The sequence below is a fragment of the Lactuca virosa genome, chromosome 5, assembly GCF_052849685.1.
Source record: "Lactuca virosa cultivar CGN04683 chromosome 5, Lactuca_virosa_CGN04683_v6, whole genome shotgun sequence".
Taxonomy (NCBI): domain Eukaryota; kingdom Viridiplantae; phylum Streptophyta; class Magnoliopsida; order Asterales; family Asteraceae; genus Lactuca; species Lactuca virosa.
In genome coordinates this window covers 222,072,572-222,144,660 of record NC_136430.1, presented here as the reverse complement: position 1 = coordinate 222,144,660, position 72,089 = coordinate 222,072,572, and positions in this window count along the sequence as shown.

Here is a 72,089-nt window from a genome sequence, read left to right as displayed (position 1 = left end):
TTAGACATTTAAAATACATGGTGGTTTAATCTATTAATTAAACTAGACTTTTAATTTAATTAAACTCAAACCATATATTTATGGATTAATAATACTCTTTTAATTAAACGCTTTAATTAACTATTAATAAAGTCCATAAGAGTTAATTTGAACTATTCAACAAAACATCATAATTCCAATTATTAAACTCAAAATTAAAACCATTTAATTAATTGTTTAAGTTATGAACCCAAGAGTTTTAGAATTCAATTCTTTTTTTCATAAAAAAACTTTTCTCAAATTCCAAAACTTGAGGGCAAGTTTTGTAATTCTTGAAAACCTTTGGATTCCATAACTTATAGAATTAACGGTGTTTTATGATTCAACTTTCCATGTTCCATAACTTAAGAACAAGTTATGGAATTCTTTAAAACATTAACACCAAATTTTGTAACTCCATAAAAACTTTGAATCAATTTTTTTTTTAAAAAACTTTCATATCCATAACTTATGGAAGTTTCAAAAACCCTTAAGGTCACAACTTTAAAAAAAACTTTTGAGCTCCAAAATTTTATGACAAAATATGTAACTCCTTAAAACATTTAGATCAAACTTTTAAAACTAATAAAATAATCATATCATTTTATCTTTTACTAAATTTGACCTAATTCAACTCATATAACAAATGATTCAAATTTTACAAATAATTCGTTTTTCACAAAACAAGTAATTATCTTAAAATTTGACAAACGTCATGTTTTTTTTTTTCCTTTTTTTTCAACTTGAAAATAAAACATTTGCATCAATATAACAGAAAACAACCCATGGCTCTGATACCACTGTTGGGTTTTGAGCATTCTAACACTCCTATGGTGTACATGCAACCCTATAAACCTTGGATCTATGTTTTCTCTATTATACATGCAAATATTAACTATTCCAAGGTTTCATCCTAACTAGCATATTATGAAGCACCTATACTACAAAGTTCTAGTTAGATGACATACCTTTTGATGTAGCTTGATGTCTTCAAGCTTTAAGAGCTTAGCCCCAATAGTGTGGAAGCCTCAAATGGAATCACAAATCACCAAAACACCTTGGAAGAACTTGAGAGAATATGTATGCACACTAAAATCGGCCCACTCTTATTTTCACACACTTGTCCAATTTTGTGAGCCAAGGACCCCTTTATATATTATGGAGGATTAGGGTTACATCCATGTAAACCCTAATACCCATGACCTTTCATTTACATAGGATCCATGGGTTAAAAGCTCCATGGACCATCCATGAAAGCTTAGCCCAACCTAAATGAACTTGGCCCATTCCATATATATATAAGAGTCCATATTTAATTAGTTCTTTTTGATCACTTAATTAATTCTAAATTAATTCTTGATCAATACTAATTAAATAATATGATTCCATATTAATATATTAGAACTTATAATATATTAATATAAATCATAAATATACTATTCTCAAAAGACTATCCATATAAATTGTGTCGGTGAAGTGCAACCCAAATGGACCATGCCGGGTCGGGTCAAGTACATACCAAATATAGTTATGGACTTAGACATTAATCCAACAAAACAAACATAATACATAGTGATGAGAAACAAACATAATACATAGTGATGAGAAACAAACATAATACATAGTGATGAGAAACAAAACATACAAGCTAGACAGAGAAAGAACACACAATACAGCTAGCACATACATATACATATACATATACATATACATTACATACAGTTATGTGAGCCACTTAACGGGGGACATGGCACTACCTGTCATGACCCGTTTTGTATCCAGAATCTCCTTAATTGGGGAGCGTATGAGTTTGTGTATAGATCTATACTGGATTGACTATCCTACACCTTGCTGCTCGCTACAGTGGGACTTGCAAGTCTACGGGTGCCAAACGTCATTTCTTACGACGTCTTACATCGTCGTTTTACTATAGAGTCGGTAGCAGGATAGAGGCCGATCACATGGTACTTTAAATAACAATTAGTTTAAAGTAGTTAGTACAGCAGTAGTTACTTAATACAACACTACAGTACTATTTCATTTTCCCTTTACATTTACTTTGTGATATTCACACAATAAACAATAATGTAAGAACTATATTTTTGGTTAATGATAGTCAGATTTGGGAAAATACACACTCTTACAAGAGACACACACACAGACACTAGATGCCTTGGTAGAAGGCTACTTTTAGTAGGAAACATAGGGTTTTCTAGGAGAGTTCAAACAAATACAAACTTTTACAAAACTTATACATTACAAACATCTTACAAATGTTTTCATACAAACACAGACACTAATATACTTATGATCTCACTAGCTTTAAAGCTGATAAACTCTTTCAAAATAACTTGTATTCTCAGGTCACCAGTAGACAGGTACCGGTGCCAGGTTCTGAGAAGATGGAGCTCGTTCAAGACTCATCTTTTATTTTTGATGTATATTTTTGGTGTCTATATAACTTGATAGAACACACTTCTATGAAATTATATTATTAATGCAATGGATGATGTTGTTGCTTGTTTACTACTTTGCATTGTTGTGATACTGAACATGACGTCCTCCACCCCCGAACGTTTCCGCCGTTCCGTTTTTGGGGTGTGACATTCCATCATGAGGATGAACGGAACCTATGATTCATTGGACCTGACGTGTTTGGTATTCCAACCCGAGGGTTGATTGGACCAAACATGTGCGTGATACAAGGGTATTCCATCCTACGGATGACTGGACCCGTCGTAGACATGCCTGGTATTCCAGCCCGAGGCTGATTGGTCCAGGTATGAGTGTTAGTGTTAGTTAGTTGGTTGTTTTAGTGTGTTGGTTCGGAGCATTAAGGGAGAGTTATCCTGTTAGCTCAGAAGCCAAGATTTATCGGTAATAGCATATGATCTATGATTCTGTTTTTGGCGAGAACTTTAGGCTTTTTCAGAGCGTGATCCACTTCAGGAGGAAGGGACGCTGGGTCCCCATATATATTGGGCCATTTCGGGTTATTGCCAAGGTTGGCAAATCGGCGTATCGACTTGTCCTTTCGGAGGAGCTCAGTCACATTCATAGCACTTTCCATGTTTCGAAAGTGTGTATCGGGCGGAAATGTCGTGGCATCATTGGGTGATATTCAGGTTGATGAACGCATGAATTACGTTGATACGCCAGTGGCCGTCTAGGAAAGGAAGGTAAGGGTTTTGCGTGGCAAGGAGATACCTTTGGTAAAGGTACAGTGGCAACATCGGAAGGGATCTGAGTAGACTTGGAAGCCGGAGGCTGAAATGAAAGAGCATTATCCGGATTTGTTCACAGCAGCAGGCACTTGGATTAGGTGTATAAGCTCATAACTATAACTGGTATGTACTTGACCCGATAGTAGCATGGTCCTTTTGGGTTACCTTCACCATAGCAATTTGATAGGATGGACTTTTCAGAAAGAGGTTATTTGTGATTTATTAATATATTATAAGTATAATATATTAATTGAGAAATCATATTATTTAATTAGTATTGATCAATAATTAATCTGGAATTAATTTAGTGATCAAAAGAGGCTTATTAAATATATAGGGGCTGATTAAGTAGATCAATGATACTTATAGTATGGGCTAATGATCCATGGTTGATTAGGATGGGCTAAACCAATATGATAGTCCATGGAGGTTTAACCCATGGAGCCTAAGAAATATGAAGGGTCATGGTGCATTAGGGTTTGCATGATGAAACCCTAGTCTTTGCCACACTATAAAAGCAACCCCCTAGACCCTAAAATCGGTGCCCATGCATTCTAAGAGAGTGATTACCGATTTTGAGCTAACTAGCCTATTCTCTCAAGCCTCCTCTTGCATTTGGTGTTTTTGAATCATTAGAGGCATCACACTTGAGGTGCTAAATCTTTCTAAGGACAAGAACTACAAACTACATCAAGAGGTATTCATCTAACTTGGTTTTTATGTTGTATATCCTCTATTGTATGCTCGTTACGATGTATGCTTTGGAAAATTGAAATTACATGTATAATTAGAGAAAACTTAGATCCAAAGCATCTAGGGTTGCATGTACACCATAGGAGTGTTATAGTACTTAAAACCCATCAGTGGTTTTAGAGCCTAGGATTGTTTTCTATTATATTGATGCTTGGTTATTTTTCAAAGCTGGAAAAAATCGATTTTCTGGCCTCTGACTTATGAACTCGACGAGTCCAATGATCTGACTCGACGAGTTCACTCACTAAAAGGGAAACTCGACGAGTCTAGTTCATGCACTCGTGGAGTAGAACCTTCTGTTTGCAGAATTTCGAGTTTTTGGCCAGAATTGGATTAGGATCATTACCACAAACTGAATTGGATTAGGATCATTACCACAAACTGTTTTGTATTATTTGATATGAATTGCGTTGCTATATGAGTTAGATTAGATCAATGGTAAATTATATGATAATGTTGTTAGTTAAAATTGATCTAAATTGTTCTTTAAGTGAGTTTTGTAACTTGTCCTCAAGTTATATGAAAAGTCTCATTCATGAACATTAAAACTCATAAGTTATGGAAAACCAAAAGGTTTGAAGAGTTTCAATACTTGCCCTCAAGTTTTGGAATTTGCAAAGACTCACTTTTCAAACATTTAATTCCAAACCTTAGAATTTTAAAAGTTTAAAATTCAACCCTTATACTATTATAATATTACAAGTTTAATATATATATATATATATATATATATATATATATATATAAATAAATAAGACAAGTCAGTCTTACCGTTAGTAGGCCTCATTCACGAAGCCGGTCTATAAAGGGGGTATAAGGTTACTGCCTATAAAATGGTGGATTAATGGGTGTCCACTCTCACCAACCGCTTCTTGACTAGTGGAGGGTCGTTAGCCGAACGGGTAGGATAGGACATTAATTCTCGTTATAAGTATAATCATAATTATAAAAGTAACTAAATGTTTTATTAAATTCTCTATCTTAGTTACTTTAGGAAAAATGTGAAAATGGTGCTATTCCATGAAATTGCACTTTACACCTTGCCAAGTTGTTAGTGGAGCGTGTGTAGTTAACTGACACACTAATTTGGGAATGACAATGGTGGAAAAGGGTAGCTTAATATTTTTCATAGATCAATGGAGCGTGTGTGGTTAACCGGCACATTGATTAGGGGATAAGTGACATCAAGAGTACCAAGCAATTTGCATGCTTATTCACACCTTGTTTATGATCCTCGGTATCCCAGTCACAAACTTGAAGGGCATAATCGAGATTTAAACATGCCATTGAAAAGTTCAATGAATCTCAAAAGAATCTAGGAATTTCAATCCAATTTAAAACTTAATAATCAATTTTGTTCTTAATGGTGGAAATTGGTAAATCGTCATTTACCTACCTTCAAATATTTTGCAATTGGATTATGGCATCCCTCTTCCGAATTGTAAAATATTGTGTTGGGTCCTAGCCTTAATATTTCATTTGGATGTTATATTAAGGATTCTTATTTAATATAAACTTGTTCTTGTTCCTTTTCAGATGTCTATCCCAAACAATGCTTCAGGCTCCAACCCTTTTAGCTCATTCTCCCTCATGAACTTGGTTGGGAGAACTATCTTCGATGGGTCAAACTTTAACGATTGGATTCGAAACATTCGTATGGACCTTCTCTATGAGGAGAAGGAATATTTCCTCAATAAAGAGCTAAAGGAGATTGATGAACAAACTGCTAATCCCGAGCAAATCGAGGAATACAGGGTTCATGAGAGGGACGTGACAAAGGTGTTGTGCATTATGATTGTTACCATGACTGCTGAGCTTCAAACGTCCTATGAGGACTTCTGGCCCTTCAAGTTGCGCCAAGATTTGATGGAAAGGTACTTTCTCAGCAGGAAAGGTATGAGATCATTGCCTCCATGATGACAACTAAAATGAAGGATGGAGAGTCCATCACGACCCACTTGCAAAAGATGCAGAGATTTGTGGACCACTTGCTGAAGTTAAATGTGAACTTTGATGAAGAGTTGGCTATTGACATCATCCTACATTCATTGCCTCCTTGTTATGATCAGTTCAGAATGACTTATCATATGAACAAAGAGGAAGTCACTCTGAGCAAGCTTCAAGGCCTATTACGAACTGCAGAAAGCAATTTGAAAGGCAAGGCTGTTGTACCTACTCCTACTATTGCTGCCCCTATTTTGAAAGCAATTTGAAAGGCAAGGCTATGGAATCTTTATTTTGATGAGAAAATCAAAGAGTTTGGATTTTCGAAAAGCGAAGATGAGTCCTGCGTATATGTCAAAGCTAGTGGGAGTATAGTTAGCTTTCTGGTATTGTATGTAGATGACATACAACTCATAGGAAACGATATCCCAACCTTGTAGGAGGTTAAGTCCTGGCTTGGGAAGTGTTTCGCTATGAAGGACCTTGGAGAAGCTGCCTATATTCTAGGGATAAAGATATTGAGAAACATGAGTAAAAGACTAATAGGACTTAGTCAAAGTACCTACTTGGATAAGGTGTTGAAACATTTCCACATGGAGAATTCCAAGAAAGGTGACTTACCTGTCCAAAGCAATACCAAACTGAGTATGACTCAGAGTCCGAGTACAGAGGGTGAGATAGCAGAGATGATTCGAGTACCATATGCTTCCGCAGTTGGCTCAATCATTTATGCTATGACTTGTACTCGTCCTGATGTGGCTTTTGCTTTGAGCATGGTCAGCAGATATCAAGGGAATCCTGGTAAAGCTCACTGGACTGCAGTAAAGAACATTCTTAAGTACCTGCGGTGGACTAAGGATTGGGTCCTTACCCTCGGTGGGAGTGATGACTTGAGAGTGACAGGGTATTATGATGTCGGTTTTCAGACCGACAGAGATAATTTGTGCTCTCAGTCGGGTTGGGTGTTTACCCTAAATGGAGGAGCAGTAACATGGAAAAGTTCCAAGCTGGAGACTGTAGCTGATTTAACGTGTGAATCAGAGTACATAGAAGCGAGCGAAGCATCAAAAGAGGCGATATGGTTGAAAAACTTCATCGGAGACCCTGGAGTTGTACCATCCATAAAGGATCCTGTGGATATTTTCTGCAATAATGAAGGGGCGGTCGCCTTAACCAAGGAACCGAGATATCATGGAAGATCCAGGCATATCGACAGAAAGTACCACTTCATAAGACATCGAGTAGAAGAAGGACTCCTCGTAGTTAGGAGGGTATTGTCAGAGAAGAACCCAGCAGATCCACTTACGAACGGACTGAGTAGGGTTAAGCACTTGCAGCATGCTAAGCGTATCGGGCTGAAGGACGATATTAGTTTTAGTGAATGGATAAATATTTAGAAACTTGTAATAGCTAAAATGTAATTGACATTTGATGATTGAATAAAAGGAGTTTTATTTATAAGTAAAGTAACTATCTTGTGTCAATTGTTTACTATTGTTTCACTTTGCATGTTTTGACTTCCGGAATAATAAGATTATTCAAACTATCCAAAGTCGATCATACTTTGGAAGTAGGTTGTGAGGTTAGACTGTCATGAAATGGCTTGTAGATTGTCTAAGGTGTTAGACATAGCAAAAGTATGCTACAACGTTCATGAGTGCTCTTGAAATAAGATTTGAGTATAGGATTAAACCCACGCTCACATGAATCACTTCATGGAATTTATCACGAGTGATTGTGAGACGATAATATCATATAGTCTTCAAACCAAGATATATGAGTTGTTGACTACGAGTTGGTTGTGCATTGATGGTATGAAAACACATCAGTAACTTGATGTTATAAAAGGTATTGTTGTGCATGATTTAACAAGTAGTTAGTACAAGAATATAAGTCGAAGTTTATATGTTCCTTTTATCCTAAGAGGATTAAAAGCGATATCTTGGGCCCATCGATGATTTTGTTTTGGCTTATGTGTCGGGCCCGGTCAGGACTAAATTGATGTGTTCAATTATGTTCTATGTCAAACAAAATAGAAATCGGGAAACAAACTGTTGGACAAATGAGTATGACTTTATTCCATGTCCTTGTCCACACGATATCTTGTAGAACAGAGGATGATATGATCCCTTATCTAAAAGACGCGTCACTGACTAGGTCAGAGTTCGACAACGGCTTTTGAGAGCTACGATTGCTAATCGGATTTTGAAGTTGCATTGGCAGTTATAGTTATTAGACTTATCCAAGTGGGAGACTGTTGGATTAGGTTTCTAAGCCCATAACTATAACTGGTATGTACTTGACCCGATAGTAGCATGGTCCTTTTGGGTTGCCTTCACCAGAGCAATTTGATAGGATGGACTTTTAAGAAAGAGGTTATTTGTGATTTATTAATATATTATAAGTATAATATATTAATTGAGAACTCATATTATTTAATTAGCATTGATCAAGAATTAATTTGGAATTAATTTAGTGATCAAATTAAATATACGAGGACTGATTAAGTAAATCAATGATACTTATAGTATGGGCTAATGATCCATGGTTGATTAGGATGGGATAAACCAATATGATAGTCCATGGAGGTTTAACCCATGGAGCCTAAAAAATATGAAGGGTCATGATGCATTAGGGTTTTCATGGATGAAACCCTAGTCTTTGCCACACTATAAAAGCAACCCCCTAGACTATAAAATCGGTGCCCATGCATTCTAAGAGAGTGATAACCGATTTTGAGCTAACTAGCCATTTCTCTCAAGCCTCCTCTTGCATTTGGTGTTTGTGAGACATTAGAGGCATCGCACTTGAGGTGCTAAAGCTTTCTAAGGCCAAGAACTACAAACTACATATAGAGGTATTCATCTAACTTGGTTTTTATGTTGTATATCCTCTATTGTATGCTAGTTAGGATGTATGCTTTGGAAAATTGAAATTGCATGTATAATTAGAGAAAACTTAGATCCAAAGCATCTATGGTTTCATGTGACCCATAGGAGTGGTATAGTGCTTAAAACCCATCACAGGCTTCAAGGACGAAGCCAAGTTCAAGTGGGGGAGAGTTGTAACATCCCGATTTCCAGGAATTAAATCTAGGGATTTTTGTACACTTAAGAAAGTCTATTCAACGAGTTCGAGGCCCCAACTTGTCGTGTAGAAACCAGGAAGGGCCGCGTATTCCGGAGAAACTACTCGACGAGTTAGAGGACCCAACTCGACGAGTTGGAGATGATTACGAAAACCCTAAATTTTTAGGGTTTGCACCCTATTTAAAAGAACCTTATGTTCCCTCACCAGCCTCCTTATTGTCCATAGAGAAACCCTAGCCGTGTTCATTACCTTCTTGAGTGTTGTAAGTGAAAAAGGAGTGATTTAGTGCATTTTCTTGAAGGAACTTGAAGGGTTTGGTGCATAACAAGAGAAAGAGGTTGTAGATCCGACATCTACACTGAGATAGCAGCCATTTGGAGGTAACAAGTCTTTACCTTGGCTTTCCATTTCTTAGATCTTCCCATATGCAAGAATATAATCATTTTTGGTGCAAATTGGAGTCATTCTCGGGATTGGGCTTGTCAAGAGGAGGTGATTCCAGATCTGGACTCCTCTAGGCCCTTATGAACATAAAGCCTCAAGCTTTCTGAAGCGTTGGCCCTCCTTAATGTCAAAAATCTCCTATTAAGCCTAGTTTTAGGGTTTTAATCCCTTTGAAGCCTTGCATGCACATAAAGTTCGCAACTTTACGTGGTAACTACACCCTAGGAGGCTAGATCTACAGTCTGGAGCTTTGGTTTCGCTTAAAAGCGTTTGAATGAGAAAAGGATTGAAGGAACTTGACAAGTTGCATAGTCAACTCGACGAGTTGGATGCGGGTTTCCCGTTTTCTGGATTCTGCATGAGCTCGACGAGTTAGTAAGATAACTCGACGAGTTTATTAGGGTTTACCCGCCTTTTGGAAACTGTATGAAATCGATGAGTTGTTTGGAAACTCGGCGAGTTGAATCGAGTTTTCGGTCTCTGAGATCTTAAGGAACTCAAGGAGTTGCTGGATACACTCGACGAGTTGGGTCAACATGGACTGTTGACCTTGACTGTTGACTTTGCCTTGACCCAGGGTTGACCAAGATTGACTTTTAAGGGTACTTTGGTAATTGGGTCTTGATGGAACTGGTCCTATGATGATTGTAGGTGTTTGAGCTTGGAGCTGTATTTGGGAGTTTGAAAGTATCATCCAGTGCTACTTGCGAGGTGAGTTCTTCTCACTATATCAATAGGGTATAAGGCACCAAGGCTAGACCTTTGGATTGTTATCCTGGTTATCTTATGGTTGTGTACTGTTATGATCTGTTAGACTGGTATCATGGTAGATAGGATGATGCTATGTTTAGGGATCTGCTAGATCTGCTTGACTGTCTGTAGACTGTTATGTGATTACCTATTATATATGCACACGTTTGATTGGTAGTTGAGCGTATTCCATCCTGAGGATGATTGGACCCTAGTATGTTGTCTCTATAGACTGTTATATGATTATCTGATATAGGTGGACATATGTGATTGATGGTTGAGGCTTTACTGCTTTGTGCTTAAGCCAACAGACCGGGGCATTCCAACCCGATGGTTGAGGGCCGAAAGTATTCCATCCCAAGGATGATTAGACTCATAGTATGTCGGCATTCCAACCCGATGGTTGAGGGGCTTGAGGTATTCCAACCCGATGGTTGACTGGACCTATAGTATGTTGTCATTCCAACCCGATGGTTGAGGGGCCTAGGGTGTTCCAACCCGATGGTTGACTGGACCTATAGTATGTTGGCATTCCAACCCGATGGTTTAGGGGCCTGAGGTATTCCAACCCGATGGTTGACTGGACCTATAGTATGTTGGCATTCCAACCCGATGGTTGAGGGGCCTGAGGTATTCCAACCCGATGGTTGACTGGAGCTATAGTATGTTGGCATTCCAACCCGATGGTTGAGGGGCCTGAGGTATTCCAACCCGATGGTTGACTGGACCTATAGTATGTTGACATTTTAACCCAATGGTTGAGGGCCTGGGGTATTCCATCCCGATTGATGATTGGACCCATAGTATGATGTTTGTGATATGTGTTATTGTATGTGTGTTGGTATTTTGGGGGAACTCACTAAGCTTTGTGCTTACGGTTTTCAGTTTATTGTTTCAGGTACTTCAGGTGTTTGACAAGGAGAATGTGTGACCGTACACATCCTCGCGTTTTGGACATATGATTTTTGGGATACTCTGATATGAAACTATTTTGAAAACATTTTGTAATAACTAATGGTTTTTGAATGCTTGAAAAAGTTTTAAATTGGCATGAATTTTATGGTTGTTACAGGTATTCTTCTAACCCTATTTCATATATGAATTTCGAAATCTAGTTAACTGTTTTACCTCAATCATCGACGCAAAATCAGCTCAAAATCTAGTCACAAAGTCATCCCATGTCACTGAATCAACCGCCTCATCACCCACGGAGTGCCCAACCTCCTCCCACCAATCTCAAGCTCTGTCTTTCAGAAAACAAGAAGCAAGTCTGAACTTTGCCCCATTGGGTCAACTGCGAGTACGGAAGCCGTTAGCAACATCCGCTAACCATCATCTGCTCGCGATCGGGTCCTTTTCCCCAATGTACTCTTGAGCCCCACATCCTCGGAACTCCCGGAAGGTTAACGTGCGAGCTCCCATCAATGCCACCATCTCATACCGAAAAGCGCTCAAACGCTCATCCAGAATCTATAGAATGCCCTCATTGACTGTTCCAAAGATTATAGGAGTCTGCTCAAGTATGATGCGGGTAATCTCAGATGCAATGAACTCCAGCGTCAAATCATCCAACTTCCTGACTCCAGACCCCGATCCTAAACCCTCACCAGCACCGGAAACACTAACCGGTCTGCCTTGAAGAGTCTCCATACTGAAAATAGACCATTCAAACCATCAGAGCACGCATATATATATATATATATATATATATATATATATATATATATATATATCGAGGAGTCTCACACTCTACAAGCTTCCTCGTTTCATTGTAGATCTCCTTGACTCGAGTAAGTATCCTTTGATTCCATTAGAAAGGGCTCATACTACCTTCCACATCTATCCATACTTTCCTTAAGGATCACTTTGAATCCTCCAAGTCACTCCTTGTCCACACATATAATCCTCAACAAGATAAGCCTTCTAACATTGAATCTATTCCTAGGTTTTCCTAGGGCAACCACCACACTACTCTTCACCATCAGCTGCAGAAGGAACTCCATTAACATCCTCTAACTAGCTCACGAATACAATTATATATCACCGACACCAGATAATTCTTCGAATGAAAGGTCTCACTCTACAAAGGTTGGACTCAAATAAGAGCTACAAAATAGAGTTAAAAACCTGAACTTCGAAAATTATTAAGTCTCAACAATATGTAACTTAGTATAATCGCTTACTAGTTAGCTGAAGCTAGTGGGAACTCCTAAAAGCACAAAGCAAGTAGTATTCAAGCATTGAGTAATCGGAACAAGGATAAACTAAACAAGCCATCCTATCACTGACTAATCAGTACTAGCAAGCAAGTCTACAAACTCATACAGTAGGCATATAAAGGCATCTTTCCTAGCATTTTATCATGCAAATCTTGAGCAGATCCTAGGCCTAACTAGCATGTAGTTAACAGATTCACAAATCAAAGCATATCGTAAAACTTATATGGTTATTTTGGGAAAACTTACTTGAGCTCGGTCGATTGCATGCACCACACCCTTTTTCTTTTATTAGAAAACCCCTTTTTATAAAAGCTTTCTTTTTGAAAGATTTTACCAAACCCTAAGTTTGAGTTCAGACACACCCAACAGTATGTCTGAATCCCTCAAAATAAGGCTCTTATACCAACTTGTACCTCCCAAAAATTAAGACCAATTTTTTTTTTATATTTATAGTAAATAATGAAGCATTTGACGCATCACACTTGGGGTGCTAGGCTCACAAGGTTTCAAGGATCATAAGCAACAACAAGGTAAGTTATTCTCTCTTTCATGCAAGTTAAAATTTGTTCCCCATGTATGCTAGATAGGAATATAACCTTGGAATTCAACTTTGCATGATAATTAGACAAACATAGATCCAAGGTTATTAGGGTTGCATGTACACTTAGGAAGTGTAAGAATGCTCAAAACCCATCAGTGGTATCAGAGCATGGTTCGTTTGTTTTTTTTTTTTTTGTGTGCAAACAGCTTGGAAAAAAATCGTTTTTCTATTTTCTGCTCGTATGAAAGTTTGCACATTTGTTGCTGGAAATGGACTAGAAACATTACCCTAAACTGTTTTGATGTTTTAAAGCTTGTTTTAGATGGTGTAATGTTTATGCTAATCCATTTACAATGGCAATTATTAAAATTACAAGTTTTTTTAAGTGTAATTTTTTATTCTTGAAAGTGTTCATATTCATGTTCTTGAACTTATGAAGATTAGATGATCATAGGAATTGTTTGTAACCTTCATGGTAGTTTAATTCATGATCATAATGTGTTTTAATGGAGTCCATAACTTGTCCTCAAGTTATGGAAAACCAAAAGTCTCACTTTTATTAAAGCCATTAAAAGAACACAAGAGTTATAAAAATGAAGAGTCTTCATTTTTATTACTCAATTAATTCATAAGTTATAAGAAATGAAAAGTTTTGGAAGTTTACAAAACTTTCCCTCAAGTTTTGGAACATGTAAAGTCTTGATTAAAACTTTAGTTCCAACCCTAAGAATTTTTAAAGTTAAAATTCAACCCTTATACTTTATAATATTATAAGTTACTAATATATATATATATGTATAACAACAAGTCGTCTTACCGCTAGTACGCCTCATTCACGAAGCCGGTCTATAAGGGGGGTATAAGGTTGTTGCCTATAAAATGGCAACTTAATGGGTGTCCACTCTCACCCACCGCTTCCTTGATCGGTGGAGGGTCGTTAGCCAAACGGGTAAGACAAGGACTTATAAATTCTCATTAAAAGTATGATGAATATTATAAAGTAACTAAATGCTTTTATTAAATTCCCAATCTTAGTTACTTTAGGAAAATGTGAATAAGGTGCTAATCCATGAAATTACACTTTACACTTTGTTTAAGTCGTTGGTGGAGCGTGTGTGGTTAACCGGCACACTAACTTGGACTTAACAAGGTAGGTAAAGGGTGACTTAAGGTTTACCATAGCATCGGTGGAGCGTGTGTGGTTTACCGGCACATCGATTGAGTGATAAACCTTGAGGGTACCAAGTGATTTGCATGGTTACTTCACACCTCGTTTTGTGATCCTCGGTATCCCAGTCACAAAACTTGGAGGGCACACTCGAGATTGAAACATGCCTTTGAAAAGTTCATTGAATCTCAAAAGAATCTAGGAATTTCTAAGAACCAATTAAAAACCTAATATTTATATTTCGTTTTTCATGGTGGAAATTGGTGAATCGTCATTCACCTACCTTTCAAATATGTTATAGCTTGGATTACGGCATACCTCTTCTAAGTTATAATATATTGTGATTGGATCCTAGCCTTAATATTACATTTGGGTGTTTTATTAAGGACTCTCTTAATATCTAAACTAATCTTGTTCTCTTCTTTCAGATGTCTTCAAACAATGCTGCTCATGGCTCCTTTACCCTTATGAACTTGTGTGGGAAAGTCACTTTTGATGGATCCAACTTCAATGAATGGATCAGAAACATCAGGATGATTACCCGCTACGAGGACAAAGAATATGTCCTTGACAAGGAGCTTAAGGAGATTGATGAGACCACTGCAACTCCCCAGGAGATCGCTGACTTCCGGGCACATGAAAGGGATGCTACAAAAGTGGCATGCATCATGTTGGCCACCATGACAGCGGAACTCCAAAAGTCCTATGAGGACTTCTACCCTTTTGAAATGCACCAAGATCTGATGGAAAGATACCATCAAAGTGCACGACAAGAGAGGTATGAAATCATATGCTCTATCATAACAACCATGATGAAGGACGGGGAATCCGTCACGAGCCACATGCAGAAAATGCAAAGGTATGTGGATCGGTTGCTGAAGCTTAATGTGAACTTCCCTGAGGAGCTTGCAATAGATATCATTTTGCACTCCTTACCATCGTGCTATGATCAATTCCGCATGACATATCACATGAATAAGGAAGAGGTCACACTCAACAAACTTCAGGGACTCCTCAAGACCGTAGAAACAGGTCTTAAGGGTAAGTCGGTTGTTAACACTCCTACTCCAAACTCCGCCCCGATTTTGGCAATCGGGAATGGTAGAGGGAAGAAGAGGAAGAGCTCTTCGAAGGGTACCAAGGCTAGGACCCTTTATGGCTCTTCTTCAAGTGGAACCAAGAAAGGTTTTGTCACTCCTTCTTCTGACCCTAAAGAGGCTGAATGCTTCTATTGCCATGAAAAGTCACATTGGAAGCGGAACTGCCCAAAGTACCAGCAAGATGTGAAGGATGGGAAAGTTAAACCCAACCATGCAGGTATTTACACTATCTTATCTAATAACTCGCCCCATTCTAACTCTTGGGTCCTTGATACCGGTTGTGGTATTCATATATGTTCTGATTTGCAGGGACTAAGAAGAAGTGAGAATGTGGAGCATGGAAGAATAAACTTAATCATGGGGAATAGGAAAGCTTTGCCTGTCACCAAGATTGGAGTTTATACTTTATCACTAAGTAGTGGGTTTAGTTTAGATTTGAATAAATGTTGTTATTCGCCAGAAATGGCAAGAAATATTATTTCCTTTCATGCATTGTATAAACAAGGTTTCACCTTTTCATTTGATAATGAAGTTGGTTCGATTAATGCTTTCTTTAATAATGTTCTTTATTTTAAAGCATTACCTTGTGATGGTGTGTATGAAACTGTATCTGTGGTTGATAACTTAGGAAATAATGTATTGTGTATTGATTCTGTTAATGATAATAACTTGGATAAAGCATCATTATGGCATTGTCGTCTTGGATATATAAGCAAGAAACGCATAGGCCAACTCCAAAAGGATGGAGTATTGGAGTCATTTGACCTAAAGTCAGATGATAGTTGCGAATCATGCTTACTTGGAAAAATGACAAAGTCACCCTTCACAGGTTCTTGTAAGAGGGGTGAAGGTTTGTTGGATCTTATACACACGGATGTGTGTGGGCCCTTCAAACATGCCACAAGGGATGCTAATCGTTATTATTTGACTTTTACTGATGATTACAGTAGATATGGATATGTCTACTTAATCAAGCATAAGTCAGAGACTTTTGAGAGGTTTAAAGAGTTTAAACAGGAAGTCGAGAATCAATTGGGCAGGAACATTAAGATGCTTCGATCCGATCGAGGTGGTGAGTATCTTAGTTCAGAGTTCCTCGACTATCTTAGGGAATGTGGGATTGTCTCACAATTGACACCTCCCAGGACACCGCAGTTGAATGGTGTAGTTGAGAGGCGTAATCGAACCTTGTTGGATATGGTTCGTTCCATGATGAGTCGAGCTTCGCTACCAATCTCATTTTGGGGGTATGCCTTAGAGACTGCCGCCCATATCCTTAATCTAGTTCCCACAAAGAAAGTTGCCAAAACTCCTCATGAGATGTGGACTGGTAAAGTACCCAAACTAGACCACATTAAGATTTGGGGTTGCGAGGCTTTCGTGAGACGCGAGACTCATGATAAGCTCGAAACTCGAAGTGAGAGGTGTATTTTCATCGGCTACCCACAGAAATCCTTTGGTTACCTCTTCTACAGACCTAGTGAGAATGTGGTCTTTGTAGCTAGGAGGGCTTTCTTTCGAGAGAGAGAGAGAGTTCATAAGCCAAGGAGACAGTGGGAGGCAAGTTGACCTTGAAGAAATTCAAGAGTCAAGTGGTGAAGGAACTTCAAACCCTAGCACTCAACTTGAGGAGGAAACTTTTGTTGAGCCAATTGACAAGTCTGTATCTCTGAGGCGTTCCACAAGGGTTAGGAATGCACCTGAGCATTACTATGGATTCCATATTACTGCGGAAGGTGATACACTTATCAGTGATGAGACACTGATAGGTCTGGATGAACCTAACAGTTATGCGGAATCCATGGCAGGCCCTGAGTCAGCCAAGTGGAAAGAGGCAATGGACAGCGAGATACAGTCCATGTATGACAATCAAGTTTGGAACTTGGTTGAGAATGTACCAGGTCGTAAGACTGTAGGGTGCAAATGGATCTTCAAGAAGAAGACCGACATGGATGGTAATGTACACACTTATAAGACACGACTGGTTGCAAAGGGTTTCTCACAAACTCCGGGAGTTGATTATGGTGAGACCTTTTCTCCAGTGACCAAGATTAAGTCTATTAGGGTTCTGTTAGCCATAGCCACATTTCATGACTATGAAATATGGCAAATGGATGTCAAAACCGTTTTCCTTAATGGAAAGTTGGCTGAGGATGTTTACATGAGTCAGCCAGAGGGTTTTGTCAACACAGAGTACCCTAATAGAGTGTGTAAGCTTGAGAAATCCATTTATGGGTTAAAGCAAGCACCTCGCAGATGGAATCTTTGCTTTGATGAGAAAGTCAAGGAATTTGGCTTTTCTAGGAGTGAAGATGAATCTTGTGTATATGTCAAGGCTAGTGGGAGTATAGTTAGCTTTTTGGTATTGTATGTGGATGACATACTACTCATAGGAAATGACATCCCAACTCTGCAGGAAGTTAAGTCCTGGCTTGGGAAGTGTTTCTCTATGAAGGACCTAGGAGAAGCTACCTATATTCTAGGGATAAGGATCTTGAGAGACCGGAGTAAAAGACTAATTGGACTTAGTCAGAGTACCTACTTGGATAAGGTGCTGAAGAGATTCGGCATGCAGGACTCCAAGAAAGGAGAGTTACCCATCCAGAGTAACGCCAGATTGAGTAAGACACAAAGCCATAGTACTGAGGCTGAGATAGCAGAAATGAGTCGAATACCTTATGCTTCGGCTGTAGGATCGATCATGTATGCTATGACGTGTACTCTACTTGATGTAGCCTTTTCTTTCAGCATGGTTAGCAGGTATCAGGGGAACCCTGGCAAGGCACACTGGACTGCGGTAAAGAATATCCTCAAGTACCTACGGAGGACTAAGGACTGGGTCCTTACCCTCGGTGGGAGTGAAGACTTGAGAGTTGTAGGGTATAGTGATGCTAGCTTTCAGACTGATAAGGATAATTTCCGCTCTCAGTCAGGCTGGGTCTTTACCTTAAATGGAGGAGCAATTTCTTGGAAGAGTTCCAAGCAAGAGACAGTGGCTGATTCAACTTGCGAATCAGAGTATATAGCAGCTAGCGAGGCAGCAAAAGAGGCGATATGGCTGAAGAACTTCATTGGAGACCTTGGAGTTGTACCAGCTATTAAAGAGCCAATAGAAATTTTCTGTGATAGTGAAAGTGCAGTTGCCTTAGCCAAGGAACCAAGGGATCACGGGAGATCCAGACACATCGACAGAAAATACCATTTCATCAGACATCGAATAGAAGAAGGACTCCTCGTGGAAAAGAGGGTATCATCGGATGAGAATCCAGCAGATCCCCTCACGAAGGGACTGACTCGGGTTAAGCATCTCCAGCATGCTTGTAGCATAGGGCTGAAGGATGATATTAGATTTAGTAGTTAGATAACCTTGAAATTTGTAAAGTGTAATTGACATTAGATGATGAATAAAAGGTGTTTTATTTATGAGTAAAGTGTTTCTATCTCTTGTCGATCGTTTACTATATTTCTTTTGCATGTTTTGACTTCCAGAATAATTATGTTTGGTATATCATATTATTCGAACCTCCACAGTCGGTCATATGTTGGAAGTAGGTATGAATCAAGACTGTCATGATTAGTTGCAGAGGTCTAAGTTGTTGGACATGGCTACAACACTCATGAGTGCTCATAAGTTCTGAGCATTGGACTCAACCCACGCTCACTGGAATCACTTCATGGAATTTATCTCGAGTGATCGTGAGACGGTAATATCATATAAGTCTTCAAACCTAGATATATGATTTGTTACTTATGAGTTGGTTATGCATTGATTGTACGAAAACGCATTGGTAACTCGATGTTATAAAACGTGCTCTTGTGTATAATTCAATGAGTAGTAGAACAAACATATGAGTCGAAGTTTATCTGTTCCTTCTTGGATTAGAAGCTGATATCTGGGCCCCTCGATGATTTTGTTTTAACCTATGTACCGGGCCCGGTCAGAACTAAGTTGATGTGTTCAATTGAGTTCTATGTCAAACAAATCGGAAATCGGGACACTAGTATCCTTATTTTTCCTCATCTTGTCTATCCAATTGTCCCGATGCCATGCAACCCAAATGGACCATGCCATCGGGTCAAGTACATACCAAATATAGAACAAGCCATATGAGTCGAAGTTTATCCATTCCATAACTATTTCTGGTATGTATTTGACCCGACCCGGCATAGTCCATTTGGGTTGCATGGCATCATGCATTTGGATAGACTAAATGAGAGAAATAACACTTGTGGTTTATTAATATATTATAAGTTCTAATATATTAATAGTATTATATAATTAGTATTGATCAAGAATTAATCTAGGATTAATTAAGTGATCAAAAGATGACTAATTAAATATATGGGTTGATCATGTAAATCATCCATAACTTGTATAGTGGGCTAAAAGGCTCCATGGATAATCAAGTTGGGTTAAACCCATTGAATGCTCTATGGAGGCTCCATGGGAGTTACAAACCCATGGGTCATGGAAATGAAGAGTCATGCCACATTAGGGTTTACATGGTGTAACCCTAGATGTGACACACTATATAAGCAACATGTTCTCCACCAAAATCGGCGACAATAAGAAACAAGAGGGCTAGGCCGATTTTAGAAGTGTGTATTCTCTCTAAAGTCATTCCAAAAGCATTTGGTGTTGTGTGAAGCATTTGAGGCATCACACTTGGGGTGCTAGGCTCACAAGGTTTCAAGGATCATAAGCAACAACAAGGTAAGTTATTCTATCTTTCATGCAAGTTAAAATTTGTTCCACATGTATGCTAGATAGGAATATAACCTTGGAATTCAACTTTGCATGATAATTAGACAAACATAGATCCAAGGTTATTAGGGTTGCATGTACACTTAGGAAGTGTTAGAATGCTCAAAACCCATCAAATAAACCATCAACCCAAATCAATATCATAAAACCATAGTGAAAGTTAGAGCGTGTAAAATAATATCCAAGTACATTAGAGTCATAGAAAACACGAACAATGTGGTGTGTGTAATGCAGTCATCCCGAGTTCTTCCCCATTGGAACCAAAAGTACCTGAAATATAAAATGAAAACCGTAAGCATAGAGCTTAGTGAGTTCCCCAAAATACCACATACCATACATATCAAACATATAGCAGGCCCTGCCCGTCATCTGGCACCGCCCCACATCGGGCCCCGCTCGGAACAAATTTGTCAGTTATCAGGCCCCGCCTGGCATCAGGCCTCGCCCGATATAAAAATAAATATATAAACATATAATCATATAAACACATGCAATAATCACAGAGATAAATAGCATACATGATACTCATCGGGCCCCTCCCGGTATACATATCAATATCACACATGCAAGAGTCACACATACAACTAGCAATTTAATCATAATAAACCGTGGGCCGACATTGGTGCCTTCCACCCGCTAAACACAGTGAGGAAACTCATCTCTAGCTGCTGAATCTCACAAATAAATCTCGGTTTGCTAGTCCGGAAAATCCCCGCGCTAACAACATCAAATAATATCCAGTTAATAATTGGATCTCGACCCACAATCAAGAATCTAAGCTAGTTGTCCAATATACAGGGTAAAAGACCATTTTACCCTTTTTCTTACTTGGCCCAAAATAAAGACCCAACCTATTTGTTCAAAAGGCCCAAATTCCTAAATGGCACCCCAATGCCCAATAAAGACCAACTTCTAAATTGGGCCCAAAAATTATCATGGGCGTAATCCCAAGAAAGTCCATAGTCTATCCATGGCCCAAATTCAGAAGACCAATGGCTCAACAAGGCCCAAACCCTAAAAGCCCAAAATATGGCCCAACCCCGAGGAAGTCAACCCAAACGTCAAACAGCTGAGTACGCTGTGCGTACTCAGACTTATGCTTGGCATACTCCATCCAGGGCCAGTGTGCTCAACGTACGAGCTGAGTACGCCCCGTGTACTCAGCAGACAGCCAAACCAACTCATTAAGCACTTATTCGGTTAAGCCTACACGCCAAAATCTCATATCTGATTCTAGAAGGTGATTTAACACGTAAATTTGGCAACTTTAAACCCATGCATGACTTAATAAGCCCCAAAACTAAAAAAGAAGCTTAATAAGAATCTTAACACTTGCATGGACCCATATCTCTCATAAAGATTACATTTTTATGGACAAGAGACCTCAATGGAGCTAAGATCTAACATCCATGGCTTGTGGAGTAGATCATAAACTCAAATATAGCTCAAAATACCCAAAATTCATAAATAACACCCTAAGTTCGATCTAGCACATAGAATCGTCAAGATGGCCAGATGGGAGATTTTAACTCAAATGACTTGCTAAGATGAAGATGACTCTGGATCTACAAGCTCAAGCTACTACCAAGCAACCTCCAAGTGTTCTTCTTCTTCTTCTTCCACTAAAACAACACCAAATCTCACATTCAAGTTCATAACTAACAAAAGGCACTTAGGGTTTCGTTCTTAGGGTATAGGGTGATCAAGGCTGATCAATAAAATGTCCAAAGGTGTTATAAGGTTTTAAATAGGGTGTAAACCCTAAAAATTAGGGTTTTTCCTTGCATTGCGTATGCTGTGCATACTCCCACGTACGCCCATCGTATGTGGGTGCATGCGTGATCCAGAAGTGGGCTAGTATGCTAAGCGTACTCATATAGTACGACCCGCGTACTAGTTAGGGACTATAATGAGATGATTTTTGCATTAAGGGGGCTAAAGGAAACATACCAAATTCTCGAGTATTACATTTCTTTTGGAAGTAATAGATAAGTTTTTAGAAAAAAATTACTTGTACATAAATGTAACAAGAAATGAAGATGGAGCCATATTTTGAAGATCAAAAGGTAATTTTCGCAACTTTGAAGTGTGCAGGGGAAAATGCAACCTTTCTGCAAACTGTTGCAAAATGTGTTTCTATTGGCAGCTTCCCGTCGAGCTATTGGACCTAGTGCAACCTTTTCTATAGCCTTTTCTGAAAAGTGTTACATGTTGCTGAATTATTACTTTCAAGAAGCTTTTCAACATTTTGCAAGCAATGGGTGTTTTATCAAGTGGGATCTTCTACAACAACATTACTAGAAGATTTTTGGTCCCTTTAAATGTCCCTTTAGGAATGGACTTGGCATTTTATGATGGCTCACAAAATGTCATTAGTTGGTTGGTTTATGCACATGTGTTTTAATATGTTTGTGTTGTTTTATATTTAGGTTGTTATTATTATGTTATGGTTGATAAATTAGTTTTTAAAATGTAAAATAATATTTGAACATAAATAAACATCACAAAGGAGTTTGGTTTCAATGAAATTTCCCTTTTTAACATAAGATGGTAAAATAGTTTTAAAAAATAAAACAAAATTTATCGTTAAAACTAGTAACCGGTAAAATTTCAAGATTAAGATTATATAAGTTTAAAATAGATATTTGTAAACTTATCAAAAACCAAACCTTAATTTATAAAATGAAGTTTTATTAAAAAGTTTCCAAATATTCTAAAGCGCTCAAACGTCGAACTTAATATTAGCTATTAAAATTTGATCGCGTCAATTTATGAAACCGTATTTTATAAAAGAACATTGTTAAAATGTGATTTATATAAAATAAGTCTTTTAAAGTATACCATAGTTTATTGGATGCATGCAATAAACATGATATAAAATATTTTTTAAACTAGAATTATAATAACATTAAAGACCCTTTACAAAACCTCAAATCTATGCAATCCATTTTGAAGAACACTCACACATCTCTTGTATGCACTAGTGGGATAAAGGATACCTAACCACTTAGTGTTATATTTTGATGGTCGGGGTGTTTTCACGATTTCTATAACCAAGTTATTGGCTGATTACAAAAGTTTTTCAAATTGGATGATTTGATCGGAAATCTTTTGTAATAAAGGATACCTAAGCAAAAGAGTTATGAAGCATATATGAGATCAAACATGTCTAATTAAATTTGTTATTAGCGATCTCATAAATCTAGGAATTGTATAGTAAGATATAATTGAAAATTTATATCTATCAGGTTGAATTCATTTCTACTAGGTTGAATTCAAATGAATGGGATAGAGGTCACCTAACCATTTATTTGTTTTACAACTTGGATCCTAAACTTTGATAATTACTGTTTTTGGAAACTAAAAGGGAATTAATTAATAAAGATTAAATACTGTAAATACTAAATGAAATTTTTTTAAATTTTGTGGACATATAATCCACTCTCATAACCATGATTTGTCATTTTCTTTAAGTGACTTAATAAAACAATAACATTCAATAGATACAATTTCAATGAATGAGTTTATGTCTTGAGAGACAATCTCGTGAGAGATGTGAAATTGTATACACTTAAAGCTCCTAGTCCTAAACAACTTGCTTTGAGCAATAGACCTGAACATGATACCTAGTAAAGTCGTCACTATGATGCTCAAGATGCTTCTAACATCACACTAGAAATAGTTATTCCAGACTTACAGGAAGTCTTGGATAATATATATATATATATATATATATATATATATATATATATATATATATATATATATATATATATATATATATATGATATAACAAGTTAAGCAATATTCCACAAAATACAGTGATATTTTTTTTAAACTTGTTCAAACAATAGAATAATGCAAATCTAAAAAGAGTTACATTGTGTGATGTATGAGGCCCATGATTTATGCACTGAACGCCTTTAACCCCAAGAAATCCAAGTAGGCCCACAATAGATGGATCTTGTTTCTTTTGTGGAGAAACTGGATACTGGAAGAAAAATTGCTTCTCTTATTTGAAAAGAAAGTCTCGAAGAGACTAGTACTTTAGGTGTCTACAATATAGAACTTATACTTTTCATATAAAACTCAAGTATTTGGTATTTAAATGTTAATCTAATACTTGTAACTTGCTTGTAGATATTTACAAATTAGTAACCAGCTCAGCACAAGTAAGTTCGACCTACTCTCTCAGAGTTTAGTTCATTATTTATGCTTAGAACATAAATTACTTGTAATATAAAACAATGTTTGTTTTGGAACAATGTATGTTTTAAATTTATCATGTCTAAAATATATGTCTCGGTTATTTTATTTAAATGTTTGATTATTTACTTGATCGTTTTTCATAACAATAATATTCATATTTTGAAATGATTAACTTCTATTTATGAGACTAGATCTGTTAATAGAATTATAAAGTAAATATCAATATTTTATAAATAAAATTAAGTTCTATATGCAAGAACTTTTGACTTAAACTTGTTTTAAATCAAAGTTATCCATGACATTTTTATCTTTATTATATAAATGAAATACACATATTCCAACTTCAAGAAAAGGATATTTGAAGGCAAATAATGTAGTTTATTTGACATATGTGAATCTTATTTACATATAAAGCGTCCCTAATCATATTTTCATTAATATGTAGAGGAAATAACTATTAAGAAACTATACTTTGTGATGTATGGCTTCCTTTCTAAATGAATGTCTAAAATTTAGCACAGGATACCAAATCAAATTTATTAATAACTATAGTAGTTACAATTTTATTTTACATGGTAAAGCATAGTTGTGAAACATTTGTTGAAGTTTTCAGATGTAAAGTTGAGATACAATCTAGTAACACCATCTAAAGCTTTAAGTGATAATAAGTGATGAATTAGATCTTACTAGATAAAGTTGAATTTCTAATCGGTAGAAATTGTCTTCCTTTATGCTCTTGGGATTATACCTTAATCACTATTAATTGTATCTTGAATACAAACCCCAAAAAATTACATGTCTATACTATATTCTAAAAGTGCATTCAGAGTATACAAACCCACCAAGAATAAGTTCTTTTATTCTTCTTATTGTTGAGCTTGTAGAAAGGAAGCTTCTAATGACAAAGAAAGTGAGACGCACATGGAACTTGAAGCAACTCAAGAACCATAGCCTAATGTAGCAATTGTTGTCACTAGTTTCAACAAAGAATTGTTGAAATTGAATAATAGCTATTCACAAACACCAACAGTTCGTATTAATGGTAGAAATCATCTTTTACTTGAGAGATGTGGAATATATCATTGTTGAGTTCTTCTTGATGGTTTCTAGAAAATCCATCAACTACCAAGATGCTATATTAAATCTTGAATCTGGTAAATGACTTACAGTCATGAACATTGATATGTAATCGATGTGTAATAATCAAGTATGGGCTTGATTAATCTTCCTCCTTATAGCAAGGCTAAAAGTAGTAAGTGGTTCTTTTAGAAAGAATACATACAAGCATAACATACACATTTAACAAGGCTTGTTATAAAAGGATTTTATGATACTTGTGTCAATGAGTATGATCCTTATCACACTCATGACATTTACTATGATCAAACCTTTTCAGAAGTAGATATAACTAGATATATAAGGATATTATTTACTATAACTTCATATTCTTAGTATGAGATATAGCAAATAGATTTCAATAAAGACCACTTTTCTTAATAGACATCTACTAGAAGATATCTATATAGCTTAGCCCGGAGGTTTTTTTAATCCATGTTATCCTAACAAAATGTGTAATGTTTAATAATGAGTTGTGGATATAAAGCAAACATCTAAGGTTGGAATAGTCATTTTAATGTGAAGATACAAGATATGCTTTTATATCAAGATGAAGAGAACATCTGTGTTTACTAAGAACTAGTGGGAGCATAGTGATATTCCTAATCTTGTATGAATAAGACATACTTAATCATTTGAAATAAAATTCCTTCTATGCAAGGTTGCTTCACCTTCACTCGGAAAGTATCTCTAAAATGAAAGACTAAGGAATGACAAGATATATTCTTGGAATGTAAAATCTACAGAGATAGATAAAGATGAATGTTGAAAGTTTTAAATTCTTTTGCATGAATTAACAAAATCTTGATAGAGGTCAAGATACGAGTTTCCTTTGGAGGATTCTTGGCATTGTCACATGACACCAATTTGAATTTGTCTCAAAAGGATATATCACATAGGTTTGAGCTAGAGAAATGATTTATATTCTATTTTCTTGGCAAATGAATCCACCATTTATGTCATATTATGCATAAGACTAGGTATATGATTATGATATTAACATATCATGAGATACAAATTGAATACATGTTTTAAGTCACTAGATGACTATAAGGACATTCTAAGAGTACTTTAGAAGAACTAAGAGAATGTATATGAGATAATTAGTTTAGAATTAAATCTTCATGTAAAGAGATACATATGATTCTGATTTCAAAACAATATATATAATTATGAATTATAATTGGATTATAACTTCATTATGGAATGAAAAGTAAGTTTAGTTGGAATGAGGTCCAAGAAAAACATAATGACACAATCTACTACAAAATAAGAATACACTACTTTAGAAGTTGAAGTCAAATATGATTGGATGAATGAATTCATTGAAAAACTATGTTGGAGTATACTTAATTAAAGTAAGAGACTCTATGTCACGAAAGAACACCAATCATATTCTCAAAGATATTTAACTATACTTACAGTAAAATATGGAGATGATTGTATTCGTAGAATTCACACAAATTAAATTTAGTCATACCCATTAATAAAGTCTTTCTTCTTAAGCTAAGTATGAGTGGTCACACTTCAGCTATAAGACTTTATTATTCTAGAAATGGGATCTTGCTTTGGATTTAGTATTTGGATGTTGGAACATTGTAACAACAACTATAACATAATGTTTTGATATATTAGGATATGATCATCACATTAATGTTTGCGGTGTTATATATTAACATGTTTAATCCATGAATAATCTTATTATTCTAAAAGTTCATAGTCGGTTGTAATTATGGGAGCGAATCTGAAGTAAGACTAATATGGATTGGATTGGTTGAATTTCACTGGATGAAAGTAGGAAAGTGGTTGTAACCAAGTGTCATAGGTACTTGATAGAGAACTAGTACTGAACTAACCCATATCAAGATCAACTCATAGATCATAGTTATGAGTGATACTTGATAAAAGGTACTATCTTTGTATCCTTAACACCTGAGATACATAGTGGGACTTAAGTGTAGGGAGTGCTATGCTTTATATGGTCAAATAATGATACTTAACCGGGCAGTTATAAAAGCCAGTTTCAGGTATGGTGTGAACTATGCAAGAGGCTTATGTAGTCAGGATGGGATTTGTTCATCTTATGTGTTGACAGATGTTCACCAGTGTCTATATCAATCTATGATGAATCTTGTGCAAGTGGGAGATTAAAAGATCTATATGGTCAAGAGTCATTATAGAATGATATTTCTAGATAATATATGATCCAAAAGGGTGATACTAAAAACAACTTGATGTAATTATATTATTAATAAGTAATTGATCATTCATAAATAAATATAATTCTTGTAATTAACTGGAAATGATTTATTTAACGGAAATATTAATTTTCCATGTTAAGTATCATAGTATATCATAATATATCATAAAATATGATTTATTATGTCATGTACATCTTTTTGGACTAGATAGACTCTTGTCTTTTAGCTAAAAAGTTAAGGCTTTATATATTATAAAAGACTTGAAGATTTTTTTTATAAAATATTCTATTTTCTTTATAAAAAACATGACCTAGTCATGGTGTAAGAGAATATGTTATTTTGATTATAATATTCAAGGGGACATGCATTAGAAGCATGTCTTGAAAGTATTATTAAGATATAGGCTCTAGAGGCATGTTGCTTAAAGTGTTAAGCCCATGGGATAAAGATTTGGTTAAAAGCCTTAAGAAAGGCTTTCATTAGAGTGATATACCTAGCTAAACCACAAAATTTATTTCTTCCCTTCTTCATTTCTCTCTTGTTTTGTCTCTTAAAGTTTTAAGATCAAAGTAAGAAGAATTTTGATACTTTACTTGAAACTCTCCTTTAGAACAAAAGCCTTGTTTTTTTCTTAAAGGCTTAAGCGATTATTTTATTACAGGATGAAGACTATCATCTTTTCAAGTTGGATAAATGTTGGTGGATACTTCTAGAGAGCTTCTCCCTTGGAGCTTAAAGCCATCTTCATCAACTTTCCAATTGCCTAAAGGAACCAAAATCTTCAAATGTTGTTTTCCTTTCCTTTCTATGGTTTCATAATCTTTCTAAGTCTTGCAAAATGATCTTCTTTTAGGAATAAAACTAGTTTTATTTTTTTCAAAATCAAAGTATTACACTGCTATGTTTAAGTTTTTGAAACAAATTTTTGAATAAAAACCCAACACTCTTTAGATCCACCACAAAGGACGATAACTCTATTCGTCATGATGTTCTGATGTTTCAGTTTATATGGTTGTGTTTATAATATTAAGCATAATTTTGATACTTTGAAAAGATTCAAATAGTAGCAGAACGAATAAGAAGAATCTATTAATCAAAAGATAAAAGTTTCTCCAATATGAAAGGAAAGGAGAGTACTTTAGTATCATGTTTATGATCATCTTAGTGATTGTGGATTTATATCACAATTGATACCCAAAGAACATCTTATTGCAATTTTATGACTAAGAAGACAAATTAGTTATTGTTAGAAATAGTTTGATCAAGAGATGAATCATACTTTATTCCAAATCAAGTTGTAGAGACATGTTCTAGTAACTATGAATCATATCTTGAAACTCATTTCAAACTAAGAAGGTTGAAAACACCTTAAAATATGTGGAGTAAAAATGTTTTGTTACTCTAGCACATATAGAATTGGAGTTTTGATGTTTTCATTAATCAAGAAACAAAATATAAACCAAGACCTATTTTATGAAGTGTTTTTCTTGTCGGGAATACACATGAACTTTCGTATATTTGTTTTAGCTTGTCAATGAATGTTACTTGAGAAAAAAACTACATTTCAAGAAGTCAGTGGGAGTCGTATTGATCTTGATAGTTTCAAGAGTCAACCGACAATAAACCTTTTAGTTATCCCTAGCACGTGACCGGAGCTTGATAACATGTTGTGTTTAATTGACACGTTCTTATTTCTGTGCACTTCAAGTTGAGTTGGCATTGCTTATGAGTTTTATTTTTTCATTTAAATGCAAAAGAAAAAGTGCGTTGGTCAGTGAAAGTACATTGATCAATATGGGTGACTTGCTAACAACATGGAAGCACCGGTAGGCCCTTGTGCTACCAGATGCAATAAATTTAGAATAGTAAGGTTCATTTTATGAAGGAAAGATAAATTTGAATTGGGATTTGTCATGAACCTTGTCTTATGATTGTAGGTTGGAAATGATAGATTCACATGGATGGGAATGTATGTACCTTGAAATATATGTGGCAAAGATTCGCTCTAATTCGTGATAATGATTGTGAGGGAATATATTTCTCTAGTAGATTTTAAAGATCATAAAGATCAATATGGATATTGGTTGTGTTAACTGCATTCTCAAATTCACAATATGACTACGACATCCCTCTTCATATTTCGAATTGTGAGGAATGCCAAGGAATTGTTTGAACTTTCAAGACATACATCTATAAGTTCTGAAAGGGTTTAAACACACACATATGCTATCCAATGAAGGTTTATAAGATTAAGAAGTCTAGTTGGAGACTTATCGAAGCTTCGTGTAACCGAAATCTGTACTTCAGTAAGAAAGTCAAGAGTATTGATTTCTAGAAGTCGAGTTGATTTCTGAGTACATGTCAAAGCTAGTAGGATCATAATTTTTCTCCTAGTATTGCATGATGACAATACTGTTCGTAGGGAACAAAGTTTTCAATTTTCAAATTGCAAAGTTTGGGAATTGTTTCGCTATAGTAGACTTAAGGGAGAGGGCGCTCATACTTCTTTTCAAATCTAAAAGTTTAGATCGTAAAGTTAAAAAAAACTTAGTCATAGACATATATGAATTTCATGTTGAAATGGTTCAACATAGGACATTCGATATATGAAAATATTATAGCAAGAGATTGAACATATATCAAATCCTTATGTGAGACATAATGAATCGAGTCCCATATGATTCAAATATAGGATCGATTACATATGTTATAATATTCACTTAATCTAAATTTCCAAATGCCTTGAGCATTATGAGGAAAAGGATTAGAGTTTTGTGTGAGTAAAGTTGTTAAACAACTGTCAAGAACATTCTACGGTTATACCAAAGACTAGTTGTATGTGTACAATCATAATTATGATATTATTTAGGATGTACCATAGTGATAAAATTATAGATTGAGATGATTCTTGCTTAGAATTGATGGTCATATAGGAATATGAAATTTTTCATAATGGGAGATGGTTGAGAAGTCTACATGTGAGTTGGAAACTTTAATGCAAGAGAAGTGTTCAAGGAGTGTACCTTGAATTTGAAACTTCATTACCATGGAATTATTTCTGGTAAAAAAGTTCCAATAGAATATTTAGTAATATCGAAGACTCAATCTTTTAGACTTTGGAATATCGATATCACAAGGGATCAATGCATGCAAAGTTATAATTCCATCACATCTTCGACAGTGATAAGAATTTGGAATTGTGAAATGAGCATCATTGGAATAATGTCCAGTTGATATATTCACAAAGGAAGGACCTTAGAGAGGCATAGTATGCATGTTCATAACATGGCATGACTGACTTTTAATTCAAATGGTTAGTTGATTACTCGAAACATTATAAAATGAATAAATTCGTAATTATTATGGCGATTAAATAATAGATATTTATTTATAATCAATAGATTTGAGACCATAGTTAATTAGTTTATTATTGTATTTCACTTTGCATGTTTTACTTCCTGAATGATTTGATTATTCGAAATTCCACAGTCTCTCATACTTTTGGAAGTAAGTAATGAATTAAGACTGTCATGAATTGAATTATAGATGGTCTATGGGGATTAGACATTGCAATAATATTGCTACAATGTTCATGAGTACTTAGAAAAATGGGGATTTTGAGTATTGGATAAACCCACGCTTAGAGAAATATTTCATAGATTCTATCATGAGTAGTTGTGAGACGATGATATATTTTATTATTAAAAGGGAAATATATTAGTTGTAATTTACAAGTCGGTTGTGCATTGGTATTGTGAAAATGCATCAGCAACGTGATGCCATAAAACGTAGTGTCATGCATAATTTGGTGAGTAAAAGATACAAGAGTATCAGTCGGAGTTTATTTGTTCCTTTTGCCTAACAGGGAAAGCGATATCTTTAGGCACCTCGATGATTTGTTGCCAACATCTGAAGTGTTTGGCTGAGCGCCACCTAAATTGATGTCTTCAATTAGTAGTCTGAATTCAGTCATCATAAATCGGGAAAATCGAGAAACAAAATTTTGGACCATGAGATTGATTCTAATCCATGTCTCATGATCATAAGATATCTTGTAGAATGAAGGAATATTTGATCACTTATCTTAGGGCCAATGTTAGATTAGATTAGAGTTTGGAAATTGCTTTAGAAAGCACTCTTTGTTGTTTGGTTATACTTGCAATAGTAGTTATAGACTTCACCAAGTGGGAGACTGTTGGATTAAGGTTTCTAAGCGCAAAATTGAATTGGTATATACTTGCAAAAAGAAGCAAAGTCCTTTTTAGGTTGCCCTCATAACCAAAAATAGCTAGAAGTGATATTAAGAGAGAGAGTGAGAGTGAGAGAGAGAGAGAGAGAGAGAAATAATTTGTTAATATATTATGTCATTAATATATTAATTGGAAATAGATAATTAATCTGTTCATATGTTATATTATTAATAAATTAACTTGAGATCAATAGTTAAATAGTTGATTTGTTAATTTATATGGTTTTTAAATTAATAAGAAATCAATTATAATTAATTAGTTATTAATCAGAATTAATCTGGAATTAATTTGGGATTAATTGGAATTAATTAAAGGTACAAGGGGTGAATTGTAATTGTTTAATAGTTGAACAAAAGAAGTAATTCTAGAACCCTTGACGGTTTTGAAGGGGTTATTTGGGTTTCTGGAAGCCTCCTGGTTGCAAAGAAGGAAATTATTTGAACTGGGATTAAATCTACTATTTAATCAATTCAAATCTTGTTTGGCTGCAAGTTACCTAAACTATAAATAAGACCCCTTGGCTCATTATTTTGATATATACCATTACCATAAGGCTTAGAAACGAAATTTCCTATTCCTCCCTCTCTCTCCTCATCATTCTAGGGGTTCTATAAACTATAAAACCCGTCAGTCATGGTATATCGTCTTCTTCTTCTGCTCCTCATCCACAACATACTATGAAACCAAGAAAGATCTCTCTCGGAACTTGGCAGTGATCTCCTCCATAGTCTCAATAGTCTGACGAAGGTCCTGGAACTCCCTCGCTAGCTGCTACACCTCGATTGCCGGTGCAAAATCAGCTTGAAATCTCAACACAAAATCCTCCCATGTCAAAGCTGCCACACCCGCAGATCCCACTACATGTCCAACCTCCTCCCACCAAGTCGCGAGCTCGGTGCCTCAGAAGGCAGGATGTGAACCTCACCATTAACCGCTGAGGGCAGAAGCTTGTTCGTTGAGCATTCTCCATGTCAGCGATCCATCGGCGGCTACAAATGGGGTCCTTAGCCCCAAAGAATTCCGAGGCTCCACAAGACTTGAACTCCCTGAATAAGAGAGTCCGTACCCCTAACTGTCCAGCCGCGATATCGACCCGAAAAGCCCCGAGGTGCTCGTCCAAAAGCTCCATGATACCTTCCTTGATGGTATCGAAGAAAACCAGGGTGGCCTCCATAATACCGCGAGTAATCTCCGATGTGATAAACTCACGTTCTTGGTGTGCCTTTTGAGCAAAAGAAGGTGTGCTTGAGTGCTTTGGAGTGTTTTTAGTGCATCTTGGAGAAGAACGAGCTTTTAGGAGAAGTGTTGGTTGCATTGGTGCTTGTAGATCCAGACTTTGTTCACCTTGATCTTTCTTCTAGAGGTATAAAGCTTGAATCTTGATGATGCATTTGTTAGATCTAGCTAGTTTTGGGTGTTATGAGCTTGTGGTCACTTTAGTGCATAAAGTTTAGATCTTGAAAGTTTGTGACCTTGTTATGGATAAAGTTGGAAACTTTATCCGTCTAAACATCATATTGATTCATATCTAAAGGTTTGAGACTTAGACTTAATGGATTAAGTTGAAAAAGATGTACTTTTGGTCCCTTTAATACTTAAAGACTAGATCTTGGTTGTTTGGACCATTCTAATGGATAAAGTTGGAAACTTTGTCCATTATGGAGTATTAGGAACCATTGCACTTTTGGTCCATTTAAGACTTAAAAGACTAGGTCTTGGTTGTTTGGACCATTCTAATGGATAAAGATGGAAACTTTATCCATTATGGAATATTAGGAACCATAAAAATGTAATCTTGGACCTTAGTTTCCTTCCATGCATGAACTCAGATGTCTTAATGAGTTAAGAAATTAGTGTTTTTGGTATTAAGCACTTAATAGCAATGCAAGACCCTAAAGTTGGAAACTTTATGGTTAAGGACATCATTTGAGAACTAGATATGGAATTTGGACGAAAGAGCTTAAGGGATTAAGCTCTTAATAGAGGGAAATGATGGTTGAACGTACGTTGCGCATATGATATGGTACGCAAGGCGTACGAGGTCAAAACCTCGTTTCTAGTCAAGGATTGAGTACGCTAAGCGTACAAGCTGAGTACGCTGGGCGTACTCAGCTGGGTTGACTCGGTTGACTTTTTGACTTTTCGACATCGACCTATTTTAACCAAGTTGACTTAAGGGTTTTTTGGGTATTATGATTATAAGTTAAGTTTGGTCATGTTTCAATGAATTGGTGACCGGTAGATCTGATATTCGGAGTAGCGTCCTGTTCAACGATCTTTTAGACTGAGAGGTGAGTTTGCTCACTATACTGTAGGACACTAGGGATTGTATGTGCTTGTAGTCTTTGTGACTCCTACTGTATGTTTGTATGCTTGTGTGCTTATTCGCTATATTTATGTGGGGTGAAATAGACCTGAGGGTGAAATAGACCCGGTACAGCCTTTTGCTGATGTATGAGTTGAAATAGACTGGGGGATGAAATAGACATACGGGTGAAATAGACCCGGTACAGCCTTATGATGAAATATGATTTGAAACAGACTCGGGGTTCAAATAGATACGAGGGTGAAATAGACCCGGTATAACCTTGATTAGACGTATATGTATGGTATGTGGTATTTTGGGGAACTCACTAAGCTTTGTGCTTACGGTTTATGTTTATGGTTTCAGGTACTTTCGGTTCGAAAGGGAAGGGACCGACGTGATCGCAACGCATCCACCCATGTTTCTACAACTTTATGATTTTGGGATTGTACTTTGATAACTATTTTTACTCTGATATACTTTTGAATGATTGAAAAGGATAAATGGTGTTTATGTTTGAATTAAAAATGAAAATTTTACCTTATAAATTTTGGGACGTTACAGGAAGACATCCCAAAGACAACATTTAGGACTCACTACGGCCATTATGAGTTTCTAGGTATGCCTTTCGGTTTAACCAAAGCTCCCGCGATCTTCATGGACCTAATGAACCGTGTCTGTAAACCTTACTTGGACAAGTTCGTGATTTTGTTTATCCATGATATATTGATATACTCACGAACCAAGGAAGACCACGATCAACATTTGTGCTTCATCTTGGAATTACTGAGAACGGAGAAATTATATGCCAATTTCTCAAAATGTGAGTTTTGGATAGAGAAGTACACTTTCTCGAACATGTCGTAAGCAGCAAGGGAATTCACGTAGACCCCTCCAAAATCAAGGCAATAAAGAATTAGGAAGCGCCTAGAATGCCTACAGAGGTGCGCCAATTCTTGGGATTGGCATACTATTACCAGAGATTCATCGAGAATTTCTCTAAAATATCCAAACCCCTCACGACAGTGAAACAGAAGGTCATAGAGTTCAAATGGGAGGAGAAACAAGAATATGCTTTCCAGAAACTGAAACACTTTTTGTGTAGTGCACCAATCCTATCACTTCTAGAAGGAACTGAGGATTTTGTCATTTACTGTGATGCCTCGCATTAGGGAATGGGATTCATGTTTATGAAAATTGATAAGGTCATCATCTATGTTCATGAAAATTTAAGGTGCGTGAGAATAATTACACCACTCACGACTTAGAGTTGGGAGCTGTAAATTTTACGTTAAAGATCTGAAGACACTATCTATATGGCACCAAGTATACCATATACACTGACCACAAAAGTCTTCAACACATCTTCCACCAAAAATAACTCAACATGAGTAGAAAGGAACAGATCAAGCCCCGCAGAGTGAAAGCACTCATAGTAGCCATCCAATAGAATCTTCCTTCTCAAAATAGACAAGCTCTAATAGACGCTGTTAAAGAGGAAAACAAGGCAGATGAGTGCCTACGAGGAATGGAGAAACAATTCGAGTCCAAGGAAGATCACACTTTATGTTTCATGGACCGAATTTGGGTACCAAAATTTTGCGACATCAGGAATCTAGTTCTGGACGAAGCTCACAGGACAAGATACTCAGTTCACCCAGGATCTTATAAGATGTATCTTGACTTAAAGAAGAGGTATTGGTGGCCGAACTTCAATGCATAATCTACCACCTACATGAGCAAGTGCCTGACCAGCGCTAAGGTCAAGGCAGAATACCAAAAACTTCTGGGTCTACTGCAATAACCAGAAATACCCGAGTTGAAATGGGAGCAATTCGCCATGGACTTCATGAAGAAACTACCCAAGACGCCTAGTGGTTTTGACACAATTTGGGTACTAATCGATCGTCTGACTATGTCTGCTCATTTCCTACCCATCAAGGAGATGGACAAAATGGAAAAGCTATCCAGGAATTATGTCAAGGAGATAGTCCGGCTACACGGCATACCGACATCTATCATCTCGGACAGAGATAGCCGATTTACGTCCCGATTATGGCAACCTATGCAACGGGCATTGGGAACCCGATTCGATATGAGCATAACCTACTACCCATAGAAAGATGGACAAAGTGAAAGGACCATTCAAACACTAGAGGATATTCTTAGAACGTGTGTGATTGACTTTGGAGATGCTTGGGATACTTACCTACCGTTAGTTAAGTTCTCTTATAACAATAGCTATCACACAAGCATAAAGTTTGCACCTGTCGAAGCTCTTTATGGAAGATATTGTCGTTCACCGATATGTTAGGCAGAAGTCAGTGATATCTAACTAGCAAAGAAACACGCAGGGAGCACTTTGCTGACCGGACCGGAAATTATTCATGAAACCACCGAGAAGATCATACAAATTAAGGAGCGGTTAAGAACGGATCATGATCGATCATCAAAAGAAATACATTGAATTTTGATTAAAACGACTTGATTTCAAGTTGGAGATTAGAGTCATGCTAAGAGTATCTCCTTGGAAGGGAGTTATAAGATTTGGACAAAGAGGCAAACTCAACCCGAGATACATAGGACCTTTTGAGATCCTTGCTAAAATAGGTCTGGTAGCCTATCGACTCGCATTACCCCAAGAGCATAGTAGCATACACAATGTTTTTCATGTATCAAACCTTAAGAAATGCCTCTCTAAAGACACGTGTAACGCCCGCAGATTCGGGCTAGTAAATTTAGAGATAATAAACATCAAAAAAATGTATTTTTGATGGAAGATTATTTAGGAAAAATAATCTTAACAACATTTAAAGTGTATGTGACAAGGATTTCGTACATATAAAGAACGTTGAAATCTGACTTATAACGAAGAAGTTATGACCCGTTGAAGTTTCACGAATAAACCGGCATGACTTTGCGTATCGTAAAATGTAAATTTTTGATAAATTACTATTTAGACTTATTAATCTTAACATAAGTCATAGTAGTCGTTAATCCGAGAGCATGCATATAGAGAACTTCTAAATCTGAATTCATTTGAGGAAGTTATGGTTTTTCTAAGATTCAGCGTAGCAGTGTACAACTCGAAATCAAATTTTAGATCGATTGATTATTAGACGACACAATCTAAACAAGAATTGAAGATCTCGTTAATAGGAGCTCAATGATATAAAGACAGTCGAAAACGGACATCGGATGACAAAGTTATGAATTTTTAACGGACTTTAACTGACTAAGACTGTTAAAATATAACTTCAAAAATATATTCAAAACTAGCCGACGGAGTCTAAACGAAAGTTGTAGATCTCGTTGACAGCTACGCATGGATATAAAGAACATCAAAACGGAGCTCGTATGCGAAAGTTATGGATTTTACCAGTTAATTAATTTTCGGATTAACAAGAGGGCGACACGTGTCGCAATCTAGCACCCACCTTGCTCCCCACGGCTTGCCACCGGATGCTGACATGTGGAAAATTGTACCCAACGTAATTCTTAGGTACGGCCAGCGTAATGCTGTTTAACCCATTACGCCCAGCGTAAATTTGTGTACGCCCAACGTATTGGCCTCGTGGCAGCCTATAAATACAACTTGAATTTCACTATTTTCCTCACACATTTCCATTCTATTCAAACCCACCCCCCCCCCCCCCAATGTCTCAATTCCTTTCTCTAGCATATCCTAAGTGTTAGTAGCCAAGCTTCGGAGGGCCAGTAAGCCCCGAGAAATAGAGCTTTCGGTATAGAAGTTTTGCCCACGCAGAGTCTGGTTTTTCGCTAAACCACCTGATTGATATGCCCAAGCATATCCTAAGTTGAGTTATGCTTACCGTACTTTACGTATAACTTATGTTTAAGCTCATTATCATTATTATGAACCTAAACACAAGATTTATAAGTTATTCCAAGTCATTATACTGATTAATTTACTTACGGGAGAGGTGTCTAGAATGGTCGCGTTGGCTTGGTTGTTGGAGTTCAGAAAAGCTATATGTCGAAATGATCCTGCCTCCTAACTATCCTACCTGGTTGATCCTTAATTGATAGATCATGAAGTATACTTTGAACTAATGATGAGTCTAGACTAATAATTAGTTGAAATAAATATTATACGAAGACTTAGCGATAATGATACTAGGTTACGTCAAAGGAAAAGACAGTTGCTAGAAGTGAAGTGTTGTCCGAATTTCGAGTCGTCACTTTAACAAGTGAGTGCATAGTTACTTTCATCTTAAACATAAATATGAAGTATTTAATATGAATACATGCTATATGTGCTTATTATTTGTGTTGTTGATATATTATGCTAGATGAACGATTTATACATGTTTACTTGATTTAAACTGTATATGTATTTTTATACCTACAAATATATTGGGTAAAGATGGGTAGATGAAATATGATGTTGATGATGAGAGATGAAAGATGATATAGATGATGACAGATGAAATACATGATGAGAGGTCTTGACTTTAAAGATGATGTCATCTAGCAGAGTAAAGATGACAACTATAGACTATTCTAGACAGTCCAGTGGAACGCTAGCAGGCTCGCAACCTGTAGGTGTTTATGAATCATGTGTCCATTAGATGTACTCTAAAAACCCATTTACATGTATTGTCGGTGGACTCCCTAAAATAGTAATGTCAATAAATAAGATAAACCTTCGCAGCTATGGACTTAGTGCTATTAGATAAACACTGACAGCTATGCGCTTAGTGCCTAATAGATAACAGTGGAAGCTATGGACTTATTTCCTATTAGACAAACCCTGGCAGTGATGGACTTTGTGCCTATTCCTTAGGACAAATCCTTAGGAATAAAGATAGAAGAATACCAACTGACAAGTATCATGGAGGAATCCCTGAACTAGTACTGTCACCATAGAAGATCCGTAGGGTAGATCGTTAAGAATAAAGAAGATAAAGGGGATGGGAAATTGGGTTAATTGTTTGATGATTAAACATATTAATTATATTATTATGGGTTGAAAACCCTTTTCACTCACCAGGTTTCTTAGTGTGACCCACTCAGTTTATTGTATCACAGGTAGCGATATTAAAGATACACTCTACTGAGAGATTAAAGGAATATTAGGCCACTAGTTTAATTACTGTAAGGCTTGTAATATTTCGTTATGCTTATTTTTCTGTATTGATGATGACATCCTAACGTTTTAAGATAAATAAAATACATTTCCTTGGAAATGCTTTGATAATATCATTATCATGTTTTTGGGAACAAACTCCGCAATATTATTCTTCAAAAAGGATACTCTGATTTTTAAATAAACATAAACAAATCGGTATTTTTTGGCCGTGAAATCGAGGATGTCACAGTTGGTATCAGCGCATTTGTTTAAGTGAACTGGGAATTTGTAGGATTTCTATACTTAAACTTAGAATGCTAAACGATGATGGTGATATGAATGTCTTCTATATTTAGGAAGTATCCCTGAATAGACACAAGCACTAGCTTATTTAAGGAAGATGCGTAAAGTGATTTTATGTTCTAAATAATTTATGTTATAGCGATAAAAATGTCTTATATGCCTGATGATGATATTATTTGATCGGATATATGGTCTATTGTCGACCTAATCTGGAATTTTTATGTGTTCAGTTTCTAAACATTTAATTACGATATTAGAACTGGCATGTAAGTTTTCGGAGTGATAAGGAGATTTATACGTCTATCGTAAATAAATCTTTCCCTATCTTAATTCTAGTCACTGTACACTGAACGTCTGATTTGGTGTATAGATCGATATGTTGAGAACTCGAAGCGGATTAGGAAATGGTAATCAGCAGCCTAAGCCATGAGTAATTGAGCATACAACAGAGGTAGTAGCTGAACCCGATCCAATCAAGATGGCAGGAGTCCAAGCAATGATTCAATCTATGATGATTGAACAAAGGGGAGACATGAGACAAATGTTGCGTAATAATAGGGATGAACCTACTGTACCTATTGTGCAACTTGAGTTGAATAAAGGACAGTCTATGGAGGGAAACTACAGTTGGATTGTTATCTAAGCTGATCCAAGAGTGGTTAGAAGGAACCAACCAAATGAAGGAGATCATGGACGTGGATGCAAGTACAAGGATTTCATGGAATCCAAGCCACCAAGTCTTTCTGGAAGCCTAAATCCGGCTGAAGTCATGGATTGGATATCCCAATTAGAGATGATGTGTGAAAGTTACGACTATAGCAACAGGCATAAGACCATTCTCGCGGTTAGACAGTTGACGACTGGGGTTTTAAGTCGGTGGAAGTTATTGGCTGATACCATGCCCAAAGGAGAAGCTAGCAAGATGTCTTATGAAGACTTTCTGGTGCAACTGAAAATGCAGTACTGCTCTAAGCAGGATCTTCTGGAGATCAACAACAAGTTCCAGAATCGGAAGAAGGGAAGGATGAGCGTCAACAAGTACGCCATAAGTTTTACAAAGAAAATGAAGCTTGTTCCCTATTTGGTTCCAACTGAGCTCTCCAAGTTCAACAAGCTTGCTAATGGATTGCTAGCGGACTTTGGTTCAATGGTCAAACAAGCAACCACCTTGAAAGCCGCCATCTGGGCAGCTAAGAATGTAGAGAACCAGATAAGAGAAAAGGGTCTAGAAAAAGATAAGGCATGCGAAAAGAGGAATCTTTAGGGATCCTTAAGATCCGATAAGAAAGGAAGATTCTCGAAGTCCAACCTGGATGAACAAAAGTATGGGGTAGTGGTGGATCCAAGTGGTGTGAGAAGTGTAAGAAGAAGCACTATGGGAGATGCGATGGAGAAGGGACTTGTTATAAGTGTGGGAGGATCGGTCACTATTCTAAGGATTATAAGTTTAATGATAAGGTGTGCTATGGATGTGGAGATAAGGGGCATATGTCAAAATATTGCCCAATGAAAAATGAAGCAGCAAGGCCGAATTTGTCGCCGAAGGCAAAGGGAAGAGCATTCTAGATAATCCTTGATGAAGCAAGTGACGATGCAAGGGATTAGGAGTAAGGATCTATATACCTGAAGATCGAGATATAAAGTAGCCATATTGATAGTATCATGTGGTGTAGCCTAATATAAGTGTCATAGTGTAGGGTGAACTTGAATATCTATGTAATCGTTTCAATAAATAATATAAACCTTAGTTATGTTATCTGATATGTTAAGTTGCTACATGATTTTTCTTGTGTGGTGACTTGGAGAACTGAGAGGCAATACTTGGGACGAGTATGAGTAGGTGTGAAAGGTAGTAGAGCCCTCTACTACCGGAAGCACAAGACTCACACTTGGATCAGGGAAAGTCACAACGTTACCAAGGCGTTAGTAATTGATTCCGTTTTGTTCATGTATGTCGTTACCATCGTTTCGGTAATGACTAAGAGGATGATTGTTATTCCGAAACTAATGGTCATATCAAATCGAGCCCGGCTAAGATAAGTATGTTATGTGGTTTAGAGAACCAAGTTTGATGTAGCATCCGACTTAAGCAAAAAGATTGAAGCAAAAGATAATCGAAGTGATCAATAGAAGTATCGCGATCATCATTAAAGTAAGAAGCTTGTAGCTAGAAGTGCTACACGATAGAATGTGAGTATATCCCATTAGAACATGAAGGAAGTTGTCTTCCATTCTGGAATTTGACTCAAAACGACCTGATTCTAAGCGTTGCATCATACGATGAGAGGTCATTAGAACATGACCCATTGGTCTGTTACGGTAATAAAAGTAAAGATCTTATCTTAAGTTAAGTCTGTTTAAGAAGGAGCAAGAGTCTCCAATGAGGATCGAGTGTGTAACTTTAAGTTTACGATTGAATGTACAACATAGTATGAAGAGCGGGTGCAAGAATGAGCACCATCAACAGTCAAAAAGTACAATAGTTAGATACGCATTTGAAAGGATATAAGAGTTACGGTTATTACCTATGATAAAAAGATAACATGCAGAGCCATTATACAAGCCCTGTTTTGTTGATCATTCCGGGACGTAATCATCCTAAGGGGGAGATAATTGTAACGCCCGCAGATGTGGGCTAGTCAATTTAGAGATAATTGTAACGCCCGTAGATCCGGGCTAGTAAATTTAGAGACGATAAGCGTCAAAAATGACTTTTTGATAAAAGATTATTTAGAATGAATAATCTTAACTAAATTGTAGTGGTCATAGCAAGGTTTCCGAATATATAAAGAATGTCGAAATCCGAGTTATAACGAAGAAGTTATGACATGTCGAAATTTCACGACAGAGCCGGCACGACACAGTGCGACGTAAATAGTGAATTTACGTTAGACCAATATTTAGCCTTAGTGATCTAAACGAAAGTCGTAGAGTTCGTTAAACCGTGAGTGTGCATAAAAAGAAGGTCCAAATCTGACTTCGTATGAGGAAGTTATGATTTTTCGAAGTTTCAGCTCAGCAGCAGCCCGAAACTCGAATTAGAGATCGAGTGATTTTTGGTCGAAGCAATCTAAACGATAATCGAAGATCTCGTTATTAGTAGTGCAACGGTAAAAAGACAGACGAAAACAGACGTCGGATGAAGAAGTTATGATTTTATAACGGAGTTTTCCTGTCCCGGCCTACTAAAAATAATATAATAAAAATAAAGTCAAAATTAGCCGACGAAGTCTAAATGAAAGTTGTAAAGCATAGTCTCACCTACGCGTGGATATAAAGAACATCGAAAACGGAGCTCGTATGCGAAAGTTATGAATTTTTGAAGATCGTGGCACGCATACCAAAGCTTATCCGAAGAGAGCCTGGGGATGCGAGGTACGCCCAGCGTACAAGGAGGTACGCGCCGCGTACATGTCGACACTGAAGTACGCCCTGCGTACGAGATGGGTACGCGCAACATACTGCTGCTTTCTTCGGTCCAGAAGAGGCCACGTTCCTCCACCGAGACTTCGCCACGTGGAAGCCTTATCCGGAGTACGCCCAACGTAGGGCCTCGGTACGCCCAGCGTAGTCCGAGGTCTCGCTGCTATAAAAGGGCATGTGAGGCTGCCGACTTCTTTTGCCAAAATTCTTTCTTTCTCTCCCTAATTTTCCTCGTTTTGCGTGCAAGAAATACCCCGAAGCCCGATATTATTCTCGAGACCCGAGGCAAGTTCCGAAGCCCCGAAGATCCCGAGAAGTGAAGTTTCCGAGCTGAAACTCTGCCCGCAAGAAGCCCGATTTTCAAGAAAAACATCCCGGTTTTATCGGAAAAGATTATTTTAAGAGACGAGGTGCTGTTCGATCATCGTCTTATCAAGTGAGTGTATAGTTACTTTCTTCTAACACATAAATATGAAGTATTTACTATGAAATACGTGCTATGTGTTATGTATTGTTTGTTTATTTGTGATGGGTGTGGAATGGATGTTTTATACAGGGTTTTAAATGATTTAAACCGTATAAGTATTTTATATCTACAAATATGTTGGGTAGAACATGGGTAGATGAAATATCTGGTGACTATGAGACGTAGTGCCTATTGTATAAACCCTGGTGACTATGAGACGTAGTGCCTATTGTATAAACCCTGGTGACTATGAGACGTAGTGCCTATTGAGTAAGCCTTAGTAACGATGCGACTTCGTGCCTATTGAATAAGATTTGGTGACGATGTGACTTCGTGCCTATTTGATAAACCTTAGTGACGATGTGACTTCGTGCCTGTTGAGTGAACCTTGGTGACTATGGAGTTAGCGTCTGATAGCTATGGATTTAGTATCTGATAGATAAACTTTGGCAGCAATGGACTTCGTGCCAATTCCTTAGGTAAATCCTTAGGAATGAATGAATGAATGAAGGATAATTGGTTCTTAAGGTAAACCCTTAAAAAAGAAAGGAGATATGGGGATGGGTAATTGGGTTGATTGTTTGATGATTGAATATAATAAATATATTATTGTGGGTTGAAAACCCTATATGCTCACCAGGCTCCCAAGCCTGACCCACCCAGTTTTCTTTGAATTACAGGTAATGGCACAAGGGTATAAGTTGGTGTACATGACGAGAGATTTTGGATTATAGATCAGTAGTTATAAATAACTGTTGTAAGGTCTATTTTATATTGTTTATGCTTTTGTTCTGTATCAGAACATGACATCCCGAGGTTTTATTATTTAATGAAAATACATTCTCTTTGAGAAATGCTTTGATAAACCTTATTTTATCATGTAATGTTTTTGGGGAAAAATTCCGCAACTCTTTTAAATCAATGGATTTACTCTGAAATTATTTAAAAGCATAAATGAAACCGGTCTTTTCTGGCCGTGATTTTGGGGATGTCACAGTTGGTATCAGAGCATTAGTTTAAGCGTAATAGAAATTGTAGGATTCCTAGACTTAAACTTAGAATGCTAAGTGAAGATTGTAAGATGAGTGTCTGTTATATTTTAGACACGAGCACTAGTTTATTTTAGGAAAGTTGCCTAAAATGCTTTTACGTGCTAAATGTTATATGTTTGCCATATATGATATTATTTGTTCGGATCTATGGTCTGTTGCCGACCGGATCTGGAAACCTTGTGTGTTTAGGATTCTAAGCGTACGACTACGATATTAGAACTAGCATGTAAACGTTTCGGAGTGATAAGGATGATTTGAATATCTACCGTGAATGAGGATCTGAAATCACCTTAATCGGTGTATAGATCAAAAATGGCAAGCACCAGGAGTGGAGCTGGAAACGTGAACGAAAACAGGAATCAACCACCTGTGATTGAACAAGTAGTTGTTGCAGCAGCACCACCTGAGCCGATGACAATGGCTGGAGTACAATTGATGATTCAAACGATGTTGGATCGTCAGATGGAAGAAACTAGACGCCTGCTTCGGCAAAATTGTGAAGAACTTTCAATGCAAGTTGAAGAGCTCGAAGTGAATGGAGGGCAGTCAGAAGGAGGAAACTTAAGTGGGATTATTGGTCAAGCCGACCCACCGTTAGTTCGACAGAACAACCAGGATGAAGGAAATGATGGGCGTGGGTGCAAGTACAAGGATTTTATGGCATCCAAGCCACCGTGTCTTTCTGGGAGCCCGACACCGGTGCAAGTTATGGACTGGATCTCCGAGATGGAGACAATGTTTGAAAGTTGTGAATGCAGCAATAGACAGAAGACCGCGCTCGCGATCCCTCTGTTAAAATCATGAGTATTGAGCTGGTGGAAGCTACTTGCTAGTTCTATGCCTAAGGGGGAAGCTAGCAAGATGTCGTGGGAAGATTTTGTGGTGCAACTAAAGATGCAATACTGCTCTGAGCAGGATCTTTTGGAAATCAACAATGAGTTTCAGAATCTGAAAAAGGGAAAACTGAGCGTTACTGAATACGCTACAAGTTTTACGGAGAAGATGAAGCTTATCCCATATCTACTTCCAACAGAACTTTCCAAGGTCAACAAGTTTTCCCATGGATTACTAGTGGACTTTGGTCCAGTGGTCAAGCAAGCAACCACTTTGAAAGCCGCCATCTGGGCTGCTAGGAATGTCGAGACTCAGATAAGAGAGAAAGGTCTGGAGAGAGCTGAAGTTGGAGAGAAAAGGAAGCATGAGGGATCTTCAGTGATCAACAAAGAAAGCAAATTCTCGAAAATTGGGGGAAGAGATGAAGCTAAGTGGTGCGAGAAGTGTAAAAAGAAACACTTCGGGAAGTGTAGCGAGGAGATGACTTGCTACAAATATGGGAAGACATGGCATTACGCCAACAAGTGCGCATCCAACAAAAAGGTGTGCTATGGGTGTAACGAAGAAGGGCATGTTTCTAGAGACCGCCCAAAGAAAAACACACCGCCACAGCCAAGGGCATTCCACATGATCCTCGACGAAGCAGACAATCACGCGAGGAATCAAGAATAAGGATTTTATATCCAAGGATCAAGTTATGAAGTAGCTGTGCGAATAGTAACTTATGATGTAGCCTGTTAGAGGCATAGAATAGGGTGAACTTGAACCTTTGTGTAATCGTTTCAAGAAATAATTTAAACCCTGGTTTTGATATCTATGTGATATTTATTGTTTTAATACCTGATGTGTTAAATGATTGTGTGATTTTTGTATAGTGACTTGATTAGACCGAGAGACAATACTTGGGACGAGTATGAGTAGGTGTGAATGGTAGTAGAGATCTATGCTACCGGAAGCACAGGACTCACACTTGGATCAGGGAAAGTCGCAAGGTTACCGAGAAACTAGTAATTGATTCTGTTTAATCAAGTAAGTCACTACCATTGTTTCGGTAATGACAAGTGAGATGGTTGTTATTCCGACCCTAGTGGTCATATCAAATTGAGTCCGACTACGATGAGTTGTTACGTGGTTCCGAGAACCAAGTTCGAAGTAGCATCTGACTGCGGTCAGAAGATTGAAATCAATGCAACCGATAGCATCGCGCTCGTTGTTAAATAGGTTCGTAGCTAGAAATGCTACAAGTTAACATGTGATTATATCACATTAGAATATGAAGGAAGGTATATTCCATTTCGGAACTTGACTCTAAGAGACTTGAGTCTAAGCGTTGTATTATACGATGAAAGGTCATTAGAACATGACCCATCGGTCTGTTACAATAGATAAAGGAAAGTATTTATCCTAAGAAGAAGAAGGAGTCCTCACTAAGGATTTATTTTGTAACTTGTAGGTTATGATTGAGAGTCCAACATAGTACGAAGAGCAGATGCAGGATTGAGCACTACCTGCTATCGAGAAGTCCAAGAGTTAGTTACTCTTTCGAGGAAACATAGAAGTTACGGTTATTACCTAGGATGAAGAGATTACGTATGGAATAATTATACAAACCCTATTTCGTTGATGATTCCGGGATGTAATCATCCTAAGGGGGAGATCATTGTAACGCCCGTAGATCCGGGCTAGTCAATTTAGAGACGATAAGCGTCAAAAATGACTTTTTGATAAAAGATTATTTAGAATGAATAATCTTAACTAAGTTGTAGTGGTCGTGGCAAGGTTTCCGAATATATAAAGAATGTCGAAATCCGAGTTATAACGAAGAAGTTATGACATGTCGAAGTTTCGCGACAGAACCGGCACGACACAGTGCGACGTAAATAGTGAATTTACGATAGACCAATATTTAGCCTTAGTGATTTAAACGAAAGTCGTAGAGTTCGTTAAACCGTGAGCGTGCATAATAAAAAGGTCCAAATCTGACTTCGTATGAGGAAGTTATGATTTTTCGAAGTTTCAGCTAAATAGTATGCAACCCGAAACTCGAATTAGAGATCGAGTGATTTTTGGTCGAAGCAATCAAAATGAGAATCGAAGATCTCGTTATTAGTAGTGCAACGGTAAAAAGACAGACGAAAATGGACGTCGGATGAAGAAGTTATGATTTTATAACGGAGTTTTCCTGTCCCGGCCTACTAAAAATAATATAATAAAAATAAAGTTATGAATTTTATAACGGAGTTTTCCTGTCCCGTCGAAGTCTAAATGAAAGTTGTAGAGCATAGTCTCACCTACGCGTAGATATAAAGAACGTCGAAAACGGAGCTCGGATGCGAAAGTTATGAATTTTTGAAGATGGTGGCACGCATACCAAAGCTTATCCGAAGAGAGCCTGGGGATGCGAGGTACGCCCAGCTTACAAGGAGGTACGCGCCGCGTACATGTCGACACCGAAGTACGCCCTGGGTACGCACAACGTACTGCTGCTTTCCTCGGTCTAGAAGAGGCCACGTTCCTCCACCGAGACTTCGCCACGTGGAAACCTTATCCGGAGTACGCCCAGCGTAGGGCCTCGGTACGCCCAGCGTAGTCCGAGGTCTCGCTGCTATAAAAGGGCATGCGAGGCTGCCGACTTCTTTTGCCAAAATTCTTTCTTTCTCTCCCCAATTTTCTTCGTTTTGCGTGCAAGAAATACCCCGAAGCCCCGGTATTATTCCCGAGACCCGAGGCAAGTTCTGAAGCCCCGAAGATCCCGAGAAGTGAAGTTTTCGAGCCGAAACTCTGCCCGCAAGAAGCCCGATTTTCAAGAAAAACATCCCGGTTTTATCGGAAAAGATTATTTTAAGAAACGAGGTGCTGTTCGATCATCGTCTTATCAAGTGAGTGTATAGTTACTTTCTTCTAACACATAAATATGAAGTATTTACTATGAAATACGTGCTATGTGTTATGTATTGTTTGTTTATTTGTGATGGGTGTGGAATGGATGTTTTATACAGGTTTTTAAATGATTTAAACAGTATAAGTATTTTATATCTACAAATATGTTGGGTAGAACATGGGTAGATGAAATATCTGGTGACTATGAGACGTAGTGCCTATTGTATAAACCCTGGTGACTACGAGACGTAGTGCCTATTGTATAAACCCTGGTGACTATGAGACGTAGTGCCTATTGAGTAAGCCTTAGTGACGATGCGACTTCGTGCCTATTGAATTAGATTTGGTGACGATGCGACTTCGTGCCTATTTGATAAACCTTGGTGACGATGTGAGTTCGTGCCTGTTGAGTGAACCTTGGTGACTATGGAGTTAGCGCCTGATAGCTATGGATTTAGTATCTGATAGATAAACTTTGGCAGCAATGGACTTCGTGCCAATTCCTTAGGTAAATCCTTAGGAATGAATGAATGAAGGATAATTGGTTCTTAGGGTAAACCCTTAAGAAATAAAGGAGATATGGGGATGGGTAATTGGGTTGATTGTTTGACGATTAAATATAATAAATATATTATTGTGGGTTGAAAACCCTGTATGCTCACCAGGCTCCCAAGCCTGACCCACTCAGTTTTCTTTGCATTACAGGTAATGGCACAAGGGTATAAGTTGGTGGACATGACGAGAGATTTTAGATTATAGATCAGTAGTTATAAATAACTGTTGTAAGGTCTATTTTATATTGTTTATGCTTTTGGTCTGTATCAGAACATGACATCCCGAGGTTTTATTATTTAATGAAAATACATTCTCTTTGAGAAATGCTTTGATAAACCTTATTTTATCATGTAATGTTTTTGGGGACAAATTCCGCAACTCTTTTAAATGAATGGATTTACTCTGAAATTATTTAAAATCATTAATGAAACCGGTCTTTTCTGGCCGTGATTTTGGGGATGTCACAATAATAAGCATCAAAAAATGAATTTTTTATAGAAGATTATGTAGTTCGTGTGAATCGTGTGATTGAAATGAAATCAGAGTATGAATCAAACAAGAACACAAAATCGTAAATATAATCTGTTTGGGTCAATATTACTTCTGAAAGATATAGAGAATGTTTTACAGTAAGAACGGCGAAGGCTCAAAAGTTACTCTAACTCTAGTACCTATCCCTATTTATAGGAAAGACAAAAGTAGACAAAAAATACACAAGGGCTAAAACAAATACGCTTCGACATACAGATGTGCCCTTATGCAATACATACAACACAGACTTTGACACTAACAAATAACTAAGGACGCTTCGACACCTCACAACTAAATTCGACCTCAACATTCCCCCCTTTGTGAGTAGCTTCGAATCCTAAGTTATTAGCATCTTGGTCGCTTGATGTAAAATTCTTCTGATCTCTGTGTACCAATTAATTGTTCTTCGAACCTCAGCTTTGTCTCCATCAGTATTCCTTTTGCAATTTTTTATACGAACAAGAAGATTCGTATATTGCGAATTGGTATACTTTTCCACATCACAAACTTGAAAAATGAACTTTCTGTTTTTCCCTTTCTTGTTCTTCCCAAGAAAAACAATTCTCAATGGTTTCACGCAAATTTCACCATCTTCATAATCTTTAAGATTTCCATGACCCTTTAGAAACGATTGGGGCACAGTAACTTGACGACCATTGCAAGTGCAAGTTCTACATCTGTCATGGCAAGACAATCGTAGTAATTGTCTATGAACAATTTTATATATGTGAACCCAATCAGAAAGTCTTCTTTGTTGGTCATTTGAAGCTTCGAAACATCCACACCTCTCAAAATCCTTTAAACACTGATGAGATCATTTAGATTCATCAAAGGAAAATCTGTTATAGAGAAGTCGAAAGCTACATTGTTGGCTCGAACAACATGGAATCGATAATTCTGCAATATCCCTTCGATTATAACATTTTTTGAGATATTGAGAACCCTCACTATCTTTACCAATGACCAAATTTCCTCTTCTCTTTTACCAAGCACTGCATGAAATCTGAGCTTCAACCTCTTGTATTCTTCCTTGTCTTCAAATTTATCCACAATCTGATGCTGAGCTGAAATGAACATCATTTCATTGATAGGAAAATCCAACTGATTGAAATCAGTGTTTTCAATATCAAAGCTCTTTTTAGGAACTTTCTCGAACTCATGCATAATTCCACTGAAAACCAAAGCTTCAATAGTTTCATAACAATATGGCTTTGTTGGATCACCCTTTTCAAGACTAGTAGGATCACTCTGTCTTTGTCTCAGAATTCTTTGAATCTGCTTTTGTTTTTCTATTTCCATTTCCAATGCAATCTTCTTTTCTTCTTTAGTTGGATCAGTGTTAATACCCTTTCCTTTTCCTTCCATTTCTCCCTTTGATGAAGGTGGCTTCGAACTTGATCCACCAGCAGATGAACCAATGACAACACCTTTTGTCAAGGGCTTCGAAGTGATAGTAGTTGAAGTTGTTGATAAAGTAGACTTAGGCAACGAAGTTGGAATTTGTGTACTCATGACCTTCCTAACCACCTTGCCTTCATCAACACCTTTCGAAACACCAGAACCAGCACTCGTTTTTCCCCCTTGCACCCCTGTTTCAACAGGTGGGGCATCAGAAGGCATCAAATTGACAAGCTTTAGAAGTGGTGCTAACTCAACTTCAACATTGGACTCTAATGACGAAAACATATGAGATAAGGAATCTTGAGAAACCGAAGACTGTGGAAAAGAGCCAATCTTCGAAAGTAACTCTTTCAAGCTTCCCAATAATTCATCCAACGTTGCAAATCTTTGAGAATCAGTTTCTGATTTCGTATCAACCTTGGTAAGAAGAGAATTATAAAATTCAACAACCTTCATCACAGCATTAACAATTGTATCGACCTTTTTTTGAAGATGAGAATAATTCTGATCAAGGTTAGCCACTTCCTTCGTCAGCTCTTGACGAATCTATTCAATCTTAAAATTCACATCCTCCTTTACTTTCTTAACAACTTCAACAAAAAGAGTGTGTCTTTCTTTAGCAACAGCTTTCAAACTCTTAACCTCATGATTATACAAATCAGACTGACGCTTCAACCTCTCTTCATGTTTCGTTTTAATCTGCTCCATAACAGCTCTCAAACAAAGTTCTTGAGCATTAAGCATGACATCAACTTCTATTCCAGATACACTATTCTGACTCCCAGCATCAACTTGAAGTTGTAATAAAGAGTTTAGCTTTCGATTGAGAATTTTGAACTACTTACCAGACATAATCATATGATCTGTAATGTTTTCTTCTTCATGATCGAATTGGATGTCTGCAAAAGAAACCATATAATCATCATCATCTTGTCCAACTTCCAAAGTAGACTTGGGCTTCGTTAGTCGACATCCCATCACTCTTGTTGACATTTGCATCCATATTAGATATGTTTGCAGTGATGCCTGAAGTTCGTACCTCCTCCAAAATGGACTCAGCAACCGAAACTTCGGGTGGTATGACTGAAGTATGCTCAGGGATGGATGTATTACAATGAACACCTAGATTAGTGGTTGTTTCCACATTAGATGTTTCCACATTGCCACCAAGACTTCCAGTCGCTTGGAAAGTCGAATTCACCGGAGAGTCCCTCCGAAGCCAATGTTATCATTCGTTGGTGGTGACTGATCACTATCTTTGAACTATGTGTCAAGTACAACCTAATCCAATGGATCTTGCACTTGCTTTCGATTTTCGTTATTTTCTTCACCATTTCGTGAGCTCGACGTTTCTTCAAAGCTAGAGTTGGCATCTCACGAATAGTAACACCTTTTCTACTTAACTGAGGTTTACGAATCATCTTCATTTTGGAAAGAGAAACACCTTTAGGTCATGAAATAGACTTCTCAGGAACCTCTTCGACAATAGGTTGTTTTTCCGGTAAATGACGAGGTCTATGTGCCATTTTCTTCGTCCGTTTCAGCACACCAGATTTTGAAGGCACGACCTCCTTTTGAATATCCTAAACAATAGTTTCTTGAATAGGCTTTGTTACTTCCTTCTTAGTAGGCACTTTATCAGGCTTTGATGGAATAGCCTTAGTAACTTTTTTAGAACTCTTGCCACGTTTAGAAGTCCCTGTGATTCCCTTCGGTAATAATACACCTGTTTCAACAAAAGTGTTGATTGTAGTAAGATAAGCCACAAGAACAGGGTTCATTGGATCCACCTTACGAATCATGGCATCCAGAATACGAGCCACAGAAGGAAACACATCTGAATCATCTTCCACCATCTTGGGATGTTGATACAAAACAAAATCAGCCTTCGGAACGTCTTCTAAAACCATAATACCCTCATTTTTGTATACATACTGCAAGATCAGACTCCAATACCTTGCACAAGAGACACCATTTACAACACTGGTGTCGGCAATACTGTTACCAAACTCCTGCCATAATTTAGTTGCATAATCCACATTAAGGTCATAATACAACCCATCAATCATTGCATAGACCTCAAGCCTGGCTTTATCAAATCTAACACTTCGACCTGTCAAGCATCAAAGAAAACTGCCAAATAGAAAGTTCCAGATACACGGTAATGATGATTTCTTGAAATCAATGATCTTGGTTCTTCGAGGTTGATGACCCATCTCATTGAACATGTGAACAATTTGTTCATTCGTGACCTCATAGAAAGGTTCAACATTAGGAATGTTCAAGATTTGGGCAAAGTGCTTCTTGGACAGTTTATATTTCTTCTAATTGGTAAGTTGAAAAGTAACAACTTTTGTCGTCTTGTTGAACACAACAGTTGATCCGGCTAGTGATAACCAGGTCATTGGAACAGAGAAGGAAGACGACATCACTGTAGACATCACCGAGTGATTTAGAGCAACGATTAACATATGCAATTCTTCCGGGTACTTTGAGACATCCGGTTGAACTCTGTAGTTGGTACTTTGGATCTTCAACAGAGGTTGAGATGTGGAATCATCGGTAGTTTGAGAAGGATCAACATTCACATTTGTGGCCGTCATTGTTAGGGTTTGAAGGTTTGAGAGAACAATGAAGTATAAGGAAAGAGAATTGGGGAAAATCTTTAGCTTGATCACGTAAAGTTTGAATGAGATACCCAAAATCATGCCACGTAAAGTTTGAATGAGATACGCAAACCCCAAGTTTGAATTTGAAGCAAGCGATTATACATTAAAATCATGCCACGTGTTTCCTTGAAAATCGGGAATGTAGTCGTAAAAGTCTCCACGTCTGAAAAGTGATGAGCACTTTTTCCTAGAAAACCATGAAGAAACCAAACCGTCACATCAAATAGTCATTTCGCATGCCCCCAACAGGATAAGAACCGTCAGTGAACCTTTGGCACGGAGGTTGGGCTCTTTCTCTTTTGGGTTTAGAAGCGAAGTCATATGCCAGACTTTTTGAAATCTTCATCCTGAGTTGGTATTACTCAGAACCTCAAGGATTTCAGTGCATTTAAAAGTGTGCCAAAGAATGACATGAGAACAAAAATAAAAATAAAAATTGGTTCTGTGAAGTCAAATAACATTTGACACAAAGGCAGTAAGATCCTAGGCAAAGATCGCTTCGTTCTACATCAAGAGAGATGTCGAATAGCTTGTGTAGTTTCCCGTGAATTACAATCGAATACTCATAGAGGAGTATCAAAAGGCTTCTTTTGTATAAGGCTTTGTTGGTTGGCTCAATTTTGTTCATGATCACAACTTAACATAAGTGTGAATTCAATGATCAAAATTACTTGTATAACCAGTGTACTCATTGACAAGTGCTTTTCGAAAATATTTCAAGTAACAAAAGTTCAAGAAGATATTCAGACTGAAATCATATTCCAAAAAAAATGATGATTTCCTAGACGTTGTGGTGTAAAAATGTCTTTTGTTTAGAGCATTTTATCAAGATCACGCATAACGAAGGAATATGATCTTGAATATTGAAATGTGGTACTGAAACAAGTTTTTCGTTAAAATCTTGAACATAAAGTTCACCGTCAATTCCTTTATGAGTTGCGAATTTTGGGTTTCACCATCATCACGGTCTCATGAATCAGGATCATTAACACAGACTTGTGCGATATCTACATTCTGGTTGGTTTCTACTAGAGATGTCGAGGATATGCAAGTGAAATGTGTGATTTGTGAATCAGTATGTTGATGAAAAAGATTGGTTAAGAAACAAAGTGTACCTCTGCTATATGTGGACCAACCAGGAAACTCTTAACTCGATATGAGAAGAGTAAGGTAGCTTATTTACTAATGTGAATATAGCCTAATTGGGAAGTGTCACACCCCGAACCAGACGGCGAAAAACGTCCAGGGGCTTGCGCGTGACTTCATCTTGAAATATCATTACAATGAATATAAATGAAACATAACATCATCATCACCATGCATAATATAATACAACTGTCATTGTTTACATCAAGTAAAATACTTTAAATTACATGACCAAAACATTGAACGTACGATGTTTAATAGTACACAAAACAAAATCCCATATTCTTGTTGATTCTTCCGCTTAACGAGTTCCTGAGAATACAAGTTATTTTGAAAACGGTCAACATAACAATGTTGGTGAGTTCATAAGTGTATTTTAATGAAAAGTTTTGTATCATTAGTAAAACACCAGAAAATCCGATATTTTCTGCAAAAGAGTTTGAAAATTATATATCAAATAAAGTATTAATGCATGTGTGGTTTCCATTGTAGAAAATATGTAAGAATAAGTTACCGAAATATCCTATTTGTTTCTGTTGTAAGTTGAAGGTAGTGTACAAATGTATATTTTTCCCCAGAAAATCCAATATTTCCTGACTATAAAAGTAATGTAGTCTTAAAACCCTAAGACCAGGTATTAGTGTATGTACATTTTGTGTCTCCACGATTTGTATTTGTATTTCGTAATATTCTGATGGTATTGATCTCTATGTGAGTCGTTACAACCATACTTAATAATGACTAATTCGCCTGTCATGGCGTATCAGACGCCGACTTGTCGAAGGTAAGGTTTGTCACCCTAGACTGGCCTAGTCTAGCTGTAGCGAACAACTCAGGTGTGGGGTGTCACCCCGTATAGATCTATACACAAACTCCCGCTCTCCCTCCAGGAGACTCTGGTTATAACTACAGGCTATGATCATACACTCGAGGATGTCAACCGACAAGTCTCACTAGATCCTTAACTTGTTCACAAGTAATGTATTACACCATGTATAATGTTTACGGGTATGTTTAAGTTTTCAAATCCAAAATTATGTATATGAGTACATGAAGTTCAACAAATATGTAGTGGGATAGTTAAGATCCACTAAGCATATGAAAGGGTAATTCAGGCCCAATAGGCATATAAATGGACCACTAAGGCCCAATTAACATGTGATCCATAGCTCAGGCCCAAATTAACATGGAAATTGGACCACAGAGGCCCAATAAACATGTCATGGAAATATTAGGCCCAAAATATATTTAAATGGGCCCCTTAGGCCCATTAGTTATGTAACGAGGGTATTAGGCCCAAAAAATGTTATCAAGGTATTTAGTCCATTTGTTATTATTTCGTTGTTTGTTTTTTATTAAAGGTTTAACAGAATAACATAAAAAGGTTTTATTTTCGTAATAGTGACATTTTTGGCCCACTAGACCGAAAATGTACAATTTAGTCACATTTTTGGAAAATTTGACACTTTAGGTCCCTTAAGGCTAAGGGTTTTCTTTTTATGGGCTTAATTCTAATAAAATAGCGTTTATGGCCCATTTTGGTAAAAGCTTCATTTTTGGCCCAAAATCATAAATATTAACATCTTTGGCCCAAATATATTTAAATTGCTGTTTTCGGCCCCTTTAATATGAGAATTTACATTTTCAGCCCATTTTTAATAAAAATGACAATTTCGGCCCGAATTTTATAAAAATAACATTTTTGGCCCAAATTCTAGGAAAGTGACATTTTCAGCCCCTATATCCGTAAATTCACATTTTTTACTCAAATTTGTATAAAATGACATTTTAGTCCACAAAAAAAACCAAAGTTTTACACTTTAAGCCCAAGAAAAACCGTAAGGCCCATTTTATGGCCCATTATGCGAAAAATTTCATTTTTAGCCCCTTGGAAACTATGAATATTATAAAAACTCATTTTTATGTAAATGAGACCATTTTAGCCCTTGTAAAACCGTATATGGCATAGAAGTCTCAATCTTTTGTTTGTTTGTCAAAAATAGCCCTCTTTCAAGAGTTGTTTAGTTTCTTATGGATCTTTACATGTTTTAGCATATTTATCCTTATAGTAAGTTGTATAAAGTGTTGTAGTTTCCAAATATTGTCTAGATCTATGAATTTCTTTACACAATCACAACATACACTTAGAAAACACACATAAACATGCACCAATACATAGATCTAACACATAGAAACTTGTATTCTCCCCCAAAAACAATGTAAAACCGAAATCAAGGGGATATGAACTCACTTTGGGGTTTGGATTCGATTTGATGAAGAGATTGAAGAAGATCTCGACTTTAGCAAGCCTCTTGAAGAGGTTTTCGAACTTGGATGGTTCTAAGAAACATGATCCACAAAAATATGGGTGTAAGAGGAGATTTTCGAAGAGATCAAGAGTTAAATCATAGATCTAAGTAAGAACTTACCAAAATTGATGATCTTGAAGAAGAATCTCTTGAAGCTACACCCAAAATCTCGAAAATGTTGGAGGAAAAAGGGTGGTGTTCTAGAGAGTGTTTTGAAGATGTTTGAAAGGAAAATGAGAGAGGTGAAGGAGGAGTTTCGGCCGAGATTAATAAGAGAAGAGAGAGAGAGAGAGAGATATGGTGAGGTGATGTTTGCATGGAAGACCACCATGCAAACATGAGGTGTCTAATGCACAAATTTCCTCATTTTCCCCCTTTTTCGTCTAATAAGCTTAATGGATAATGGGTAATGGGCCGAACATTTGGGCTTAAGAGATATGAGGATGAATTGATTTGGCCCATCATTAGTCTTGCTCGAATTTATGAAGTTTAATAATATTTTTCGGCCCATTGGGCCCTTATTAAGGGTCTCGGCCCAATGAAGCCCAATTAAGGAGTTTACGGCCCATTAGAAATAAGAAGGATCATCATAGGCCCACATGGCCCAATATGCTAAAGTTTTTCAAGTGTGGGTCTAATTAGAGCCCAATTAGGGTTTCTAGACCCAAGATAGTCAAGTTGAAGGTTTATTGGTCCATTAGGCCCAATAAGAGAACCCTCGCTCATATTAGAATGGAACCGGGATTTCTAGGGTTTTCAACACCTTATTGACTATAAGAAATGTATTGAGTGAGCATAGAGTATGATATTCATTTAGAGTACAAGTCATTACACTAGATGAATGTTTACATGAAAATTGAATTTCCTAGCTAAAATGCTAGTTGTGACAAGAAGGAATTCTCATGATGAGAAATCCATTAAGGCTTCAAAACACATTGAGTCATGGAGGCTTGGGACAACATGCTGCAGCATGCTTCTAGGGACACCTAACTAATACAAAGTATCGAATGAATACCTGTCCCTAAAGCAGCGAAGCAAGTTCCTCCAGAAGACTTCCATAGCAAGCTACACCAAAACTTGTTAACCATCCAGAAGAAAAACGAAAAATATTTTTGAACTTTTTTTTTGAAATAAAACAACAAAAATAAGAAAATATTTTTGGTATTTTTTTTTTTTGAAAATGAAACAACAAAAATAAGGAAATCTTTTTGGTATTTTTGTTTTTTAAAATGAAAAGACTATGGAAAATAAGAAAAGTTTACCCGAAAAACAAAACAAAAAGAATTGACATGGAAAGATGATACTTCAACACAACACTTGTTCTTTGAAAAGCGAAGTGTATGTTGAATCGTTCAGAGGATTATCGAAAACAAAGCGTGTCGAATGCTGATCCGTGAACAGTAACGTCTGAATCATTCAACAATATGTCGACTCGTCTTGGTTTCATGACGAAGTTAAACTGGGAACTGCATTTGCATCAATCATGCCTAAGCCCGACAAGATTCTTAGAAAAGTCTTTTCATCAAATGGTTTGGTAAGGATATCAGCAAGCTAATCTGTTGTCTTTACAAAGTGAACCTCAATGTTTCCATCTTCGACATGATCTTTGATAAAATGATAGCAAAGTGTTATATGTTTGGTCTTCGAATGTTGCACTGGATTATGGCAAATGTGTATGGAACTTTGTGAATCGCAATACAATGGTATCTTTTTCATGTTGATTACATAAACATGCAGTTGACTTTGTATCTAAATAATTTGAGAAGTGAAAGCTGCAGCAGCAACATATTCTGCTTCGGCTGTTGAAATTGAAACACAAGTTTGTTTCTTTGATTGCCAACTTACAAGCTTCCCATCCAAAAGTTGACACCCACTACTTGTGGTTTTTCGATCAAGTTGACAACCACCCAGTTCATCATTAGAAAATGCTTGAATGAAGAAACCAATCATCGAAGGGTACCACAAACCCAACGAAACTGTCCCTTTGAGATAGCAAAAGACATTCTTGATAGTAGTTAGATCAGGTTCCATGGGATTTGAACGATACCTAGCACAATTGCAAACCGCAAACATAATATCAGGTCGACTCGCAGTTAAGTATAACAACGAACCAATCATGCTTCTGTACAATGTGAGATCGACAACAGGATTGTCCAACGAGGGTCCAAGTCGTGTGCCCACTGCCATAGGTACTCGTAATTTCGAACTATTCGTCATTCAAACTTTTCAAGCAGATTGCGAGAATACTTCTACTGGTTGATAAAGATTCCATCTCTGCTTTGACAAATATTTAATCCCGAAAAATTGTTGATCTTCCCCATCATGCTCATCTCGAACTGACTCATCATCGTATTCTCAAACTCATTCGACAATGTAGGATCAGTAGAGCCAAAAATAATGTCATTGACATAAATTTGAACAAGCATAAGATGATTCCCAACTTTCTTTCAAAATAGAGTGGGATCAACTGATCCGTGTTTAAATTTCGATTGCTTTAAAAAATTGGTAAGAGTTGCATACCAGGCTCGTGGTGCTTGTTTTAACCCATAAATAGCTTTATCGAGAATATAACAATGATTAGGGAATTTATCATTAATAAAACCTGGTGGTTGCTCAACATACACAGTTTCTTCCAGCACACCATTCAGAAAAGAACACTTGAAATCCATTTGATAGACATCGAAATCCTTGTGTGCTACATAAGCTAAAAAAATTCGAACAACCTCGAGTCTTGCGAAAGGGGCGAAGGTTTCTTCATAATCAATACCTTCTTGTTGCGAATATCCTTTTATAACCAACCTCGCTTTATTTCTCACTATATTACCTTCTTTATTAGTTTTATTTTTGAAAATCCATTTTAAGCCTATAACTGATGCATCTTGAGGTTTCGGAACAAGCCTCCAAACCTTGTTTCTTTCGAATTTTGCCAATTCAGATTGCATGGAAACAATCCAATATGGATCTTCTATAGCAACCTTAACTGAATTTGGTTCAATTTTTGAAATAAAAACATTGAATATACAAAATTCTTGATGCACATTGAGTACCTCATTCTTAGCATTAAGTTGAGCTCTTCTCAACACGCTAGCTTGAGGATCACCAAGAACTTGTTCTTTTGGATGACTTCGTGTCCATTTGTCCATAGGTAGATAAGATGGATCAAAATCCAATGGTGTATTTTTGTACATTTCATCTGGTTCTTCACCTGCACTAGACACATTATCATTCACATCATGGAAAATATCAGTTTGATCATTCGATGTATGTGGTAAAAATCCAGTTTTCTCCCCCTAAACAATTTGATTTTCATTTAGATGCTCCCCCTCGACATCTTCATTCGTCTGGCTATGCTCCCCCTCAACATTAGGTATCAAATTCAAGTGCTCCCCCTCCACTTGATCACCAGTCAACACTAGATGACTTTCGGCACTTATTGGAGATTTCGTTGTTGATTGTGAACTGTCATCATCCTGAGTAATAGTCGAATCATCAGAGTACTTCGATACTTCAGGAATATGATTTTCATCCACATGAAGTTTTGCATTGATTGCGCTGTCAGGAACACCGAAAATTAAATCATATTCAAAATCTAAAGAATTCGAAATTTGAGATTCATCAGCAGTTTCATTGATGATTGGTTTTTGTTCAAAATTATTTTCAACTCGCTTGACATAATGATCATCAAAAGTAAGATTAGAAGTTTCTACAATCTTCTTTGTTCGTTTATTCAGCACCCTATATGCAACATAATTGTTAGAATATCCTAAAAATATCCCTTCATCAGCCTTAGACTGAAATTTCGAAAGGTTATCTTTAAGATTCATGATAAAACACCTGCAACCAAAAACATGGAAAAATTTGACATTTGGTTTCCTATTGTTAATGATTTCATATGGAGTGATGTTAAAGCGACGATGAATAAAATATCTATTTTGAGTGAAACAAGTTCTCGAAACCGCTTCAGCCCAGAGATACTGTGGAAGATTCGCATATGTAAGCATGGTCCTTGCTGCTTCGCAAAGAGACATGTTCCTCCTTTCGACAACACCATTTTGTTAAGGTGTGTAAGGAGACGAAAAATTATGTGTTATCCCACGATCAACTAGAAATGAATTAAGAACATGGTTCTTGAATTCTAAGCCATTATCACTTTTGATTTTTCTGACTTTCTTGCTTAGACTGAGTTCAATATGCTTGATGAAATCAATCATTACTTGTGATGTCTCTGACTTCAATCGAAGAAAGTAAACCCAAGTAAACCGTGAAAAATCATCAACAATGACTAAGATGTACCTTTTCTAGTTGAGAGTTTCAACAGTCGAAGGTCCACAAAGGCCAGTGTGAAAAAGTTCCAAAGGTTCAATGATCTTCGAATCGATGATTATTGGATGACCTTGTCGATGTTGCTTCCCTTGTTCGCACGCTGCACATAAAGAATCATCATCAAATTTTAAAACTGGTAATCCACGAACAAGATCATTTACCACTAATTTGTTCTAATTTTTTAAATTCAAGTGAGAGAGTCTCCGATGCCATAGCCAGCTCAAATCAGATGATGCTTTTGAAAGTAAACAGACCGAGGGAACACCAACAATTGGTTTGATGTCAAACGTAAACAGCTCAAATCACACTTCCTTCTTCACCGAATACAACTTGATTACCAGTGCCCACAACAACTTGTGAAACACTTATCAAGTTGTGTTGAAGACCTTCGACATAGGCTACCCCTATTCACGGTAAACTTCCCATTTGTGACTTTCACATAACCTTTGACTTGACGCTTGTGATTGTTTCCAAACTTCACCACACCAGCATTTTCCAAATTTCAAAAATCTCGCAAGTTTTCCTTCCTACCAGTCATGTGACGAGAACAACCACTATCAATGTAACAATGCTCATCATATTGCGTGTCACATAAAACCTGCAATCAATGGAAATATTTAGGTCACCAAGGCTTTTTGGGTCTTTGGTTATTAGTTTAAAATGCAATGTGAAATGAAGAACCTAACACCCAATTACGAACTTTGGATTTCAAACTAGACAAGGGTATTGAAATGAAATCATTTGTTGGTTTAGCTTCGACACTGACTTTCCCTTTTTCATTCTCAGTTCGTTTCACATCAACCTTTGCTTCGGGAACAACTTTCAATTGTCGAACAGAAGGATTCGACTCCTTTGATGAAGAACTGCCATTTGATGACCCATTCAAGTAGCTTTCATAAGCATACTTGATTTCCTCTTGAGAAAACTTCCCTGATTGATAAGGTTTTCCTTTGCCTTCGATCCAGTAATTAATATTCTTCACATCAGATTTCCCTTTGGTAAACAAAGCTTTAACTGACTGATTCGAAAGAGGATTGGGGAAATTCTGTTCTTTGGGTTTAAAAGGTTCATTTTTCTTCCCATTGACTTCCATCTTTTCGAAACTTCGTTTTGGAAACTTTGGTTTTGCATATGAATGATAACGATTTTGAATAAGTTTATTAAAGCCAACATTTGGTCGACTAAAAACTTGTTGTTCATTTGAAAACCATTTTTTTCTTTGAAATTGACTAAAATTCCTATGTTCATATTATTGAAAACCACTTCTTTGAAAATGATTTTATGAAAACCTTTTGTTTTGATGATTAGGAGTAAAATTCCTTGATTGTTGGTTTTTAACAAAACTCTCATTTCTTGGTTTTTGAACATTCGATTTTAGATTTAGACTCGAGACATTTGAACTTCCTTTTGGAAAATCTTTTTGTTTTAGAGTGGGTTTTTGATTGTTGGGTTTGTTTTGCAACAAAAGACTTTTCTTGAGAGGTCTGTACTTATTCAGTCTTTTCCTTTTCAGACGATTTTGTTGACAAAATTTGTTGTTTCTTACGAGATTCGACATTTTGCCAATAAACCTTCTTTCGTGCTTTGGTCATTGAAATTCCATTTTCTTTTCAAATATTTTGAATTTGTTCTTTGAAACTTTGAGCATTTGAATTTGGTTTTTGAGAAAATATTTCATTTGGTTGTTTGCCATCAAATGGTTTTTCAATTTTAACTTCCCAATTTCCTTTTGTTTTTGTCTTTGAAAAGTGGATGAGTTCTTGTTAAGATAATTTTCAACCGTGCTTTGGTTTGAGAAAAAACCTTCTTTCAAAACTCCTTTGTTATCTTCATCGAAATTTTTATTGATTTCAGGTTTTACTTTCTCTCCATTTACTGTGGTAACAAAAACTTGATTTGGAAATACCACATCATCAGTGCATTTGAAGTTGGGATAAACAACAAAGTTCGATTCGAGATAATGAGGACCTTTTTCCTTCATTACCTTTTCGAATTTCTCAGTATCCTCATTCACTTGATCAACAACAACTCTTGGAATATTTGTTTCATTCGGAACATCTTCATCATCATCACTGTCTGTTTGACTATCTTCGACGGTCACATGGTCAGGGTCATGAACTTTCGAAGTAGAGGGTTGGTCAGTGTCAACTTTAACCGAAGAATCATCATAGATTTCTTTACCCTTAGCCATTGAAGTGACATTAATGACAAATAACTGAGAACAATCAACAACTTTCTCCTCCTCAATTTCACTGGTATTATCAGAATCATCTTCGATATCAGCAAAATTGTTTTGAGAGTCAGATGTCGAATTCTCAGTCTTTTTCAAAAATTTTAGTTATTCGTTTTTGGTCAAGGTCTCATTCACAATATTAGCAAGATCTTTAGCATTCAAGCATTCATTTATATTAACAATACCATATGCATATCTATCATTTGGGACCTTGTCAAACTCAAAGATCTTTTTCTCACAGTCATAGGAAGTCACATCTATTTTCTCCCTCTCGAAAGTCAAAAAAGGTAAAAGTTTCCTATGCTGTTCTTTGCTTATATTCGAAGAATGATGTAAATCAGTTAATTTTTCATATAGTCTTTTCGCTGAATTACAATAGAGACTATCCAAACTCAAATTTTCTCTATCACAATTAACATTCACAAGCTGTAACTCTAAATTGTCTATCCTAGAATTCTTTGATTCCAAACTCCTCTGGGTTTCTAGCAGTAATGATTTTGACTTTTCAGCATCACTACTAACAGAAATAAGCAAATCATTAACATATGTAATAGCTTCATCAAAATTAGATAAAATTAAATTATACGAAGTAGAAGGAATATTAAAGGATTTGAGAAAAGAATGTACCTTCGAAGTCATTGGAGACTTGTGAGCTGTGGTAAAAACAAAACATCTTCCAGTAACATTCTCCTCTTCCTCTCTTCCCTCTTCGTACTTCGCATACATTTCTCCATGCGTTGGGTTTCACATCTCTTCATCATCCGATCCAGATGACCAGATTTGATACGTTCCATCCCCTTCCCCATTCCCTCTAGCAACCAAAGACATCCCATGCGTCTTTGCTTTGACTTCTTCCAGATTTGCAGCATAATAAACCTCATCCTTCACTTTTTCTTTCTTCTCTTCTCTCTTCCTCAACATGCAATCACTTGCCATATGATTTGCACCATCACAGTAATGGCAATCGACACCAGAGTCCCCTTTCAGCTTCTTCTCTGGATCTGCAACCTCAGACTTGTTATCTTTTACCTCCACCTTCGTCTCCTCTCTCATACCCTTCACATTTGATATTTTCCTTTATAATCACTTTTTCTTTTGAACTTTGAATTGAATGGCTTCTTGAAGAATTTCTTCACTTTACTGTTTGAGTAAAAAGCCACTGCTTCGTCATCAGAATTAACAATTAGACCTTCATCTTCGGATCCATCATTCTTAGCTGCTTCGACCTCAGCTTCTCTAGTTGTCACCTTTGACATATAGGCTAGAGGACCACCCAAACTCATTTTTGTTTCTTCAGCAATTTCATTGATCTCGATTTCATGAGCCTTAAAAACATTGTAGAGATCACTAAGAGAAAAGTTGTCAAAACTTTGTTGAGTCTTAATCATAAGACTGATATTTCGCCACTCTTTGCGAAGACCTATCAAAAACGTCAAGTTGAACTCCATTTTTGTGTGGATGACTCCATACCGACTGCATTTGAAGATTAATTCATTCAAACGATCATAGTAGAGTTCAATATTTTCACCTTCTTTTTGTCTGAATTCTCCTAGCTCAAGCAGACATTTCTTAACGTAGCTCTTCTTTGTCTTCTCACTCCCTTAATCCTTGTCTTTCAAAGTATCCCAAATTTCTTTAGAAGTCTTGCAACCACGCACATAGTTTTAAACCACCAGTGGAAGAGCACCACGGAGTTCACACAAGCATCTTTTCTCATTTTCATCAGTTTCTCTGTTTGTTGACCAACATTTATATTAGAACTTGCAGTTCCAACCTCTTGTAACAGAGTTGCAAGACGAAGTCCATCAGTAATGCATTTCCAGAGATCTTCATTGATTCCATTCAAATAGTATTCCATCCTATCGGCCCATTGATCATAGTATTCAGGAATCAACATAGGGATTTTGGTTGAAGAACCAAGAAGATGATAATAAGAAGTCATTGTGTTCATATTGAAGTTCGCCATTGTTGTACGGAAACAAAAGTTAAAAAGCTTCAAAAAGAGGAATCTAAGAACTGAATCTTTCAGGAATCAAACAATAAACACTCGATTATCAAACGAACAACAGAATCGAATCGAAGCAATTGAACTGAAATGATTTTCTGGATCAAAAGTGTGGAATATTTTTTAATCTGAAACAACGACTCAAAAACTTTTGAAACGAGAAGAAAATCAGAGATCTATTGCTAGAATCCTGCTCTGATACCAATTGTAGTTCGTGTGAATCGTGTGATTGAAATGAAATCAGAGTATGAATCAAACAAGAACACAGAATTGTAAATATAATCAGTTTCGCTCAATATTACTTCTGAAAGATACAAAAAATGTTTAAGAGTAAGAACAGTGAAGGCTCAAAAGTTACTCTAACTCTAGTAACTATCCCTATTTATAGGAAAGACAGAAGTAGACAAAAAATATACAAGTGCTAAAACAAACACGCTTCGACATACAGATCTACCCTTATGCAATACATACAACACAGACTTCGACACTAACAAATAACTAAGGACGCTTCGACACCTCACAACTAAATTAGACCTCAACAGATTATTTAGGAATAATAATCTTAACAAAATTTATAGTGTATGTGACAAGGATTTCGTATATATAAATAACGCTGAAATCTGACTTATAACGAAGAAGTTATGACCCGATGAAGTTTCACAAATAAACCGGCACGACTCTACATATCGTAAAAAGTAATTTTTTGATAAATTCCTTTTTGGCATTTGTAATCTAAACAAAAGTCGTAGTAGTCGTTAAGCCGAGAGCGAGCATATAGAAAATGTAAAAATCTGAATTCATTTAAGGAGGTTATGATTTTTCTAAGATTCAACTTAGAAGTGTACAACTCTGAAATCGAATTTTAGATCGATCGATTATTAGACGAAACAATCTAAACAAGAATTGAAATCTCATTAATAGGAGCTCAACGATATAAAGACAGTTGAAAACGGATGTCGGATGACAAAGTTATGAATATTTAACGGACTTTAACTGTCTAAGACTGTTAAAATATAACTTTAAAAATAAATTCAAAACTAGCTGACGGAATCTAAATAAAATTTGTAGATGTTGTCAATACCTACGCATGAATATAAAAAACGTCAAAAATGGAGCTCCAATGTGAAAGTTATGGATTTTACAAGACAATTAATTTTCGGATTAATGAGAGGGCGACACATGTCGCGATCTGGCACCCACCTTCCTCCCCACGGCTTGCCAACAGATGCTAGCATGTGGAAAATTACACCCAATGTAATTCGTAGGTACGCCCACCGTAATGCTATTTAACCCATTACGTCCAACATAAATTTGTGTACGGCCAACATACTGGGCTCCTGGTAGCCTATAAATAGAACTCAAATTTCACTATTTTCCTCACACCTTTCCATTCTATTCTCTTCAAAAACCCCCACAAGGACTCAATATATTTCTCTAGCACTTCCTAAGTGTTAGTAGCGAAGCTCCGGAGTGCTAGAAAGCCCCAAGAAATAGAGCTTTCGGTTTAGAAGTTCTGCCCATGCAGAGTCCAGTTTTTCACTAACCCACCTGTAAGTTGAGTTATGCTTACGATACTTTAACTGTAACTTATGTTTAAGTTCATTATCGTTATTATGAACCTGTAAACAAGAGTTATTAGTGATCTCAAGTTGTTATACTGATTAATCTACTTACGAGAGAGGTGTCTAGAATGGTCACGTTGGCTTGGTTGTTGGGTTTCAGAAAAGCTATACGTCGAAATGATCCTGCCTCCCAGCTATCCTGTCTGGATGATCCATACTTGATAGATCTTGAAGTATACTTTGAATTAATGACGAATCCAGACTAATAATTAGCCGCAATAAATATTATACTAAGACTTAGTGATATGATACTAGGTTACGTCAAAGGAAAAGATAGTTGCTAGAAGCGAAGCGCTGTCTGAATTTTGAGTCATCACTTTAACAAGTGAGTGCATAGTAACTTTCATCTTACACATAGATATGAAATATTTAATATAAATACATTCTATATGTGCTTATTATTTGTGTTCCTGATATGTAGGCTAGATGAACGATTTGTACATGTTTTACTTAATTTAAACTGTATATGTATTTTTATACCTATAAATATATTGGGTAAAGATAGGTAGACGAAAGATGATATTGATGATGAGAGGTGAAAGATGATATAGATGATGAAATATGAAAGATGAAATAGATGATGAGAGGCCTTGACTTTAAAGATGATGTCATCTAGCAGAGTAAAGATGACAACCGAAGAACTCTCCTAGACAGTCCAGTGGAACGCTTGCAGACTCCTAACCTGTAGGTGTTTATGAACCATGTGTTCATTAGATGTACTATAAAAACCCATTGACATGTATTGTGGGCGGACTCCCTAAAATAGTACTGCCAATAAAGAAGATAAACATGTGCAGCTATGCACTTAGTGCCTATTAGATAAACACTAACAGCTATGCACTTAGTGCCTAATAGATAACAGTGGCAGCTATGGACTTAGTGCCTATTAGATAAACCATGTCAGTAATGTACTTTGTGCCTATTCCTTAGGACAAATCCTTAGGAATAAATATAGAAGTACCTATTGACAAGTGTCATGGAGGAATCCCTGAACTAGTATTGTAGGCATAGATGATCCTTATGGTAGATCCTTAAGAATAAAGAAGATAAAGGGGATGGGAAATTGGTTTAATTGTTTGATAATTAAACATACTAATTATATTATTGTGGGTAGAAAACCCTATGTACTCACCAGGTTTCCCAACCTGACCCACTCAGTTTATTATATCACAGGTAGCGATATTAAAGATACATTATGTTGAGAGATTCAAGGAGTATTAGGCCACTAGTTTAATTACTGTAAGGCTTGTAATATTTCGTTATGCTTATGTTTCTGTATTGAATATAACATCTCAACATTTTAAGATAAACAAAATACATTTCCTCGAAAATGCGTTGATAATATCATTATCATGTTTTTGGGAACAAATTCCACAATATTATTCTTCAAAAAGGATACTCTGATAAACAAATCGGTCTTTCCTGGCCGTGAAATTGGGGATTTCACAACATGCTAGTTGTACCTCTCAATGAAATCCAGTTTGATGCAAAACTTAACTTCGTCAAAGACCCAATCGAGATGATGGATGTCGAAGTTAAGAGGCTTAAACAGAACCACATTCCTATAGTCAAGGTACGATGGAACTCTAAGCGAGGACCGGAGTGTTGGATTCGGTGTCTAAGCCCATAACTATAATTGGTATGTACTTGAACTTATAGTAACAGAGTCCTTTTGGGTTGCCTTCACACTAGCAACTAGACAAGATGACCTATTGAGAAAGAGGAAGAATTTATTATTTGATTAATAAATTGTAATAAATGATTTATTAATGTATTACGGAAATAATATATTAACTAGAACTCATATTATTTAATTAATATTTAATCAGAAATTAATTTGGAATTAATTTTGGGATTAAAGTGATTAATTAAAAGTGTAGGGACTATTTAGCACTTTATTGATACTTGTGGATTTGGGCTCTAGAACCCTCCTAGGCGGGTTGGACGAAATCTTCTAGGAAGGTCGTAGAAATGTTGTCCAAGGGCCTCTTGGATGGAGTTCTTGGGCTGCTTAGGCATTAAGCTAAGCAATTAGGGTTTCCTCCCTTAAAGCCTAGCTTTGGCTCTAAACAACCACAACTATATAAAGGGCTACACCCTCTCCATATTTCGGCACTCCAAACCCTAAGAATGATAGCCGAACTTTTCAAGCATCTCCTCCTCTCTCATATCATCCTCTTGCTAAGTGTGTTTGTGAGCCATTAAAGGTGTTATACTTGTGACACTAATTCTCAAGCTTCTACAACAACAAGGAATTATTTGGTATTACAATATAACATTCAAAAGTTAGTTTAATAACTCTTGTTATGAATTTCAAAATTACTAGATGCCTCCTAAGGTTTCTCCTTTTTGTGTTCAATACTTGTATGTTCAATTATAGAAAACATAGATCCAAGAATTAGGGTTGCATGCACACATAGGGATTTTTGTTATGCTCAAAACCCATTAGTGGTATCAGATCCTTGGTTTGCTTGTTTTTCTGTTGAATATGATGCAATTGATTGAACTTGACAATTAGGGTTTATGGTAATAAAACCCTTTTGGGCTTATGATTTTCACAAATTAGGGTTTCCTAATCCTAGTTTTCGAAAATTTGGATAAGGGTTTTAACCCTTTCCTTTGGCCTACAAAATTCGAAATTTTGGGTTTCCTAATCCTAGGATTTTTCTAAAATAATGTAAGGATTGAAAAACTTTCCTTCCTCCCCAAGATATGATAATTTCGAAAATTAGGGTTATGAGTAGGGTTCTTATTTTTGGTAATTATCTTCTTATGTGATTAACTAGATAATTATAGAATTTTATAATATCCCTCCCATATTTTCGAAATTTAGGGGTAAGGGATTAGGTTAAATTATTCTGATTAATTTAATGGATAATCCTCAATTGGTTTAATAATTTAATTAAAGATTTAATTAATAGATAATTATTAAATCAAAGTTTTTGAATTTTAAATTTAAATCATAATTGTTTTTTAATTTCGAATTTTAATGATTTAAAAACCCTAGTATTTTGAAAAGTTTAAAATACATCATTATAGATCTTATTATTAATTTAATTAAGTGATTAATTAAAAGATAATCAATAAATCCATAAAATGGTTTAAATTTAATTAAATTAAAAGTTTAACTTGTTAAAGGATTAAACCCTTGCTATTTTAAAATGTTTTAAAATACACCTTATACTATATGTAAAATTAAATGTTTAATATTTACTATATGTATAAGACAAGTCAGTCGAACCGCTACTATGCCTCATTCACGAAGTCGATCTATAAGGGGAGTTTAAGGAAGTGGCCTGTAAAATGACCGCCATTGGGTATACACTTTTACCCACCACTCCCTTGATTGGTGGAGGGTCGTTAACCGAACGGGTCTGATAGGAAATAACCTCATTAAAAGTTTAATGATGAAAAGTAACTAAACTATTTTCTAAAATCCCACACTTAGTTACTTTAGGAAAAATGTGAATTTGATGCTAATCCATGAAATTGCACGTTGCACTTTATATAAGTCGTTAGTGGAGCGTCTGTGGCTAACTAGCACACTAATATGGACTAATAAAGTGTGACAACCCGAAAGATTTGGATCAAGTAAGGTCTAAATTGTAACCTATTAAAATAAAACCTTGAAAACCAAAAGGGCATAAGTGCATGTATATGGATGTATACACTTTGGAAATCATATATAAGATAACCTCTTGAAAGTAAACAAGTTTATCAAGGCCAAACTAGACAAATAAATTGGAATAGGAATCATGGATTCAAAATATTGTCTATTAGTAATTAGCCTAGTATCCCACCCACCCTAGAGCATTTGAAAGCCATGAGTACAATGACTTATAAGCTAACATATATGTATATAAATATGTGTAATAAGCTTTGTGGAACAAGGAATGAATGCACACTGTCAAGGCAACAAGATAGCACACATTAAACATTACCTTTATGAAATATGGCCTAGAATTCCACTATGGCCGAAAACCCTTTCCATGAAGGACCTTAAGACCGTAATCAACCCAAAACCAAGCACCATGGCCGAAAACTACCTTGATGACTCATGTGTTGGCCGAAAACTACATTAGTGGATCAATGTTTGGCCGTGAACACCTTTAGTGGGTCATGGTTTGGCCGTAAACACCTCTTAATGGACCATATTTGGCTGTGAACCCATCCTAGAGCCATTAGGACTGAAATCCCCAATGGATGGGGTGGTTACGGTAACAATAAAATGTTCCCAAGAAGGTTTACGGTCTAGAGGAGGAAACAGACAAAAATAGTTGACTCTAGGACTTGACATCTCACCCATTTCCCATGAAATTCACAGTAAACCACGTATTAACCACCATATAACAATGCTTTAACCTCCAGTTAACCAAGCACACATCTTATCACCTCCATTCTTTTATTATGAATGAAAAACCTCTTCCTTACATACCACAATTCCATCTCCACTTACTGAAAATTTTCAATTACTCTCAGGAGTTCAAACTTCAAGCTTTGGAAAGGCTTATTTCTTCAAGTATTATCCCTAAATTTTGGTAAGTATTTCTGAGATTTACTAGTGATCCTACACCTCATTATGTTGATTTCAACCTATTTACACATAATATTATGTGTTAACATCCTTAGGGTAACATAAGCTTCAAAGAGTTCATCAAACACTTCAAGTGTTTTAGGCTTGAAATCTTCACTTCATCACTTCAAATCATCCATCGAACCAAACCAAGGTTAGTTCATACCCCCATGTTTTCAAGCTTTTTTCCATGGTTTAGGGGGGGGGGGGGGGAATACAAGTAAAACTTTGTTTATCCCACAAATAAATTCATGTTTTTCATCTTTATGTTGAAGATAAAATATTATTTACATAAGTTATGGTTTATACTGGTTTTTGGTATGAATATTTATGATTTACATAGTGCTAAAACAAACATAATCTATTTTATAAAATCATAAGAGAAGTTATGATTTGTAAAACTACATGGCTTTTGGGAACTTATACTAAAAGATCACTTCACTAGCAAAAATGGTACCTTATAGACCTTTAGTAATCTAGTGGGTTTTAACACCAAAATATTATGTTTTGAATTTCATATTTTCATGCTAGAATACACCTTTATATTTATATAAAAGATTATGTAAATAGTTTCA